Source organism: Mya arenaria, chromosome 15, assembly GCF_026914265.1.
Source record: "Mya arenaria isolate MELC-2E11 chromosome 15, ASM2691426v1".
Lineage (NCBI taxonomy): Eukaryota > Metazoa > Mollusca > Bivalvia > Myida > Myidae > Mya > Mya arenaria.
The window spans coordinates 25798688-25862197 of NC_069136.1; the positions used below are offsets into that span (position 1 = coordinate 25798688).

A 63510-nucleotide genomic window follows, 5' to 3' on the forward strand; every position below is an offset into this window, starting at 1 on the left:
GTTAGATATAATAAAATTAAGTACCGGTCAATTGTAACCACGCCCCCCCCCCCCAGGTCCGGGGAATAGCGGGGACTTTGACTTTCGGTCCAGCCAAGCCCGGGCAAAGTCCCCGCCCTGCGGTGACGAACTGCTCGCGAAACCCCCGTCAAATGCCCCCGAACCCAAGGGACTCTAGGTAAGGCCCATTCCCCGCTATATTTGGCGTGAAGACAAAACTACCGCATTCACCCGGCACTGCGGGGCAACCTGGAAGGTAAACACACGGCCCATTTCCCCGGCTATCCCCCGGACCTGGGGGGGGGGGGGGGGGGGGCTCGTGGTTACAATTGACTTTAAAGTTACTCTTTCAACCTAACAATTTACTTGACCACAATTGTAAAGCAACAACTATGCAGTAAAATTTAAAAATTAAACGAAACTTACCTTGGTCAAGGTGCATTTTTATTTCAATTCTTTGAGTAAAGAATTGAGGGAGGGCTTAACTGAGATACGGTGCGCATGCGCAGAGCACTTTCTTAAGTTGTTTTTGCTTGTTAAGCCCTCCCTCAATTCTTTACTCAAAGAATTGAAATCAAACTTCACCTTAACCAAGGTAAGTTTCGTTTAATTTTTAAATTCTTTTTCGTTTAAAGAATTTCGTATGGTCTTACCCGAGACTTTAAAGCTGAATGTGACCAAAACACTATCTACATCGCAAGATGCCTTCTTGGAACTTGTCACTTTTGTTTAACACTGGTTTGTCGTAAAAGTTTCTAAATGTACTTTCTCTTGACCATCCCGCTTTAGCAAGAATGCCCGCTATAGGTACTGCTGATGTACTTGCTTTTGATGTCACCGCAGATATAACACTGTGTGAACCGAAATCCTTTACATTGATTCCAGCTCTACACATAACTGTCTTTATCCATCTCGAGATGGTGTCTCTAGTTACAGTTGTGTGTGGTTTGACATAACTCTTAAAAAAACTTTCCAGAATTACCATTGTGTCTGAGCACACTAGTACGGGAAAGCTATTCTTTCAAAACAGTATAAATGCATAATCTCCTTTCTGGAGGATAAGCTCGAAACGAAACACAATCAACATTATGTCCGGGCCTGCTTTGCTTAAGATGCCCATTAAATTGTAACACATATTCAACAACTTTTTGTAACATTTAAAGTTCAACAAATGTAACGTATGTACATGTGCAGCTTGAGTCAAGGCCATAAGCATTACTAGCTTCAAAGTGAGATCCTTTAAAGAGAAATGTTCCACTGGTGAAACTTTCTTTAAATACAACAAAACTATATCTACATCCCAGATATATGTATATCTAGGTTTGGAAGGTCTAGATGCAAAAACTCCTTTCATGTATCGTATAATAAATGGATGATTCCCTACTCTAAAACCATCGAACTCTAAATCTAGTGCCGAGAGAGCTCCTCTTGCTGTGTTTAAACTTTCATATCCTAGGCCTTTTGAATATTGGGATGTTAGAAATTCCACTACTGTTTCCAGCGTTGGTAATATTGGAGATGTTTCCCTTTCACTACAGTACTGAAACCACCTGTTGATATGCGTGTTATATTGTTTCTTAGTCCCTGGCCGCGCATGAATAACGCCGTCTGTTATAAACTTGCTCCTCCTGATAAAAGTGTGTGTATAATAAATACCACGTGATAAATTGCGCCATAAATCATAAGAGCTACGTCGAAAGGCAATATTTTGCTTCGGATGAAGACTTCAAACTAAGATAACTTTAATATTTCTTCACCATTTCAAATGCATCATAGCGCAGTCTACGCCGCTTACGGAGCCCCGCCTTCGGTCTTTTACCAGAGTTTGATTGAGAGTTTAGTTTCTTAAAATACTTCGACAAACCTTTTCACAATACGGCCGTCTGACAGAGCACTGTCAAAAGATTATTTGGGAAACAGATTAGTCGAAGTTTTTGATGAAACTAATCACCTTTATCAAACTTCTGTAATAACATGAAGGCGGGTCTCTTTGAGCAGCATAGACTGCCCTTTGTTTTATTTAAAAAGTAAAAGTTAAGTTCTATGATTTAAGTATATATATCTAAAGCAAATTACTGCCTTCTGACGTAGCATTTATGACGTAATTTATCACGTGGTATACACACACTGGATATCTAATCCCTAAAAAACCTATGATATTAAATCAGATACCTAAATTGATTTGCAACGTTAATATGATTCTACTTATTCCAAATATATTCTATATCACATGAGTGAAATACACAACACTGTTTTTGACATTTGATCGAGTGAAAATTAAATGTTGAATCGAACATTTGTATTTCTGTATTTGTGTTTGTAGCACAATCATCATTGCATATCATGTTTGTGCCTGGGTTAAAACCTAAATGTTTTACATTGGCAGGAAGTAATCGCAAATAACTATGACTGCTTCCTTCTATCATTAATAACTTAATAACTCGTGATTAAACGAGATTAAAAAAAAATGTCATTTCAATGCCACAGTAGCTATTTTTAAATGTTGATTTGATTTTTCATGTGACGACTTATCAAATTACATTTTCATATATATCCGGAAAGCTTCTGCACAGAACAGTTGTGGAATAGCATTTTAAAGGGGAAGTTTTATATCTTTGCATTCAACCTAGTTCTGTTAAGTTGTTTTTTTAAACTGAAAAATCTTGACAGATCCCTCAACCCTGCTATGTTAGGGTACGTACCTTCCCTAAAGGTTATATATTGAATATGCGAGGATACATTTAGTATCCTAGTTTGTGTCGGGTGAAAATGGCTCCAAAGGGGTTTATTCACATTTTACAGGAAACCAAAGGGCAAATTGTCGATAATTTGTATTTATTCCGGTTAAAGATATTTGTCAAAGAAATCAAAATGAAAGTTAACTGTTTCAAACAGAAATAAACAATTTGATATTGTTCACTGTTTTTCCAACTTGAATACGCCCTCATTTCCAAATCAAACGTCAGCGCGCACAAGCCTTGAGCGGAATGCCAAAGTAGTCATATCCGAAAGTTATGGTCGCATACAATATATTTTTTTCTGAAAACTACAACAAAACAAGTACAATACATAAATAAATACAATACATAAAGGAAGTTAATGTCAATGCAAACACCATCTAGAACACAGAGATTTCCTTGACACACATTGAGGTATTACTATTATGTATACATATAAGGTATTTCTGTATGTTATGTTAGAAATAAGCACATATTCACATAACATTATCTAGCAACATTCAAAAGACGGTCCTTTTCCTGCGACCTGTTTCAATACGTCATCAAGAACACAGCGATTTCCTTGACACATTGATAATAAGGTATTTCTGTATGTTATGTTAGTAATAAACACATACATGTATTGACATAACATTATCTAGCAACATTCAAAAGACAGTCTTTTCTCTGCGACCTGTTTCAAAACGTCATCAAGACGAGAACTCATCTCAGACGTTAACGACTCTCGCCAAGTTCCAGGTTTACCTGCAACAACACAGACATTGTAAATGCATCATATTCAGGCTATAAAATGTGTGAGAAATAGAACATTTAAACAAACTCTCTCCCTCTATTGCCTGATGACGCCTTTTTAAGTTTGTATTATTTGGAAGGGTTTTAGATGCAGATAATGAATATGTATGAACTATACCAAAACTAATACAGACAAGCGTTTGTGGTCTTGAAACAGTGTGAACATGGAACTTGCGTAAGATTTCAGTAAAAGAAAAAACAAAGTAGACTGCTACAATGTCTTTGTCTATCATTCAGTTCCTGTCATTTATTTTACATAGTAGTAATCTGCAAGCAATACCCTTCGAACGATTCCAAACTGCCATGGGGGCCACCACGCATCAAAGATACTCGGTAACTATATATTTGAATCTTCCTATTTTTATCTGTGTAAACGTTTCCAGTAGTTAAATAAACTATGCGTAATTTAAGTTAAATCGGCCTTTATAAGTGTTCAGGCCCTGAGGCCTGGATTAAATATAACACTTTCTAACAGCAGAATAGAACAAACTTTAAAAAGCTGCACTCTCAAAGATTTACCACTTCAACAACTTTTTTATTTGTTTTGTCTTCGAACAAGCCATTTTTGGCGAAAATCCATGGAAAACAGTCATATAAGACTGTTGATAGAAAAATAGATCGCAGATCTTTATATTTATGTTCATACATGTTTTATGCATTATACGCAAATGGTAAATCTGTAAGAGTGTAGCTTTAACGAGCGACAAACATCAGTTGAGAAAATGTGTTGAAGGCAATATTTATGCGAAAAACTACAGAAACAACCTCAGTAGCAAAATGTTTAAACATAAACCCGGTTTAATGGCACTGGGTAAACGCCAAAGTGCACCTTTGTTAATGAAACCGCCATAACCATCCTTCATGTTACTTCCAGCCATATGTTCCAAATTAAGCGTCGGGTTCTTTCGCATGCTTTCAATAGAGCAGTGCTCATGTATTCTGTTCACATCGCCATCGGTCAGTGTTCTGCCAAGAAAGCTCGCTATGTCCCTTATGGTCTTTGGAATATCCTGCAAGGAAATATAGTTTTCTGTTATGTTCTGTGGTGGCTAATTTCTGCCATTTCGTATTGGTGGGTTTTCGGAGCGAAAACTCGACAAACGGTCAATATCTAAACAATGTTAAATTATTATTTCGGCCAAACCAAATTAATGATTAGTTCCTCGAATTTTTGCCAAAAAAAATGGAGCGAGCGAGCGAAAAAAAAAAATTGCCAGTTTTCATAAAAACCGAAGCGAGCGAAGAGCGAAAAATTCATATAATAAATAACCCTGTTTTTAGTAAAAAGTTTGAAACGACTTATATAAATCTACCTGAATCAGTTTAACATCATATGCTACTGTATTTAGACATAAAAAGAAAAAAAAAGAACAAGGGTATTTTTCAGAGTACTTTTTTGGTTATTTATATGTTTTTATGCACCAGCCAATTGTATTTGCCACCCCCTTAGTCCGGAATAGCGGGACTTTGACTTCCGGTCAACTTCCTCAAAACCCGGGTAAAATACCCGACCTGCAGGGACACACTGCTGGTAAAATCCCTGCCAAATGGCCCCGCAACCCCGAATACCTATGTGAGGCCCATTCCCGACTATTTTCAATATGAAGACAAAACCACATTCACTAGGCACTGCGGGGCCACCTGAAAGGTAAAAACACAGCCCATTGCCTCTGCTGTCCCCGGTATACCCCTAGAACAAGGGCGAGGGGTGGGCGGGCAGTGGTTACTATTGACAAGTGCATAACAATCCCGGATTATGTAGTCAACCTAAATGGCCGTCAATGAGTCTTTTGACGATTTTTAGACAATGGCAGACTCGAGACACAGGGATACACATGAAATGTCAATATAATAAAAAAGTATCCCTGATCGCTCATTATTGTAGCTACTGGATTATGCTGCAAATAAAAACAAAATATTAGGTGATAAACTTAGGCTTAGTTATGTTGAGGTATATCCAGACCAGTGTTTATAAATATCGCTATTTGTGAAAAGATATTTGTTCAAAACTGTTGTTTTGTCAGAATTTGATCAAAAATGAGCTTGATACATCAATTTGGACCAAACAATGACTCATGTTCCAGTTAAGTTGACCTGTCATCTTCAGCATCGTCGTAACGAGGTAAAATTTTGGTCCCTTGTATTATGACTTGAATAAAAGTTGATCATTCCGATTTCCATTCAAAACGAGTCACTAATTACGCAAAATATAATCGCTACAGTATAAAAACACATCGGTTACTTCCCTTTACAAAAACACGAAAACTAGCGTAGAAAAAATAAACTTGATTATTTTTAGCCTTTTAATAAATTATTACCTGAAAAAAATCTGCTTGTGCGATCAAAATGGAGGTGCGGGCACACAAAAAAAATTGTTTTTACATTTTCAAAAAAATAGGAGCGGTAAATCCGCGGAACGAAATATCAATTTGGTGTGGCCTTATTTATCTTTATTTTTTATTTTTTTATATAATTATGCTCATAAAATCCAATTCAGCAAGTGTGTTTGTATCAAATACTAGCACTTCTTTATGCAACATTTATTTATGAAAAGGCATTATGTAAGATATGCAAATAAGGCAAAAATACCGTTACCTTGACAACATCTTCATACTTTAAAAACAAAAGGTTCCCAACTTTGGTGTTATTCCAAAATCCAAGAACGTTATCTTCCCAACCTCCATACAAAACTGAAATATATAGTCTCCAAAAGTATTTAAAAGAATTTGGTATGGAAATCAATGAAAATATTACTACAAATAAATTAATTATATGTTAAGCAGAAACGTTTGAAATCTATGACATTATTAAGGACAAAATTATTATATGTTATTGTTAAGAAAAAAGGTAAAATGTTATTTGGCATGTATAAAAACTACATAGTTTGATGGTCCAACTGAAATTTACGGTAAATAGCCAGCCGTGCCTGTGAAAAGAAGTTTATAAAACAGGTCGCTCGAAAGGACATCACAAAGGACCATGCAGTTACATACTACATTTCAATTAACCATGCATAATGTATGTGATCTTAAAGGGACTGTACACCCGATTGGCACCAAAAACATATTTTTTTTTGTTATGAATCTCAGGACAAGTATTTAATAAAATATTTTACTCTTTGATATCATAATTGTAAAAGAAATACCAAAATGTAAAAAAATCGCTAAAAGTGCTAAAAGATTTACTGTTATCTACTATCATCCCATAAGGTAAAACTACTGAGTTTTCTGTAAGACAGTACATGATTACCTTTTCCGTTCATGAAATCCTCAAAGAATTCTGCCAGTGACATATCACACCAGTCGAACCATTGCATCAGCTTGTACCAGGACAAAACAACGTCTTTAGGGTTCCGACACACGTACACCATCTGAAAATTTGTCATACAAGGTATAATATACCGATGTCGTCCGAAATAAGTTTGGGAAAAGTGTCCTACAAGGTAGAATATACCGATGTCGTCCGAAATTAGGTTGGAAAAAGAGTCTTATAAGGTAGAATATACCGACGTCGTCCGAAATTAGGTTGGGAAAGAGTCCTACAAAGTAGAATATACCGACGTCGTCAGAAATAAGGTTGGAAAAAGTGTCCTACAAGGTAGAATATACCGACGTCGTCCGAAATTAGGTTGGGAAAAGTGTCCTACAAGGTAGAATATACCGACGTCGTCTGAAATTAGGTTGGAAAAAGTGTCCTACAAGGTAGAATATACCGATGTCGTCCGAAATTAGGTAGAAAATCTTATAAATGACGGCTTACCCTAATCAGGGACAGTTAAAGACTAGTTTAAAGTATCTTAATCAACCTTGTAAATTGTATACACTGTAGCATCTTAAACGATTCGGAAAAATAGTGTCAGTCTAAAGCAGCAATTACAAAAAACATGTATACCATTTATTAAAAAATAACGTATTAAAGATTTGGTCCAAATGCTGGAAATATACAGCTTGGGAGACAGGTACCCTTCCTTTTCCGCCTTGTAACATTTTTGGCAGGAACTTGTACTGCAGATGGGACTTGAACACCCTGGGGCTCCCTGCGTTCTTTAATGCGTCCATTCCTGCAAATCAAAATGCACTTTGTGATTTTTTTATGAAATACCTTGTTATGTTTGCCCCTTGATGACCCGCTGTCAATTCTTGGCATTCTGTTGCAATTTGTCAAAATACTCGGATAATATTATACATTATTTTACTGTTTATATAGTTTTGTCTACAAAACAATGGAAATGTGGCTTGTATAATATTAATTAAATTGGAAACAATGCAAAAAAATGATATTTCAATTCAACTCTGTGTATGCATTTTGTTGTTTGAGAAACAGATACCCGCGCTCAATGGCTGCATTATGGCTTAATCCCGCCGTGTGTACCATCACGACTTAAAGCGTTATAAACCGTTTACTTCCGAGTTACATTAAGACAAGCCTAAGATAGTCTTTGTAAAGATAGTCTTTGTAATTTTAATAGAGTCCCACCAGAGTTAACTTAAATTATTAATTAACTCGCTTAAAATGCCTTTGATTTCTGTCCATTATTTAAAAAAAATCAAAACCATGATAAAGGACTTTTTCATTTGTTGTTCGGGGTTTAATGTATAGGCTATGTGTGGTTATATTCGAATGTTAATCACTCAAATTTTGCTACGGATCCAGTAACGGCAACTACTTTAATAAATTCATACAGGCAACCAATGTGTGCAGATACTAAGATAGAAACCTGTTGCATTCGGGATGGTTTCGTCTATTCGTTCAATGAAGGCGAATCGTTCGTCAAGCTGCACCGTGTTCGCTTTTTCAAAATCAAGGGTTTGCACTAACTCAACGATCTCTGTAGTCAATGTTGTCCCTGAAAAATTATAAATATCCTAATAATGCACCAGTCAATTGTAACCACACAGCCCCCCCCCCCCCCCCAGGTCCGGGGAATAGCGGGATCTATCTCCGCCAAATCTCCACCCTGCGGGAACGATCTGCTGGTGAAACCCCCGCCAAATGCCCCCGAACCAAAGGGACCCTAGATAAGGCCAATTCCCCGCTAAATTTGGCGTGAAGACAAAACCACCGCATTCACCCGGCACTGCGGGGTCACCTGGAAGGTAAGAACACGGCCCATTTTCCCGGCTATCCCCGGTATACCCCCGTACCTGGGGGGGGGGGGGGGGCGTGGTTACAATTGACTGGTGCATAGCATGCGTTGTTTCGTGCATGCGTTGTTTCGTAACTAGCCCGTGCCGCTGCAAAACCGAAAGTAGGGTGTTTTTATGAATTTACCACATATTTTAGACTGTTAATTGCCATTTGTATGAATATGATATATAACTGAATACATGTAATATGTATGGGGTTTACATAATCAAACCAGTGGTTCATTTAAGCCCGCAGAACATGCAGAGGCGGTGGGCGAGGCAAGACATATCGATATTGTGTAGCTTATTGCGGAGTTGCAGTAATTGAAAAATGGGCACATTACTAAATAAGACATAGCTATAACATTCTAGTGTTCCGTGGTATACTTCTTTTGCACATGACATACCTCCTTTCATCAGTTGAATGAACATTTACAGGCTTGTTGTCCATCGCCGATTTGTTTCCAGCAGAGAATGACCGGGGCATGTGCAAAGAGGGTACCGTTTCAGTAGATTTCGCAAAGAGGGTACCGTTATGGATATGCACCGTGTAAATCAAAGATAATTCTTTTTTACTACATAATTCTAAATGGAACAAAGGGCAGTCTATGTCGCTTAAATATTCTCTCATTCGTAACATTACCGGATTTTTATAAAGTGATTAGTTTCATCAAACACTTAAACAAAACTGTTTTCAAAATAAAATTTTGACAGTGCTGCGTCAGACGGCCGCATTATGAAAAGGTTTGTCGAAGTGTTTTAAGAAACTAAACTCTCAGCATCAATCGGAACTCCTCGGCTAGTATCAAGATATGGCCTCGGATATAATACGGGTCGTAAAAAATAGTCCATCATGGCCGACCAAGAAGATGTTCAAACAACCAAGAGATATGTTAGTCCAAAGACAGAATGAGGAGCGAACTTTTACCACTTATTTGTGTGTAAGTGTTATTTTTTATACTTATTGTATTTTAATAAAATATAAAAAATAGTTTTAAAAGAGCCCTAATGAGAAACTAAATGGAAATGTCATTAATTCTTAGTGGGTGGGGTAAAGTCTTCTTTCATTTGACAGATTCTAATATAGTAAATAACAATTTTGAAGCTCCAGTGATCAGTGGCAAAAATTAAGAAAAAAATACTTTATTTGATTTTTTTTTAATAACAAATAAGCCTGAATCTGACTTTACTTAGATCGATAATAGGTTAGACTTTCTTTCTCAGTGTATTTATCTCATACATTTCATATCATTAACTTTAATTTTTTATAATTAAAATTTACATTCTTTTAACCAAGGATGTATGGTTTATATGTCCGGAGTGTTGGTATCGAACAACTTAATGTAATGGCACAATTGAATGCCTCGTTCACTAATATAGTTCTCTAAATAAATTACATCTTCATTTAATATATTGGTTTAACAAAATGAGTTTGAACGCATAAACCAGCACACATTTCTTTCAAGACTAAATTCTATGATATCCACCAGTGGTGGTGATGCAGAAACATTGAAAAATGCTGACATTTTTACTGTGCCAATGAAATGCAGACATTTAAATTTTAATTATATTGTCATTTTCAGAGAAGAGTATGGTACCAGGGGTGCAGCTGACTCTGATTCCCGGCTTCTTCTAATGAAAAAAGGCAGATGAGGTAATGGTTGTGCTATTTTCGAAATTCGGAAAATAATTTAACAGTCAAGTATCCTATTGGTTTAAGCCCAAAGGTACCTGCATGTTTGTACAATTAACCAACAAGGATTGACAGTATTAAAATATCAACATTGTAGATGAATTTAAACATGATAACAATTTCATTTCATGCTTTTTAATTTACCAGTAGTCCAGAGCTAAAAGCTGCTCTCTCACAGATTGACAGTTCTTCTTGGTCATTCTTCAAAAGCCCAAAGGAGTAATTAAATTAAATTTACACATATAATTAATTATATGGCTTAAAGCAATATAGCAAAAAAATATTTTCCAAACAATTGAAATCTGTTCTATTATGTGTGACCTTTTATGGCTAGTTGGAGGAATTTTTACCAAATTTGTATATGAAAGACTGTGATCTGATATTATGTCAGCAGTCTTATATCACTGGTTTCCATACATATGCACAATAATTGCCAATTGGCTCGTTTAAAGATAAAAAAGGTGTCAGAACAGTAAAACTGTGAGGATGCAGCTTTAAATTGGTGTTGCACTTAATGTTTTGTGAATACTTTTCTGTTGTTGTACAGGCTTTTAAAATAATTGATCTGAAAATATAATTCCTATTATTGTTGTATTTTCTGTTTTCTATTTCAGGCACTGGAATCCGAATGTAATCCGAATGTAATCAAAAATGCCATTGTATGAGGATTGCAATGCATGGAAATCATCTAACCCAACTGCAACGCCTACCTTGGAAAAATGAGTGCAAGATGGAAACATAGCGTTCAGTGGAACATCTTGTCATAAAAGTCATCTGTTGGTCCGTGATTATTAAATAAATCCGAACATATATTTTAAAAGGGTAAAATGGTAAAGGATTTATCTACGCTTAAAGTGGTTTTCCTATATTATGGAGGGAAGATAACTACAAAAACAGAAACAGATGGCAGACCGAAATAAAGGAGAACTATTTTGTTCAGTTCAATTTTTAAGACTTCAGAAAATCTGTTAATAGGGCACATCCTTGCAAATGCCATATTGTAAACTGGGCTCTTTAAAATGTGAAAAGGCGAAAGTGGTCTAGAGGATAAGCCTCAAATTCAAGGTTGTGAGTTCAAGACCTCCAAGATACTTTCTCTTGACCTCAGGAAAAGGATGTCCATACTTGTTTCTACTTAGGCAACAGACTTAAGAGTGATTTTGCAAGCTTCCAGCTTGCATAGCAATTTGATAAGGCATAAAATAAGATACAAGCTGACTTGCAAACAGTTTTTCCATTTGTGTTGATTTATTTTTCAGTCTGTTGGGATATTTATTAGAAGTGATGCGCATTGCTTACTGCAACCAATATTTATTTTCTTTATTAAGTTAAATTTAACGAACACATAACATGACTTGTGATTTTACAAATGCATGTTTATTTCGTTGATTGTATGAGTTTATTTTCTCAAATGATGTTATAAAAGTTATTCTGAATGACTGTCCTTTTTTGTTTGAAGAAAATGTGTTGAGGTTTTGGCATAGCATAGTGTCATCATCATCATCATCATCATCATCATCATCATCATCATCATCATTGTTGTGTACAAATAAAACATTCAAAACAATGTATTAAAAACCAAACTGTCAAGCCAAATACTCAAAGAGGCACAAGGATATTGCTAAAGAGACCGGTAATACATTTAGACAAATAAAATGCAAAGAAAGATCTATATTTCTGACACATGGTAATGCTTTAAATAGTCCTCTCATTGTGTGTTTATGGTTAAAGTGGAGACATACAGTATTTTTTGTAAAGAAGACTTAAATTTGTATGGCAACTTAAAGCCATATATGGGGATTAAACGCCAGAAATATTGTGAAGTCTCCCAAAAGACTCAATGCACTTAAAAGGGCTTGGCACAGAAATGAAAGTAAAAATGGGAGCAAAACCTAATTTATCATTAATTTTACATTGGATTGCATACTGATGGCTCTGTTATTACTTGACTAATATTAAAAATAAAATTAAGAGACATGTTGATCCAAACTGTAATTATTCTTGTTTGCATTTTATGGAGTTGGACATAAAAGAGTCATTTGGTGAAGAGTGATCTAAAGGCTAATTATTCAAAATAGATTAAGTATTATTGAAAAAAGTCTGGTATACATTGCTGAAAAGCTTAGTAACCTGGCTAAATATTTGTTTAAGGCTTTTATTTACAAAAAAAATTAATCGGTTGAGTATCTTATCAGTTACTCTTTTGGTGTTGTTGTTTTTAATAAAAAATGACAATTTACTCAAAGATATTGAGACTAATAATTATAGATTAAGACAAATATAATGTGTAAAGAAACTTCTAATGAGTAGGTTTTATCCACAGCCTAGGAGGTAAAGTGACGCATGATCTGCCTTGAACAAATACAATTTTAAGACAAGTTCTGTCAACTTAGTGCACCCCCCCCCCCCCCCCAGGTCCGGGGGAATACTGGGGTTAACCCGGGGAAATGGGCCAGGTTTTTACCTATCAGGTGGCCCTGCAGTGCTGGGTGAATGCGGTGGTTTTATCTTCGCTTAAAATATAGAGGGGAATGGACCTTACCTAGAGTCCCTGGGGTGTGGGGGCATTTGGCAGGGATTTTGCCATTAGATCGTCCGCGCAGGGTTGGGATTTTAGCCGGGGTTGGCTGTACTGAAAGTCAAAGTCCCCACTATTCCCCACACCTGGGGGGCCATGGTTACAATTGTCTGGTGCATATCCACATGAACGTTGTAATGGTACTCTAACAATTGAGCTTACTGCGTGGATAGTCACCGCCCCACCCCAACCCCACAGAACTGTTTACACAAAGAAAATCTGCAGCCCAAACCCAATAATGCTGAAGTAAAGGCATGCATAGATTTCAGCTGGTAAAGCTGTCTGGGTGCCAAGCTCACACCCATCCTACCACAACCCACAAAATTCTGCACAATGCAATCAATGATTTTACAGAATAGTAATGTTGTTTTAATGGCAAGGCATGGTGTGAAAAATAACACGGCAAAGTATGACTTAAAACTCACATTTCATAGGGTATTCCTATAACTGTTGAGAAAATGTTGACATTTAGTCCATGCATGCATTTAATCCGATGTAATGATTCATGCATGCCATGAACCGTATGATCATTTCAATGACTGTCAAGTACATTTTCTGTGTGCTCACGATTTTTCCAGATGAAACAGAGTGCTTCATGTATAAGGAAACATCTAAATATTCATAAAACGAACGTTCTTTGAGGTTATAATAAAAAAATTCTCTTAAACAAGCACATTTAATTTAACACAATCCATTTCCTTGTTGTTACAATGGGCCTTCTTTACGCGGATTGAAAACGATGTTAATTGCCGGCAGCCGCATCGCACTTTCGTATATCCTTACTACTATTTACGAGGTCTATCTCGAAGCTTGCCGGAGATGGCCGAGTTGTTACGATTGTCTCAGCATGTCAATCAAACTCCGGTAAAAGACTGAATGCCGGGCTCCGTATCGTAAGCGGCGTAGACTGCGCTATGTTTCATTTAAAATGGTGAAGAAAAAGTGAAGTAATCTTTGTTTGAAGTCTTCATACGAAGCAAAATTTTGCCTTCCGACGTAGCATTTATGACGCAATGTATCACGTGGTATACACACACTGCATACGTATGTTTTGTTCATCTGTCTATACCATCTGTTCTGAAACAATGCTTATTACCATAAAGACACTATGTACTGTTTTAATAATACAACTATGATAATTACGAGGCAGCGAAGCATATTTATATGGTTAAAAATCAACGTCAGGTTAGAACCTTGCACTTCATTAGTGTTAGCAACACTGAAGCTTACAATTAGTATATAAATGAACGGTGTGTAAGCAGTTGTTCGATGATTGACATGCAGGGGTTTCGGACTAGCTATCATATTTAAAATATAATATCTATGAAAACATAGGAATAAATAAACATATCACCTGATCTTGGAAATCCGCAAACCCAGATATCATCTTCGAAAGTTTCCATGGTTTCAATAGCCTTAAAATCACAATCAAACAATAATACACCATCATGTATAATGTGCCGAAATGTATATCGCGAATTTGGGTTTAATTCCTTGTCCATGGTAAACGTTTACGAATTTGGTTTCAAGTCAATAAGAAGATCCTTGTCGAAAGTATATTCAACTGCAATTCAAACACTATATGAATGTGATACGTAATGTCTGTGTCGTTAGATAATCAGGGTGATAAATCACGTGAGTTTGAAGGGGTTCACATCTGATAATGGATGCTAGTCCTGTGTGCCGCTTGAGAGCAGTTTACATAAATTACTCAATACTCACTCCTGAGGTCGCATATATTTTGAACGAAGATAAGGGAGACAAACGTGATTGATTTAATATATTACGACAATGCGGTTATGTAAGACTAACACAAAATATCTACATTCTTTTGTCAACAGTGATAAAGTTACGAAATATATACTACGTCGGAAGGCCACACTTTGCTTAAAATAAAGTCTTAAATCAAAGATTATTTTTAACTACACCATTTGAAATAAAACAAATGGCATTCTATGCCGTTTTATTACCATCAAACAATCGGAATCCCCTGCTTCCAAAATAATATTTTGACAGCGCTCCGTCAGACGGGCGTATCATAAAATGGTTTGTCGAAGTGTTTTACGGAACTAGACTCTTAATCAAACTCTGGTAAAAGACCGAAGGCGGAGCCCCGTAAGGGGCCTAGACTGTGCCATGTTTCATTTAAAATGGTGACTGAGAAATAGTGAAGTTATCTTTGTTGCAAGTCTTCATTCGAAACAAACTATTGCCTTTTGACGTAGCATTTATGACGCAATTTATCACGTGGTATATACAAACTGATTATACGGTGGTGATGGTATCCATTGCTGTGGGTGGCTGTAGCTGCTACTGCTCTTTTAATTTTAAATCTTGTTTTTCTTATAAATGGCGTTTACGCATATGTTTGTTTCTCCATTTATTGGCTGAATGGTTACTGCAATTAAGGATTACTGAATTGTGATGTTGAGAGATTATAAATGCTGCAGGTCGATAAATACAGGAAATCAAACATTCAAAATGTATGGAAAGAACTCGTCCTTAAACCGGATTGGCTAAGAAATATTTTTACTTGCTTGTTTTAATACATGGGTTGTGATCCGTGGTGACCTAAGTGAGAACCTCTTTTTATTCACTGTCATGTGTCTTATAAAAAAAAACAACAGTTTAAATAATTTGCTAATTCTAATACCCTCTGTTTTATATTACCTGCGTTTTCTACTGGCCTTCTTCCTCAATATTATCTGTGCTACGATATGTATCGGTATATATTATATATATATATATAGAGATAATATTCGTTGTATTGAAGGGATGATGTATATATCCTTTCCGCTACCATAGCCGCCTAATGCAGACCCAAAATTCGGGTGTCCCCATTACCTCTATCATACACCGGCTAACTACCACAGCAGTGTTAACCGTACTCAAATTTTCCGCTTCTGATTACCGCTATCGTACAGCGTGGGAATACCGCTTATTTTTATTATCTTGTACATGTTTTGCTAAAAGCAGAGACTTAAATCTCCCGATTAAAATGTGTTAGTAATTAGGTAAGATGTTTATCAATTTCGAAACAGTATAAATTTATAACACAATTAAAGAAATTATTTACAAACATTATATAGTACATAAAATTATATAACATAACATCCTTATAAATCAAGTTTGCATTTCACGAATTAGTGACATATACATTATCCCTAATTAGGTAATGTTCTAGTGAAAATGTACATTTTTCCTTTTACTTAAACCCTTTGATAGACACATTGATACAATAAAATGCATTTTATTGGTTTTATAATGTAACGGCAATTAAAATATTCACTTATTAATATATATGACATTTCGGCATAACTACGCTCTGGTTGACTTCGGAAAAATACAAAACTCTCATTAATACACTACGGATATGATGAATTTAGAACAAATGCAGGAATAACCGTAGACGTGTGTTGTAGTAATTTGATTGAAGACAATCATCAGTAGGTAAACGCACATGCAAAACAGCGCAATGGTAATCCTGTGATATGTAGGTTGTGGTATTTTTCATCTTCGGTACTGGCTACTTTTTTAATGTTTATAAAACTACTATAGGCGAGTTTCGTAGATAGGAATTACTTCTTTGAACAATTTGTTAAGTACATAAAGGATAATATTATGCATTAATACACTCTGGTAGTTCTAGTACAAACATTTCAGGTATTTGTATTTCAAAATTGCCGGAGACGTTTAATGTTATGATCAATCTTGGAATTATACCACGTGTGCATGCATAGATACATTATGGCAGTTTTAACTTTTGTAGTAACTCGATATTTATGTCTGTTGTTTTCCTCATAAATACGATACGGCTATTATTTGATATTTCTAAAACAGCAATTTTGTACTACAGTAGTAGAAAAAGGTTTTACAAATATTTCAAAAGTACAATGTTTAAAAAGATGTTTGTAAGGCAACGTTGCGAAATGTTTTTATTATTTCAATCATATTATGCATGTGTGTGCTTGAATCGGAGTAAATTGAAAAAAATCCACATAAACACTCTCTGGAATGCCATGTGTGACTAAACTATGTATGTATAAATACGCTATTTTAGCCGTGCTTAATTTTAATGCAGACATCACATTATCACAGTTTTCAAGGCACGCGTCATTCAGTAAAAGTGAAACTTATGATTTAAGAAGTGGTGTAACAATGTTTGTGTCTCTAGTTCATTGCTGTTTGGGTCCTTGACGTGTATCCCTTAACAGGGCCTATTTTTGCTGTTCAACTAATGGGCTTGTCCCTGTAGTTTTCATTATATTATACATATTTTTGTTCATTTTAGTATTTACACATGCATTGAGCGATTACAAAACAATATGTTTTTCATCAAATAAATCAGAAAGGAATTAAAATAACAATTCTCTATTATGATATTTTACACACATGTGCATTCATTTCCTTTATAAATGTATACTTATAGGACTAAAATCCAAATACGGATTCACAATTCATTCATACATCAAGGTTATAAAATGTATAGATCAATTATATACATCATAGGAACTTGAGGAATACATAGGGATAAAATCAAACACGACGAAAATCAATAATGATAATACTTTTTCTCCAATCAACAAAGAACACATGTACATAATTATATGATAGAAAAACATAGACCAAAACATAAATCAAAGTATTTGACTGTAACTATTATACTGCTTAAAATATCGCAAGATTTGTCACGGGAAACAACACCAGTATAATCACAGCATGCGATTAACGAAAAGGCAACAGAGTCTAGTGGAGTTTCTGGTGCAATGCAATATCATCGGTCTATAAAAAGAAATCACATATTGATTAATATTTGTTATAAAGACACGTTGTTAGCGACAATTGCAGTGTATATAACGTTTATTAATAAATATGTTGAAAAATACAGACACCAGGGCATAAAAAGATATATATAATATTATAAATCTGAAATAAACATTCAGTCATATACATCATGCATGCATACATACAAAACTGATTGAGGCATAGTATTAGTATTTACAAGATATAGCACTGCATGGTGATAAAGATTATAAGTATCTTCCATGGCCGAGAGTGTAAGATAGGTTCATTCCGACCCGAGCGTAGGGTGTTTTGCGGAAACGAGGTTTACCGAGAGGGTCGGGATGAACCTATCTTATACGAGCGGCTATGGTAGATGCTTTTTCTCCCTCCTCAGTTAAACAAAATTAAGCAAAAATGTATTTTTTGCTGGAACTATTTTTTGCTTAGTGAAAATGATGGCGTATGGATATGTGATAGCACGTGGTTGTCATGGATATACGCGCAGTGATCCAGTTAATGTTAATAGTCAAATCGGTCTTTTTAAATAGTTCTAAGAAGAATGAAGCATTATTTCTTGAATGGTGCCTGAAAACTGTTTTATGGTGACATTTGAAGCGAGAAATAATTAATTAGCGTTCTAAATATTACCATAAGACAAGATTTCCTCGATGCTACTGACTTCAACAAGGGATGTAATTACAATGTGGTAAAAGGAGTTCCATACGGGCATTTTATCTTCGCCCGTGGGCAAGATAAGAATATCTAGCATGGTTAAATTATTGGATCTACTTATCTGAGGTGGGAGAAAATAGTATACACGCATACAAAAAAAACTCGTTATTGATGAGCATGTTGATATCCAATGGGCGCGCTCGGTCGCTCCGGATATGCGCAAAACCGGTTATAAAACTGACCGTCACTAAGAAGTGCTTCGTGCCTATGTTCGGTCGTGATGTTTCAATCGCTGCCCGTGTGTGTTCAGCCGGTGTAACGTTGCTAACTGGCCCAATAGAGCCCCCTCCCCCGCTCCGGTCATTATTTTATAATTTATATAGAATAGTTAATACTCGGTCATAATATTATGACCGGGGGTCAGGCTAAACATAAGGTCATGCACCTTTAAAGGTTTCGTGATCTATGTTCTAAGTATTTTACACCTAAGTATCTTGTACCTTGAATTTGCAGGGGTTTCAAGTTACAACAAATATAAGCAATAGAAACCCGACAGTGACTTGAATTGATATAAAGTATGTTAGTAATAGGTTAGGTTGGTGGTAAATATTTTATCGGGGGGTCATTATTTTATAAGGGGTGTCAGTATTTTTCATTGAAAGGGGTCATTATTCTATATAAAATAATGACTGTGGTCATTAGACTATCTGCGCATGCGCGCAGGTAGTCTTAAGACCACAAACTCCAAAGAACTACTTTTATTCATGTCGTTTTAACCCATTTTTTGTCTCAATGCGCTCTATGTTTAGCAGAATGACGTCGAAACCATAAAAATAGATTGGTTGTGTTGCAGTCCGAGTACGAGTTTCTGCTTGTTCGGCTATTTCCGCGCTGTAATTATGTATCCAGGCGTTTTAATTTTAGCAGAATATAACTATTTTTAGATCGTTATATTTATCAGATTAATGAGGGTCAAGATAGGAGGCTCTGGTAGGAAGATAACATATTGATATTCACTCTGAGTTTAGCCCATGATATTTCAGAAATGATTACCGACCGCAAGTGTCCCATCGCCTGCAGGATTTGTTATTATAACCTGACGTAACCCTGAAGCACGCTTATTTGTAATGGGGCTTTTTAATTGACTTTTATGCGATAAGAAACAAATATAATTATTGTCTTTGTGTTAAAATAGTTGTATCTCAGGTTTCGCATTGCTAATGCTTCAAATACTATACATTGTAATTTACCTGCAACACAATAACAAGATACTATTCATTCTATTTTAGGCGTTTATATTTCTAATGAGATGTTTTCATTTTTTGCATAAAAGCATCGTTCCGGTGTATTCTAGGCATAGGCTTTCAATTTATATTTATAAGCACACATGTATGTTATGATACGACAGTGAGCCATGCATACGTTTGGTGAAGCAAAGTAGCTCGGTTTAAACCTGTTTAATAAAAGGAAATGCAACTCTCACATATTTGCTCGCAGATAGTCTTTCAGCGCCTCGCACTTTGATTATTATGAGTGTATTTATGTACAAAACAGCGAAGGCTCTTACATCTGTTGGTAAAATATATAGTCATACTCTGTTTGTTATGTTGTGTATATGTTAATCGAAAAGCATTATACCAACCGTAAAGAATTAAAGTCATTGATTAGTTTTATGTTTTAAGGAAAGAGCAATAATGCTGGCGAAGTTTCCACAGAGTAAAGACCACTTGAACTGTAAGTTACCCTTAAATGACTACGAACTAAACATCAGTAATTTGCATTTAATTATAAGGGAGATAACTCTTCTACCTCTAGTGCCTAATTCCTTTTCGGTAATTCTTTGCTTGATTTCCTTAATTTGGCGCTCACATTCTTTGTTAGAATTCAAGCCGCGGAAACGGTCGTCGAATATTTTTATTGTATTATTAAACACAATCGCAATGTACATTAAGGAGTTTTAAGTATTAAAATGTTAATGCAAAGTTTTAACAGTCAGTTTAGCTTTAAGTTTTGACACTTAAATGAAAAAGACATCAATACATACAACAGTTTGCAGGGAAATGAGTGTGTGTGTTTTTCAAAACATTTAATGCCTTGAAAAGGGATCCCTATGAACCCAAACATTTGTTTTGGTCTACAGGATATATCAGGAGAAATCAGGTAGTACACGAGTTTATGTTAGTAAACTATCGTTTTGTAATGTAGCGTACAAATGTCCTGGGCGATTGGAATGCAGCGTTTAAAGATGATGAGTGTCAGATAATTTCTATCATACGTATGTCCGGTAAAAATATCAGAACTACGTACTTGTATTAAAACGCAATTCCGATATCTTAGTTTAATGGCAAGCACGCATGCAAATCTCAATGAAAACAAAAAAAAACGGCGTTTGAATTATAAATTGTGACGTTATTTCAAATAGAATGACGTCATAACTTTTTAAAAATAATTATCACGTAACAATTATCGACGTTATAACCTGTTGTGATACATAAAGTATGGGACGTCATGTTAGAGAAAAACTACTTGCCACACCAAAGCTATGATACATCCTGGCTGACACCAAAGCTACATAACGTAATGAAATGAAGTGAACGTCACGATATGATTTTAATGAGATTGTACAACCACATCTTGGCTGGCACCAAAACTATGATACTACCACATCCTGGCTGACACCAACGCTATGATACTACCACAACGTGGCTGACACCAAAGATTTGATACTACCACATCCTGGCTGACACTAAAGCTATGATACTACCACATCCTGGCTGACACCAAAGCTATGATACTACCACATCCTGGCTGACACCAAAGCTATGATACTACCACATCCTGGCTGACACCAAAGCTATGATACTACCACATCCTGGCTGACACCAAAGCTATGATACTACCACATCCTGGCTGGCACCAAGGCTATGATACTACCACATCCTGGCTGACACCAAAGCTATGATAATACCACAATCTGGCTGGCACAAAAGCTATGATACTACCACATCCTGGCTGATGCTAAAGCTATGATACTACCACATCCTGGCTGACACCAAAGCTATGATACTACCACATCCTGGCTGACACCAAAGCTATGATACTACCACATCCTGGCTGACACCAAAGCTATGATACTACCACATCCTGGCTGGCACCAAAGCTATGATACAACCACATCCTGTCTGGCACCAAAGCTATGATACTACCACATCCTGTCTGGCACCAAAGCTATGATACTACCACATCCTGGATGGCACCAAAGCCATGATACTCACACATCCTGGCTGACACCAAAGCTATGATACTACCACATCCTTGCTGACACCAAAGCTATGATACTACCACATCCTGGCTGACACCAAAGCTATGATACTACCACATCCTGGATGGCACCAAAGCCATGATACTCACACATCCTGGCTGACACCAAAGCTATGATACTACCACATCCTGGATGGCACCAAAGCTATGATACTACCACATCCTGGCTGACACCAAAGCTATGATACTACCACGTCCTTGCTGACACCAAAGCTATGATACTACCACATCCTGGCTGACACCAAAGCTATGATACTACCACATCCTGGCTGACACCAAAGCTATGATACTACCACGTCCTGGCTGACACCAAAGCTATGATACTACCACGTCCTGGCTGACACCAAAGCTATGATACTACGACATCCTGGCTGACACCAAAGCTATAATACTACCACATCCTGGCTGACACCAAAGCTATGATACTACCACATCCTGGCTGACACCAAAGCTATGATACTACCACATCCTGGCTGACACAAAAGCTATGATACTACCACATCCTGGCTGAAACCAAAGCTAAGATACTACCACATCCTGGCTGACACCAAAGCTATGATACTACCACATCCTGGCTGACACCAAAGCTATGATACTACCACATCCTGGCTGACACCAAAGCTATGATACTACCACATCCTGGCTGACACCAAAGCTATGATACTACCACATCCTGGCTGACACCAAAGCTATGATACTACCACATCCTGGCTGACACAAAAGCTATAATACTACCACATCCTGGCTGACACCAAAGCTATGATACTACCACATCCTGGCTGACACCAAAGCTATGATACTACCACATCCTGGCTGACACCAAAGCTATGATACTACCACATCCTGGCTGACACCAAAGCTATGATACTACCACGTCCTGGCTGACACCAAAGCTATGATACTACCACGTCCTTGCTGACACCAAAGCTATAATACTACCACAACCTGGCTGACACCAAAGCTATGATACTACCACATCCTGGCTGACACCAAAGCTATGATACTACCACATCCTGGCTGACACCAAAGCTATGATACTACCACGTCCTGGCTGACACCAAAGCTATGATACTACCACGTCCTTGCTGACACCAAAGCTATAATACTACCACATCCTGGCTGACACCAAAGCTATGATACTACCACATCCTGGCTGACACCAAAGCTATGATACTACCACATCCTGGCTGACACCAAAGCTATGATACTACCACATCCTGGCTGACACCAAAGCTATGATACTACCACATCCTGGCTGACACCAAAGCTATGATACTACCACATCCTGGCTGACACCTAAGCTATGATACTACCACATCCTGGCTGACACGAAAGCTATGATACTACCACATCCTGGCTGACACCAAAGCTATGATACTACCACGTCCTGACTGACACCAAAGCTATGATACTACCACGTCCTTGCTGACACCAAAGCTATGATACTACCACATCCTGGCTGACACCAAAGCTATAATACTATCACCTGGCTGACACCAAAGCTATGATACTACCACATCCTGGCTGACACCAAAGCTATGATACTACCACATCCTGGCTGACACCAAAGCTATGATACTACCACATCCTGGCTGTCCTGGCTGACACCAAAGCTATGTTACTACCACATCCTGGCTGACACCAAAGCTATGATACTACCACATCCTGACTGACACCAAAGCTATGATACTACCACATCCTGGCTGACACCAAAGCTATGATACTACCACATCCTGACTGACACCAAAGCTATGATACTACCACATCCTGGCTGACACCAAAGCTATGATACTACCACATCCTGGCTGACACCAAAGCTATGATACTACCACATCCTGGCTGACACCTAAGCTATGATACTACCACATCCTGGCTGACACCAAAGCTATGATACTACCACATCCTGGCTGACACCAAAGCTATGATACTACCACATCCTGGCTGACACCAAAGCTATGATACTACCACATCCTGGCTGACACCAAAGCTATGATACTACCACATCCTGGCTGACACCAAAGCTATGATACTACCACATCCTGGCTGACACCAAAGCTATGATACTACCACATCCTGGCTGACACCAAAGCTATGATACTACCACATCCTGGCTGACACCAAAGCTATGATACTACCACATCCTGGCTGACACCAAAGCTATGATACTACCACATCCTGGCTGACACCAAAGCTATGATACTACCACATCCTGGCTGACACCAAAGCTATGATACTACCACATCCTGGCTGACACCAAAGCTATGATACTACCACATCCTGGCTGACACCAAAGCTATGATACTACCACATCCTGGCTGACACCAAAGCTATGATACTACCACATCCTGGCTGACACCAAAGCTATGATACTACCACATCCTGGCTGACACCTAAGCTATGATACTACCACATCCTGGCTGACACCAAAGCTATGATACTACCACATCCTGGCTGACACCAAAGCTATGATACTACCACATCCTGGCTGAAACCAAAGCTATGATACTACCACATCCTGGCTGACACCAAAGCTATGATACTACCACATTCTATCTGACACCAAAGCTATGATACTACCACATCCTGGCTGACACCAAAGCTATGATACTACCACATCCTGGCTGACACCAAAGCTATGATACTACGACATCCTGGCTGACACCAATGCTATGATACTACCACATCCTGGCTGACACCAAAGCTATGATACTACCACATCCAGCCTGACACCAAAGCTATGATACTACCACATCCTGGCTGACACCAAAGCTATGATACTACCACATCCTGACTGACACCAAAGCTATGATACTACCACATCCTGGCTGACACCAAAGCTATGATACTACCACATCCTGGCTGACACCAAAGCTATGATACTACCACATCCTGGCTGACACCTAAGCTATGATACTACCACATCCTGGCTGACACCAAAGCTATGATACTACCACATCCTGGCTGACACCAAAGCTATGATACTACCACATCCTGGCTGACACCAAAGCTATGATACTACCACATCCTGGCTGACACCAAAGCTATGATACTACCACATCCTGGCTGACACCAAAGCTATGATACTACCACATCCTGGCTGACACCAAAGCTATGATACTACCACATCCTGGCTGACACCAAAGCTATGATACTACCACATCCTGGCTGACACCAAAGCTATGATACTACCACATCCTGGCTGACACCAAAGCTATGATACTACCACATCCTGGCTGACACCAAAGCTATGATACTACCACATCCTGGCTGACACCAAAGCTATGATACTACCACATCCTGGCTGACACCAAAGCTATGATACTACCACATCCTGGCTGACACCAAAGCTATGATACTACCACATCCTGGCTGACACCAAAGCTATGATACTACCACATCCTGGCTGACACCAAAGCTATGATACTACCACATCCTGGCTGAAACCAAAGCTATGATACTACCACATCCTGGCTGACACCAAAGCTATGATACTACCACATTCTATCTGACACCAAAGCTATGATACTACGACATCCTGGCTGACACCAAAGCTATGATACTACGACATCCTGGCTGACACCAAAGCTATGATACTACCACATCCTGGCTGACACCAATGCTATGATACTACCACATCCTGGCTGACACCAAAGCTATGATACTACCACATCCAGCCTGACACCAAAGTTATGATACTACCACGTCCTTGCTGACACGAAAGCTATGATACTACCACATCCTTGCTGACACCAAAGTTATGCTCCGGACAAAAACAAAGGGTAATAGCTCTGTAATTTGCAAAAAAAACAGAGTTATGTCATGTTAAGTGCATTTCCTGTAGTCATGCTCTACCATTTTATGAAGTTTCAATTTATTCCATCCAGTAGTTTTCAAGTCATTGTCCTGACAAAATATTGACAACAAAAACACACAACAAGAGGGCCATAAGGGCCCTAAAACGCTCACCTAAGCAAAAGGCCACAACTCTGTGAAAAAGCATTAATAAAAATGTTGCATTTTAAACATATCTTTACTGATGATGATGCCTTGTTTTATATTTGTAAAGGGTCATGCAATGAAGCTACCTGTAAAGTTTCATTGAAATCGGCCTGGTAGTTTCAGAGCGTTTTTTAGCAAAACAAGAAGTCGGCCATTTTCTTTTGTTGTTGATCAATCTCAATACCTTGTTGTATTTTTGTAGAGGGTCATGCAATGAGGCTTCCTGTAAAGATTCAGTGAATTTGGCCTGGTAGTTTCACTTCAACCCTTTTCTGATGGTCCCCGTCCTTCGACTGCTTTCGCTAATCGATAAAGGCGAGCCGGGTACTACGTCATTTAGACAGAACAATGTCTGGCTAGCGCTTGTGATAAATTGCATTTTGCAGAATTTTCGTTTTGTACTGTTTCTCTTGACAAGAATACCGGTTTTAATGTGTATATAAAGGGTCACTGCATCTATGAGCCAGGTATTTTGATTGTAGCTTACAAAGGAATTAGCTGCAATAATGAGCGATCAGGGGTAGTTTTTTTATTATTTTGACATTTCATGTGTATCCCTGTAACGCTACAACTCTCTACCATTTAACACCGGGCGAAAGAATATATAATAATATTATGCATCGATGTTGAATAATAATGATATAATTGTTACAAATGTACCTGATAGTGATCTTTACTGGATTCAATTTGCCGTTAGAGTCGTTATTTTCACATAAATACACTCTGGGTCACGAAATGAGCGTAGCTACAATAATGAGCGATCAGGGATACTTTTGTATTATTTTGACATTTCATGTGTATCCCTGTAACGAATCTGCCATAGTAAAAAAATCGTCAAAAGACTCGTTGACGGCCAGCAATTCGCAATCACATCCAGACGTTGGAAGACTTGAAGAACTTGAGTGAGGTACAAGAGATTCGGATACAATACCTTAGCTCTTTGCGAAGAGACCTTTTGGTTCTTTAACGTGCTCGGTGTAAAGCACCGATACACGGGACACAACTTTCCTGGGTTGAACCAGTACTGAGTACACCACTTTTCCAAGCACTAACCTTGAAATGCCGAGCGATGCAAGTGAGCTTCTTGTATTAATTTTTAAACGTCTTTCGGTATGCCGCGGCCCGGCATCGAACCATCTCCCGCTCCGTAGGCAGATGCCTTAACCACTAAGCCACGGAGACGGTACCCATAGCTAAAGAACTTCATTGGACACGTTGTTATATAGTACCTTATGGGACGTTTTAAAGCTGCACATTCACAGATTAAACGTTTTGACAACTTTTATATTTTTTTGTCTTGGTACAAGCCAATTCATTTGACCATGCATGTAAACCAGTCATATAAGACTGCTGACAAAAATTAGATCGCATATTTGTACATTTTAGTTTTAAAAAATGATGTTTTATGCGTTTTTCTTAACCTGTAAGTAACGCTTTTACCCATAAAACATACATTTTCGGACAAAAATATGAAAAATCTGCGATCTAATCATTTGTCAGCAGTCGTCAAGTATATCACCTGTTTGCATTCATCATTACGCAAATATTGGCTGATTCCAAGACAAAAAAAAAGTTATCAACACTTTGAATCTGTAAGAGGGCAGCTTTAACATTTTGAAATTTATATTTTGACCACATATTTTAAATCACTTAACCAACTTTGTTTTTGAAAAAAGTGCATTTTATCTACATCCAGCTGCATGCTACAGTCGAAACCCGTTGTCTCGAGACCCCAGGGACCGGGGAAAATACCTCGAGCCTCGAAAAATTCGAGCCAAGCGGGAATGCTAACGTTCAGTGTATAGAAATGGATCATTTACACACAGCTCGAGCCAACAAGGAGTTGTTCAAAGCCAAGCGAATTCGAGCCAACGAGGAGTTGTTCAAAGCCAAGCGAATTCGAGCCAACGAGGAGTTGTTCAAAGCCAAGCGATTTCGAGCCAACGAGGTTCGACTGTATATTATATTGCATAAACGTACGTAATATCTGATATTTTTTAAATAATTCTAATTACAAATAATTTGATCTTGCAAATCCTTTTCAGGTTAATTTCCAATTATGTTTTAAATATAATTTTAATGATCGTTTATTCGATATACTTTATTAATGATTATATAAACCAGTTTACTAATTGGTGCCTTTTTAAAAAGTGGGTTTTTACATTTATATTATACATGTATATATACAATGCGTACTACCAATGCTTTCCATTTATTCAAATAAATGCCTGAATAGACCATTGACGCCAACATCTTTCCTACATTTTCCATTTATCGTCGCTTTCTGACATCCTCGGCACCCAGTGTTTAATACACTGGGTGCTGAGGATGCTTTCTGATCGATTTAGGTACCTGCCTGCCTCTGTTTCTCTTTTTTATTTTCATCGGATTTATGTAGACATGCCATTCCATAGTTCATATCTATGCAGAAATGTTGGTAGATCAACCTTTTTAAACAAACTAAATAATTGAAAAAAGTGAGTTTCGAGCTTTTTGAATTCGTCCGCTTGCTTGTTCGCCTATTTTCAAAATCTGTTGAAGTATACCAAGATAATTTGCAGAATGTGCATTAGAAAAAAGCTTTGCCATAGACGACACTTATCGAGGGGGATCATGACGTTTTGAAAATCTAATGGTTGACAATTTTGTTACGTTAACTTCGATATTCCATCGACGACAGTATCTACATATATCTGTATATACGATGTCAAAACTTGGATCTGCAGACTGTTGGGGGATTTTGCTAATAAGGAAATGTCGTCTGCGAATGTAGGGTTTTTAACGGCTTTAACAGGTATAATGAGTATGGAGTAACTCGTCGACGTAGACTAGATACAAAAACGTAGACAAGACCCATCCTGCCGGACCCCAGGCACAATTTCGAAGGCGTTAGACGTATGGCCGCTATATCTGATGACGCAACGCAGGTTGGTGAAGCAGGCGATGGGGCTTACCCTTGACGCCATGACATTCAAGCTTCAGCTTTATGGAGCCGTGTCGCACGGTATCAAAGGCGGCGCATTTATCTAGACACGTCCCGTAGACGTCGCTGCCACATTCGATATTGTACAGAACAGTCTCTTAATCAAAGCTTAACTCTCACAGATTGAACGTTTTTTGTCTTGGAACGAGCCATTTTTCGCGAAAATGCATGGAAACCAGTTATAGAAGACTGCTGACAAAAATAAGATCGCAGATATTTATATTTAAGTTCAAAACTGGATATTTTATGCATTTTTTCTTAAACCGTTAATTGGTAACGGCTTAAGCCATAAAACATTGATTTTCGAATGGAAATATGAAAATCTACGATGTGACTTTTGTCAGCAATCTTATATTATTGGTTTGCAGATATTTACGCAAAAAATGCCTCTTTCCAAGACAAAAAATAAAAATGTTGTTAAAATGGCCAGTCTGTGAGAGTGCAGCTTTAAAGGTTTAAGGACGTTGTTATGCAACTTGAATTTTTCTGAAATCCACATTGGCAAGAGAAGTCCATTTTCTTTAGTTTTGTGAATGTGTTTAGTTTATATAGGATAACCTTTTCAAATATTTTACAGAAACATACATGGTATCAAAGAAACTGGCCGATAACTAGCGGGGTCTGAGTTATCCATGCCCTTTTCCTTGTAGACGGGGATGAGAACACTCGATTGCCATGGTAACGGGACCCGCTCCTTCGCGAAAATGCATTTAAATAGTAAGCTTAAGGTCAATCCCGAAGTGAACCCAGTGCCTGCATTAATTACGAGTTCAATTATCACCTTTATCTAACTTGGGGTTTTCTTCTTGCAAGGCTTTTTTATAACATTTTTCATCTCCGTGAATGTAACTAATTTAGTAATAATGTTCGTGGCATACGTATCTTCTTGCAAATAGTCATTCGAATCGTATTGTAGCCTTGTATCTACCTAATCAGCCGATGTCTTCGCATCGAATATTGTCGAGAAATGGTGTTTGAATCCCTCAGCGACCTCTTCTGTTTGTAACACAGTTCCTCAGCGGAAATACAATTACATATTTTAAAGTTTTTGCGACTTCTTGCTCGCAATACTTTTTAAAATGTGCTATGATCCAATTCAGGGGCTTTATCAAGGTCAGCAAACACTTTATGTTCATACATATCACGGTGTTGTCGCTGTGTGCGCCGGAATTCACGCTTGACGTTCTTATAGTGCCGTAGAGTCTGTGAGTGGACGTCGCGGGGATTACTATGATCGTAACATTCTTTCTTTACACGCCGGGCATGTGCATAGGAACTTTTTACGTCCACAGACCAGTATGGTTATACGTGCTCGTTGCTGACAGGAAGGTGGGCCGTTTAAACATTTCTTAAACATATGCCCTTCTAGTTTTTGTCATAATTTCGTTAAAAATAGGAATTTTTAAATTTTTTCTTCAGTTCTTTTATCCTAAAGAATAGGACTGTCAGAAATTACTTATATCTCATTTTCGCCAAGAAAGTGGTTTCGGGCAAAAAATCCCGTGACTGGTCACATATTGTGAAGTTTGAACTCAGAATCTAAAACGCATTTCAATTTATGCTCCAGCCAAGATTGCCCAGACGCATAGAATGCTTACCATTACTGTACCCCCTTAGCCTTCTGGTTGGGCATCTCAAGGCATTGATAACAATTATTTCCCCCCAAAATAGATGCATTAATGGGATATTTACCCTCTTCCTTCTGTCTGAGGGAGTTGTCACAGTATTTTAATAGCTGAGGCGACGAATGCCTGATCTGCAGTTAATCCATCCAGCTGTGTGTTCCTAGCACCCCCCTTCACAGCCAGGCCGGACTTCATCATGCTGTAGCCATAGCTTATCAGTTTCCCTGTCACCTTGGTTTCTATGCAATAGCTTTTCCTTTAAATTCAGTCCAAACCAAATTGGTGTAAACAATAAAAAGTTACGTCGCGTAACTCCTAAGTAAATTCACTCACTCAAAGTTTCGCACCGTTTATTTTTCAAGAAAACAGCGAAGTTAATTCACCAGTCAATTGTAACCACGCCCCCCCCCCCCGCCCTAAGGTTCGGGGAATAGCGGGGACTTTGACTTTCGGTCCAGCCAACCCCGGCTAAAATCCCTGCCCTGCGGGGACGAATAGATGGTTATATCCCCGCACCCCAGGGACCCTAGGTAAGGCCCATTCCCCGCTATACTAGTATTTAAAGCGAAGACAAAACCACTGCATCCACCCGGCACTGCGCCGGAACCACCTGAAAGGTAAAAACACGGCCCATTTTCCAGGCTATGTATAGTACCTATGCCGGAACACAACAAAACTGATAAGCACTTCTTAAAAAGAAAAACATGCACATTTTTATAAAAGTGGTGGCGCTGTTGCTCTAGTGGTGGCGCTGTCGAGTCGCGGTGACGCTATCAAGTATGTTTTGCGCTTGAAGTAATATAAAAACTTGACGCTTTTGGAATGAATACAAAAGAACATAGGGCACAGTTCCACCACGGAAGTGTCGACAGCTCTTTTTCTTTGCACCACCGTGAAGTGGTGGAGCTGGCGTTTAGAGGCCGTGTATTCGTAAAGATAATTCTCGAAACGAAATTAAGTGGTGTCGAAACTCAGGTTTTTTCTTCTGTTTCAATACGGTGACGAGTTGGTGTCGAGTACTGTCCAATCATGAGCAAGACATATTTGGTTCATGTTGATTTATTTACCTATGCAGTTTAAATCTGCACTCTCACCGTTTGACAACTTTGTTTTGGTCTAGAAATGAGCCAACCTTTGTGTTAATATCTTGAAACTAGTGATTCAAAACTGCTGACAAAAGATCAGATCGCAGTGTTTCATATTTACGTTCGAAAATTGATGTTTTATAGCTATACGCCTTACTACGCTTGCAGAAAAGTCCATTTTCGGCAGTTTTCTAAACAATTGAGATGAGTTCTATAGTGGGTTATCTTATATGACTGAATTTAAGGCATTGATACCAAAATAAGCTGATCCCGAGACAAAACTTAAAAACATGTCAAAATTATCAGTCTGTGAGAATGCAGCTTTAAATTACTTAATAAACAGTTACAATAAAAGAATACACTTCAAAATCTGTTTACAATTAAGATAACATTAAACAAGTAAGATAACAAATTGCAACAGTTTAAATTAAATCTTAAAAGCAGTTCGTTTATGCCACGAAAGGAAACATATTTCCAGAAATGTTATTACCAGGATATGTTTTGCCGTTTCAATGTCAATGGGTTTCCATACAGTTGAAACTTACTATGCCGACCACGATGTTTCGGTTATGTCAAACTCTGTAATCGCGATGTTCCGGCTATGTCGAATCTGTATTGCTTATTTTTGGTTTAAATAGATATGTTTTGTGTTTCGGTTATATCGAATGTTCGTTATCTCGAGGTATTTCTAGAAGTCCAAACGACTTCGACATAGCGATTTTTTGACTGTATTTGAACTAGCCTCAAATAAATAATATCCCTAATGTGCTCTCTACTTTTCTATATCAAATTCCAGACTCTTGGCTCTGAGTTGCAAGGGCATCAACTGATCTGAGTTTTCAACGGTTACAAAACCCGCGCTCCCTCTTTGGCTGTCCGCTCGCATAATGTTCATTTCAATATCCCTGACCGGAAGTCGAACGGACGCAGATATGTTATCAACAGATTTGGCGATATTGACGGCATTGCTTGTCGTCACTTCCGCTTTCGTAGTATTGATTACGTCATTTCCGTATTTGACGTCACCGTTGACGTTTGTTTTTGAGCTGTTGAGAGCGCTTGTGCCATTTGCTTTCTGCTGTATGTTTACTGGGTAGTTTATATCAATTGCTTCGTGAAGGAAAGGTTTTATTCCGTCCAACATCTGGTAATCTGTTGTACTTTTCTTATCGTCCTCCTGTCAAAAGATATGCCGTGAAACATGTCATTAGAATACAACTTATTATACATTTTCAGCAAATGAAATTGCAGATATGCTTAAGCAATCATAAAAGTGACACTCTTATTCAAAATCAATGCATACACATGTATAACAAACATCGTTTTTGACTAATAAACCTTTAACTACTAACTTAATAAAGCATTTATGAAAAATATTAATTACTGATAACACGATTTTAACCGCGTATTAAATAGCAGAAAGAGCAAAAATATTAAATGATTTGTGAATGCTAAAAGATTTACTGTGGTCTACTTTAGTCTCATTATATAGGTAGAAAACCGTGTTTTATACTCATTTCTTTCAAATTAAACTCGGTATCCTTCATAAGAACCATTGTTTTTGACATTTATTCATCCATTTAGGAATATTAAAACTATATTATTATTTGCGGCAAATCTTATTTGCGAGAAAGAGTGCATCTTTAAGTACTACACTTAATCGTTTCAACTTCAGTTCAATTTTAACTTTCGCAGTTGTTTAAAGGTCCACATACTGCCACTCATCAGAAACACATTCCCTGTGTTGACATTGTGGCAGCCAATAGGGTTGTATTTTAAATCATTTACTTGACCTGAAGTAAAATCTAAATGATTAAGAATGGCTCGTTTCCTACGTTAACTCCTCCCATTCTTAATCAGTAACATTTTACTTCATGAAATCAAACTTTTACTTAAACATACAATCAAACCCCATTGGCTCGAACTCGGTACTGAATTGAAGCATTCCCGCTTAGCTCGAATATCCCGAGGCTCGAGGTAGTTTTGTCGGTCATTGAGAGTTCGAGCCAACGAGGTTAGACTCTACGATTATATAATAATTACTGTCGGAAACTGCTTCTCAACCAGTACATAGAATTTAAATTTAATACCTCCGCATTCAAGTTCATGTCAGGGGCGTACCTGAAGCATTTTTAAAAGTACGCCCGTTCACGTAAGCGTGGTTAAAAGTGTAAATGTATTTCTTTATTCTGGTCGCAATATGATATATGGGGTTTGAGCGGGACCGATATCCCCTGACGTGGGTCTTTTTACTGGCCATTTCGCAGAAACCTTAATTCATTTGTACGCCTGGGCTTACTGTTGTATGCCTAGGTACGCCCCTGCATGTTGTTGCTTTTTCGTAAATTTTTCGTGGGAGAGAAAAAAATATATCTCCCGTTCGTGTACAATCTCAGTAACAGAAAGGGAAAAGTTTGAGATTGAGTTTTTTATAATTAAGGTGAAGACATTTGCGCTGCATATTTATGGTTATGTGATATGCATTACTTGTGTACAATTATTTTGTATTTATTATATGCTTTCCGGTAGTTTATAGAGATTTATCATTGAAATACAATTGATATTTTCACTGTTTCAAGGCCTAAACAGATAAAAATCAGTGTAAGATAGCAATATATTTCACCTCGTGAAAACCAAAAGTGAATATTAATTTCGGTGCTAAATCGGTTCAATATATTACAATCTTACACAGAAACAAACAATAATCCCCTATATAAACCAATTTCTCTGAAAAGAGTCAAGTCCTACCTCGTCATCATCCGGGTACTCATACCCACACCGTAGCGGTTTTCGGATACACTCTGGCAGGAAGGGGAAGAGGCTATCATAGAAAGGGATGAGGAACTTCTTCTTCACCTCGCCGGGCTTTTTGTAGCCTGCAACCACGAGTCGTTGATATATTGATATAATGGTAAACCTCGAAGACTATAAAAATACTTTAATTCCTCTTCGTATATCATGTGATAAACGTCGTTTATGAATCACGCATTGTATATGAACGCAAATTGAAACTAACGAAAGCTTAAATATTTGATTGAGCTTCATGAAAATGGAATAGTAAAGGTACTTTTCGTAAACCAAACCATAAAAGAATTAAGAAGTAGCGCGTTATTGTGCGTGACTCATCTTACATGGGGCTATAAGGTTTTTTGAGCACTGGTCACATGACCGGAAACACACGTCCGGTATACAAGAATATAAGTATCTATCATGTGTTTCTGGTACGGATGAAAAAATCCGACCCGAGGGCACGTGCGTAAGTCGGTAACGACGCTTGCCGAGTTACCGGCCACGCAGCGTGCCCGAGTGTCGGATTTTTCTATCCAGACCGGAAAAATATGATTGATATATTTTCTTGCATATCTAAATTTATCCATTTGTGGAAAAAATGACGTAGAAAACGAACTTTTGTACAATTACACCAAAAAGCGCTTGCGACGTTGTTTACTGACGTCATAGAGCGCAGTAATTTTAAATAACTAAAAATAGCGTTTTTTTACGATTACATGTATTTATTTTAAATTTTGATTAAAAGTCTTGCTAACATATATATTTGATTGCGCTTTATTGTAATGGCATAATATATTTTTCATTAACCATACAATAAACGAAATAAGAAGTGGCGCGTTATTACATGGAGTATGTACGATGGTTTTTTCCAGCATTGGTCACATGACCGGAAACACACGTCCCGTTTACGAACTTCGCATTGTATTTGTAGGCTAATTGACACTAACAAAAAGCTTTTTTGTGCATGTATTCAATAATTCCCTTAGTAGCGATGAATAAATATGATACATGAACACTTGCTTTACATCGGGTACTATACTTTGTGTGACGTAGATTTTACTTGTTATATATATCCTCGATACGGGCTAGACACTTTAAACTCACTGTACACATACTTGGATGACGTAACACTCAAAACGTAGTGCACATGTACACGCACAAATAGCATTTCGCAGGCTCTCTAATATCTAACATCATGCCTATATAAGAGCCAATTAAATTTAACGCAATGTTATTTGGGGGCAACAGCATCATTTTTGCTACCGTTATGTTTTTGCAATTCAAATAAAGATTAATTTGAAAAAGGGCCATGCAACCGGCTATTTCAAAACTTTTTTCAAAATACACTTTTACAATGGATGTGTTGTTATTATCGTGATTAAAAATATTTTTCGAAAAACTGTTGCGTGTACACGTTAGTGCCATAAGGGCCCTTATCCTTGACTGTGTCTCTTAAGCTGTTTTTTATTTACTAGATTTCATCATAATATCTAAATAGAGACGTTTCAAGACACTCTTTGTATAAGTTGTTTACGTGTATATCAGTGTCTGTTTACCACGTGATAAATGACGTCATCAATGCTACGTCGGAAGGCAACATTTTGCTTCGAATTAAATGAAACATAGCGTAGTCTACGCCGCTTACAGTTTAAAGTCTTCATTTTAAGCTAAGTGTTGCATTCCGACGCAGCATAGGTGACGTGATTTATCACGTGGTATACACACACTGTATATGCGCTTTTTGCGATTCAAACTAATATCAGCTTGAGAAAAAGGCTGTGCAACCGATTACTTCGATTCATTTTTCAAAATATACTTAAAAATACAAATGAATCAACGGGTTTGTTTTATATCATGAGTATAAATAGAATTGTTTTCGGAAGACTAGAAATAGGAGGGTTCCTAAACGTACAAATACATATACTTATGGGATAACTCAGTCTGAAAACCTCGGCCATTTAACAAACTGCTGATGTATATGGAGTGTTAACAATGTCAGAATTCCAACATTTACTACGCTTCAAGTTGATCGCGTAGTAATTTGAATTTAGCAATTCAGCGCAAGAACTTTACTCTTAGGAATCTAAACTTTTTATGCAATAAAACACTTCACTGGGAATCAATTTTAACTAAATTATATCAAGAAACGCGTTAAATAATAAATATTAAAATTATTATAAATTTTACAAACTACTTTTACTAATGCATTGGCATATACCCGAGTCTCTTCGTATTGCGGAGATGACCGAGGTGTTCCGATTGTGAGACAAATAAAGCTCTTTATGCATGCAAGTCTAAACGAACCGCAATTCCGTTTACAATAGTCAGTGTGCGTATACCACGTGATAATTTACGTCATATATGCTACGTTGAAGGGCAACATTTTGCTTAAAATGAAGACTTAATATAAAGATAACTTTTCTTTTTCTTCTCAAGGAAACTTAACTCTCAATCTAACTCTGGTAAAAGTCTCGGAAGGCGGGGCTCTGTAAGCGGCGTAGACTGCGCTATGTTTCATTTAAAATAATAAAAAGTAAGGTTGCCCTTGTTCAAAGTCGTCATTCAAAGCAAAATATTGTCTTCCAGCGTAGCATATATGACGTAATTTAACACGTGGTATATACGGTATATGGTCGGGAAGTCCCTACCTGTGCAAAGGGAGATAATTGTTCCATAGATGATGACCTGCATTATTCCGATGGCGCCGAACCACTGGTACGATATCATGAAAATGCGGCTAAAACCCGTCCTGGAAATAAACTGTCGGTCGTTAAAAGCTGCACTCTCACAGATTGAACGTTTTGACATTTTTAATTGTTTGTATTGGAACGAGCCAATTTGTCCGAAAATGCATGTAAACCAGTCATATAAGACTTCTGACAAAAATAGATCGTAGATTTTAATATTTAAGTTAAACAAATGATGTTTTATGCATTTTTTGTTTGTTAAACTGTTAGTAACGCTTTTAGCCATAAAACATTAATTTTCGAACGGAAATATGAAAATCTGTGACCTGATCTTTTGTCAGCAATCTTTTATCACCATTCTTGTTCACCAGAGTGAACATGATGCTATGCGTACTGTTCGATTTATCATTATCAAACGTCTGATGAATGAGAATGTTTATCACTGGTTTGCAGATATTTACGCAAAAAAATTGCTCATTCCAAAACAAAAAATAAAAAAAGTGATAAAAACGGTAAATCTGTGAGAGTGCAGCTTTAAGCTATGCTAGGTATTATTCTTATATGTTGCTATATCTTTAAGGCTGAAAATAAAAATCATGTTTAAAAAACCTTTAATGCCATGTCAAGGAGCAAGGAGCGCTCTCACTTAACGTTACGTGCTACTGTGTGTGTGGCGCTGGGTTCACTTTAGCAAATGCTAACCTCAAATAAGAGAGATCCTCCTACCTAACGCACAGAGACTTGAATGTATGATGCATGTATTTTTTTCATTTCTAGGATCAAGACTGATTTTTCTAGATGAGGCCACAGGCAACTTTTAAAAGTAAGCCAGGGGCAACTGTTGGGATCTGCATCATACATTCAAGTATCTGTGACCTAACGAACTGTTGCATAGCAGTCGTATTATATAGGTCGATAGAAAGAATTAAAAAAAAAACACGATGAAAATACTTGTGATATTTTTGCGTTTTTTTTTTTCTGAGGAATATATACGTAGCTATATATTGAAAACCCTATTTATGAATATATATATTTCCTATTAACTGTACACAAAATATTTATTTTTTTCTTTGTTTTTATCATTCAAATCAAAAGGGTTAGATATAATAATGCATTCAAATGAAAGTTGTTGTTTTTCCATCTATCGTGTCTATCTAAAACTTAAATTGTTACCCTTCAAATATACAATTAACAAACCACTTACGGTTCCGGGTATCCGCTTGCTACAAATGCAGTCGTATCAGGAGTCATGAATGACGTAGACGTAACGTTTTCATAGTCTGACGTCGTGTTTAAATAACTTGACGTCACATTCATTATCATTGACGCCACATTCGCTGCGGGACATTGGTCAATGGGAGCAGACGGTAGTTTGGTGTTCTTTATAGACCCTTTGGTCGTCATCTGGCCGATACAGAGGAAGAACGTGATCCCCATTGATAACACCGTCCCACCAATAGCTCCCTGAAATTGATCATAAGGCCACACTAATTTAAGTATTTGTTCAACAGTTTAGGGCCTAAAAAAATTGGAGCGGAGGAGAGCTTTTAAAAAGCATTTATCATTTCATCGAAGGTGAAACCAATTTTCCTATTTCGTAATTTATTATTTAGAACAAATAAGCTATATTAACATAGAAGTAATCATAGTTGTATTTATGTGTATCGTTTGGCTTCGTCATGTTTTTAATAAAAAATAAAATTTGGAAATATTAAACAACTATTTCACTTGCTCAAACGAATAGACTGCTATTATAAGCAACGTAATTAACGCTTCTGATAACGGTAACGATATATTTATCTTGGCCTCAGTCGATAATAGGATAATTTTTTTCATTTTTTATATGTTGGTAAAATGTAAGAGCGTTTACTTATAATGCATTTTTTTTTTCAACGAAACATCAGTATGGTGCGGCCTACAGCCTTAGTCACAAAGTACACGAAAACCGTATGGGGACCTTTCAATATACACGAATTTAGATATCCAGAATTCACGATTTATTTTCAAGAATTCACGATGTAACGTATAACTTTATGAATAATCGATATCACACTTTAACTTTAAAAATTCACGATTTCACATATTTACGATTTTTCTATTTGACTTCACTTAGTCACAATTTCATGATGTTAAATTTATGAATTCACGATTTTACAAATTTCAAAACGGTCTCTAACATTTTATTTAAATTACCAGCCATTGATTTTAAAGTTTGAACCAAAATACGATGTGTAACGTGTAGAAGTTCTTTAGGGTTTTAACTAAAGGGTGTTGTACCCCGTCATTTTCCGTAGCACCCTCTGCCCTCACGGAGACCAGCACGGGCGCCTATCTGTCTTCATAGAATTTAATGCTCGAGAATGTCCAATATTTCTTGTGTTTTGTTTAAACTTATAATAAGGTTATAATTACACACACACTTTACATATCTGGCAGTTGAAACCTAATATTACTCCAATTAAAACACAATTTCTAACACTTTCTGCCAAATTCATTATTTTTTAAGTTCTTTGTGCCCCTTTTACCATTAGCACACTGTCCCTTTTCTTCAACAGTTAACACCCCGTCCTTTTTCTTCAACAGTTAACACCCTGTCCTTTTTCTTCAACAGTTAACACACTGTCCTTTTTCTTCAACAGTTAACACCCTGTCCCTTTTCTTCAACAGTTAACACCCTGTCCTTTTTCTTCAACATTTCTTTTTCTTCAACAGTTAACACCCTGTCCTTTTTCTTCAACAGTTCTTTTTCTTCGACAGTTAACACCCTGTCTTTTTTCTTCAACAGTTCTTTTTCTTCAACAGTTAACACCCTGTCCTTTTTCTTCAACATTTCTTTTTCTTCAACAGTTAACACCCTGTCCTTTTCTTCAACATTTCTCTTTCTTCAACAGTTAACACCCTGTCCTTTTTCTTCAACAGTTCTTTTTCTTCAACAGTTTACACGCTGTCCTTTTTCTTCAACATTTCTTTTTCTTCAACAGTTAACACCCTGTCCTTTTTCTTCAACAGTTCTTTTTCTTCAACAGTTAACACCCTGTCCTTTTTCTTCAACAGTTCTTTTTCTTCAACAGTTAACAGCCTGTCCTTTTTCTTCAACAGTTCTTTTTCTTCAACAGTTAACACCCTGTCCTTTTTCTTCAACATTTCCTTTTCTTCAACAGTTTACACCCTGTCCTTTTTCTTCAACATTTCTTTTTCTTCAACAGTTAACACCCTGTCCTTTTCTTCAACATTTCTCTTTCTTCAACAGTTAACACCCTGTCCTTTTTCTTCAACAGTTCTTTTTCTTCAACAGTTTACACCCTGTCCTTTTTCTTCAACATTTCTTTTTCTTCAACAGTTTACACCCTGTCCTTTTTCTTCAACAGTTAACACCCTGTCCTTTTTCTTCAACAGTTCTTTTTCTTCAACAGTGTACACCCTGTACCTTTTCTTCAACAGTTCTTTTTCTTCAACAGTTAACACCCTGTCCTTTTTCTTCAATATTTCTTTTTCTTCAACAGTTAACACCCTGTCCTTTTTCTTCAACAGTTCTTTTTCTTCAACAGTTAACACCCTGTCCTTTTTCTTCAACAGTTCTTTTTCTTCAACAGTTAACACCCTGTCCTTTTTCTTCAACAGTTCTTTTTCTTCAACAGTTTACACCCTGTCCTTTTTCTTCAACAGTTCTTTTTCCTTTTTCTTAAACACCCTGTCTTTTTTCTTCAACACCTTGTCCAATTTCTTCAACACCCTGTTCCTTTTTTTTCAACACCCTGTACTTTTTCTTCAGCACCCTGTCCTTTTTAAACCCTGGCTAAAATTCTATCCTAACTTACCTTTGCGTTTGCCCAAGGACAGAAGATACCAAGCATAAAAAGACCGGTGAGTGGGCCTCCAAACGCCGATAATATACTTCCTGCGATCTGAAAAAAATGTAAACATCTATTGAAGGCCAATCTAAAACAATTTCTAGATCTTTATTAAATATCTTTTTAAATGGGGGCGGGGTACAATTTTTTAGTAATTATTATTTTAAGCATTTTTTAAAAAAAAATACCGTTGATTATGTGTTCATGTTTTAAAGCTGCATTCTCACAGATTGAACGTTTTGACAACTTTTTATTTTTTTGTCTTGTAACGAGCCATTTTTTGCAAAAATCCATGGAAACCAGTTATATAAAACTGCTGACAAAAAATTAGATCGCAGATTTTTATGTTTCCATTCAAAAATTGATGTTTTATGCATTTTTCTAAAACCGTTAGTAACGGTTTAAGCCATAAAACATTAATTTTCGAACGGAAATATGAAAATCCACGATCTGATTTTTTGTCAGCAATCTTATATTATTATGCTGGTGCCCTAGTATTATTGTTTTTGTGTCGTTTGAAAAGTTCGATGTGAGACAGAATTCAATACAGAAAGAAATATTCGAAAAAAAAACGTTTCTGACCATGAAATATTGTAAAATAGTTAAGGATCACGGACACTACATACATGACAAAATCCACAACTATCTAAAATTCTTATATATAAATATATATTTACTAGTATTTTTAATTTCACATCTAAATATAGTATAAGTTAAGTCGAACTACGTTGGCTCGAACTCGCTTGGCTCGATTTCCCTCGAACAAAGGACCGATTGTTTTGATACTAAATGTAATCATTCCCGATTGACTCGAATTTCCAGAGGCTTGAGGTAATTTCGCCAGCGAGGCTCGACTGTATGATCACGTCATACAGTCCACTTATGCATTCCACGTGCAATATTATTTTGTGAAAGATGCTTTCCTTGGAGCAATATTTTCCGTGTAAACGCATTCTATCGTGCAAAATATTTTTGTAAAAATGCCTTCTATCGTGCAATATTTTTTGTGTACAACTCCTCCTATCGTGCAATTTTTTAATGTAAAATTCCTTCTATCGTGCAATAAACCTTTATGTAAAATTCCTTTTATCGTGCAATATATTTCAGCGTAAAATGCCATCTATCGATCAAATTTTTTTATGTAAAATTCCTTCTATCGTGCAATAGTTTTGATGTAAATACCTTCTATCGTGCAATATATATAATAAATGTGCCCCTTCTTCTGTATATAAAGTTGATCGGTCCGTATATCAATGTATTTTAACAAAAATCCAGTTTTTATGACGTCAGCTGTCCATATCATGTTTTGGCCTGTCCCGACCTCGCCCCAAAAATATGAAAATGGACCGCTGACGTCATACAATATGAACCGCTGACGCCATAAAACCGGTGAGTGCTGCTTGTAATTTGCACAACGACATTTTTTTGTTCGCAAGTTAACATTATAGATTTGTTCAATAAAGCACATCAAAGACACTTTAAAATTATAAAGTGGTAAAAAAGCGTTCGGTATAATATAAGAAATATAACACACCACTTCGGGCCATATGACATTATAAGGACTGGCCAGTCAGCCCCCGAAAGTGAATTTCTTAAGTGTAAAATGCCTTCTATCGTGCAATATTTTTTATGTAAAATTCTTTCTATCGTGCAATAATTTTGTCTTCAATTACTTCTATCGTGCAATATAAGTTGTGTTACCTGAACCAATGTTCCACCGACGAGAGCAATCATAAACGCCACAAATACAGCCAGTCCACCGAACGCCACCACTGCAATAAATTAAATACAGTTTGAATCAAGTCTCAATTCAGACGCGCAAAATGCGTCCGAGTTATGGATCACAAGTTTGCTTTCTGAAAATATTACACAACAGAATATGAAAAATGAATGAATTATTCTAAAGAAAATTCGTTAAATTAATATTTTCTATTTGACAAAGAGACACCGCTACTCGTTTTGACGTTGTTTGTTTTAAATAAAATAATAAGTGTGATCATTCTTAAATGATAAAGTCCAATAAACTATATACATGTAAGTGTGATCATCCTTGAACGATAAAGTCCAATAAACTATATAAGTGTGATCATCCTTGAATGATAAAGTCCAATAAACTTTATAATGTGCTAGTATTAAACGATACCAATTAATATGTTACCAGAAAGTTTGGAGATTACTGTGGCCTTGAATTCAGACATAGGTTTGGTGTGTGGCTTGACTAAGTCGGTCCAGAATAAAGCTGACAAACTGCTCAGTCCAGATGACAGTGTGCTGAAAGAGTATTATCCGATTCCAATTAAAATATTAATTACTATGATACTGTATACAATATAATATTGTATTTATTATGCGAAGGCTATCAAGTTGGTTATGTCTTCGAAACAATGAAAATACATCATTGGAACAAAGATAAGTGGCCGCGCCCACACTTCACTGGTTTTCGTTTTATATTTGTACTTTGAACAGTAACACTGAACGTGAGGAATTTAGAATGGCCTTGATTGAAACCGTCCATTGACAGCAAAGTGAAAAGTGTGACACTGGCATCGGTGCAGGGTGATACAGGAATCCACGTGAATTTCACGTGAAATCCACTCGAAAAGTGAAATACACTCGGGACGCATTCATTTTAATTAATTAATAAAATTTATCGTATACATATTGGAATATGCTTCTTATCGCACTGTCCCTTAGCACTGACAGCAACTTTAACACCGACACGGTGTTATAGTTTTACAAATCATCATGACATCATTGATACCGAAGGACTTGGAAATAAGCAGCCACAGAGTATGCACTTAACCCGAGCTATATAAAAATCATATTACAAAAGACACACTAACAATGATTAATAACAAAACGAGTATACAATTAACCTGAGAGAGGCACTGAACAGTGAGGCCATGAAGAGGCCCGGCATTCCTTTGAAGCCCTGGAAGATGTCCATCACCATGTACGGGACGATCTAAAACGAACAAGATATAACAGGCTAGTCCAATTGCATAATCATTCTCGGCTGCTGCTTATAAAATATTTCCACTTTTTCGTTGAAATAGAGCACTATTGGCTGTATTCGATTCAAGATAAAACTGTTATGTTAGTGTCTATTAATAGAGTAATAAATCTCTACCCATTAATATAAACACTGAAAGGGCATTTTTTTAATACCAATGCATATCTGCCAGAATCCAAATATTATATTTCTAACATATTGTGATCTTGTGACGAACCATTTAGTTGAATCGGAGAAACCAATAACAGTGTGTGTATACCACGTGATAAATACGTCATTTATGTAATTGTCCAAGGTCAAAGTTATGTTATGTACAGGGAAGTCGAACTAGTATGGATTGAAGGAAAACAAACACCGTTTGAATGAAAAACGGGCATTTATTAAAATGCCATAAATATTGCTGATAAATACGTCATATATGCTATGTCGGAAGGCAACATTTTGCTTAAAATGAGGACTCAAAACAAAGATAACTTTTCTTTTACTACACCATTTTAAATGAAACAAAGGGCAGTCTATGCCTCTTAAAGAGCCCCGCCTTCGGTCTTTTACCAGAGTTTGATTGAGAGTTTAGTTTCTTAAAACACTTCGACAAACCTTTTCACAATACGGCCGTCTGACGGAGCACTGTCAAAACATTATTTTGGAAACAGGTTTGTCGAAGTGTTTTAAGAAACTAAACTCTCAATCAAACTCTGGTAAAAGACCGAAGGCGGGGCTCCGAGGGGGCGTAGACTGCGCTATGTTTCATTTAAAATAGTGAAGAAATAGTGAAGTTATCTTTGTTTAAAGTATTTATTCGAAGCATAATATTGCTTTCCGGCGTAGCTTTCTGACGGAATTTATCACGTGGTATATACACACTGAATAACTGTAGAGTGCTTAACACTAACAGACCTATCTTCAACGAGTGATATGGCTTTTTACTTGATTAGGATTGGTGATTTGTTTGGATTTCAATGGGTCACATCCGATGACGTCATAATAGGCGTACGCGATTATTCCTTCTATCCCTGCCAATGTCAAGGACAGGAAGAATCCTGGAGCAACCAACATCAACACTCTGCAAGGAAAATATATATCTTGAGTATTTTTCAACAACATGAACGAGTCTATGTAATAGTTAAATGACATGAAGTAAGATCTTAATAATTAAGGGCGGAGCGAGCGTAGCGAACGGTTTTTTAATTATTAAGATATAACTTCTGGTCATCTAACTGACTCAGAATACAACCTCATCGAGTGACACATTGTAAACGCAACATCTAACGCAGTGAATTTGTATTTGATAAGTGACAGTAGGCGGGTCTTCAAACACCCGCGAATGTTGAAATTTTTAATGGTTAAGCCTAGTACTTAATGGATGCCTTTCTTCATTTCCATTGGCTAAGAGTGTAGGTGGTATTCTAATTCTAGCATGCGTTAATTTAAACGATCTGCTAAACAATATTCGAAAGTGTCTCAAGCAAGAAACTCACAAATTTTGAATTAATGACCAGCGCGGTATTCAATACTGGTCTCAATTTGATGTAAGAACGATGTAGCTAATCGGACTGCTTGATATAAATGACGGACCTATGTTGAACCGTTATTTTTAAACAAATTAATTCGCCACATATGTGAATATTTCATACGAATTCATCACACAAGTGTGACAAATACGTACGAAAATGTCAAAGTACTAAAAGAGAAACGTTTGCGCCCTCTATCTTAACCACATCTAAGTTCTAACTAATTTTTCACAACCCTGACAGCTCTTTACCAGCCGCCATCACTTTGATTGAATATCAGTTGGCAAGTGTAGCCTTACTCCTTCGTTTAATATTTGTACCGGATCTGTTAAGTCAGTTATGGCCCTTAAAATAATTCGATTACTTACAGTTGATGTAATTTATTGTTCTGAATAATAACCATGATCCTGCATAAAGCTGAAATGCTTTGCATAAAGAAGACACGTAAAGTTCGTCATACGCAGCTTGTTTTGTATGTATTAATATTGATACCAATAAAAGTCATCAAAACGCACATTGATCAAATGTTCAGCCACGATGATACCAGAGTCCAAGAATGCTCTTTGAGAAAATATTTTTTATAAATGAAATGGAACAGATGCAAGTTAACGAATATTAATTGGGCAGATGACTAGTATATATTCATGGGAAGAAGGGAGGTTGCTGGTAGATTTGGGTAGATGTAAAATATATATGGACAGATGGTATTCTGCCCGTATTATCATCCCAAAAAAAATTGTTTTAAAAAAGAGAGATTACAGACACTATATTGTTATATATAGTACACTCAACAATATAATAATGAAATAGCGTTACTTAATCCGGATACCTTGTAAGGATCAAGGCCACTTTTGCAAACTGATATTCAATCGAAGTTACAGCGGCTGGTAAAGAGCCATCGGTAAGTAAATAAATGAACGATAAAAGGGTTGTGAAAATTTTACATAAGGCAAACAATCGGTCCATAAAATAAAAGTTTTGAATATTGTTACGCTTTGGTTCCACTGGTTTATTGTAAGGCGCGTTTGTTGTGGAGCGTGTGTTACATGTGGTTGCCAAACTTCTGTTCGCTCGCTAAGTTCAAATTCGGAATTCGAGTGTTCAGGCCGATATCCGATTAGGGTTATGCGGTAAAAATAGCTACAAATAGTTACAGTTTTGTTTTATTAAGATTTTTTTTTTAAAAGTGTTCTTTCAATGCCAAAAATATCTGGTCAAGCGATTACATTGGTTACATCAGTTTCCATCGAAAAAATATTTTTACCAAAAAAAAATCAATGCTACCCCGGTTACATTGGTTACATCTGTTTCATAGAAAATGTTCACAAAGTTCCTACTCGTAAATCGAGTTTACAGGTCGCTATCTGATCAGAGTTATACGGTTACAATAGATACAATAAGTAACAGCAGCATTTTTCAAATCTTCGAAAAAGTGTGTACTTTTCTATGTCAAGTATATGGTTACACGGTTACATTGGTTACATCGGGTTACATCGACTTTTTCAAAGTCAAAATAAGCACGATTGTCGCCCTACATGTACTTCCTTCTCGCTATACCGAATTAACGGCTACAGATAAAAAAAATTTAATTCTTTATAGATTCTCGTCTGGATTTTCCGAAAAGATGGTGCGGTTGGGCGTTGCTAAACATATAATCACTGTACAAATATGAAAGCTGCATCAGACAGAGCAATACAATATGTCCCCATGATTCTCTGGTAGGCATAAACTGTTGTTTTGGAATGCGTGACGTTTTCGTTTGACCAATATTTTACATATGTTTCTTCTTGTTGTTTTACATGTGAATTATACGTTTTTGCCTTGAAGGATGATAAAGGTACTGAATTTTCACAATTTTCAAAAGATTCTGAACGTCGTAATAGCAGAAAATGAACGTCATATAAAACATTTGCCGTCAATTTCGACGAGTAAGTTCCAGTGTCATAAATCAATGGATCCGTATGATGTATACTTAAATAAAACGTTGAGATCTGTAGTTGATATATATATATATATATTTAGTTTCTAAAAAAAGTGAGACGTTTGCTGAATTGACAAGGCGTGAAAATGGTATCATATTTTGCGAATCACCCTGTATTTGCCACACGTGTATGAGGAATTCGTAAGAATTTTCAACATATGGCGAATTCGTATGTGCAGATATAACGGTTCAAATAAATGTAGCCAATAATATATGACCAGAAAATTGACTTAAGTTGCATAATGAATACCACCATTGGACACCGCAGTAAAGTATAGAACATGTTGATGAATAATAAGCGTTGCCATTACTTCCTGGCGTCCCGTATGGTCGGAGTGGAGCTAATTCTCTGTATGGAGGATTGATTGAACACGAGACCGAACCCCCGGATAATACTTCCTACGAACAGGTTCCAGAACGTATGGCGGATGGTCGGATCCGTGTCGAAACTGAAACACAAAATGAATGTGTGGTTTTTGAAGTGTACGTTACTAATGGCTGTATGCGCATCTGATCTAATACAATGGTGAATCGATCAATGTGCATAAGCTGTTGATTTTTACCGCTGCATGTTCAAGTTTTATCTTAATTCAGCTGAAAAATAGTTGTGACATTGTGTCATGGATGACTTATGTAAAAGATGCTGTGATTAATCCTCAACTTTGGGACTTTTACATTTTCTCACATGTCGGACATTTGTACAAGTTCACTTTTGTTTAAGAGAAACACCGACCACGTTTTCATTCCAAAGTACTTTTTCATCGGACATTTTAAACCTGATACACTCTTACTTTTAATTATCATATACATTAAAACACATCCGTATATGTGAGCAGGGATTTCAGAAACTCTTTACTGACTTTCAACCAATTGAATCAAGTCTTACTTGAAGAGATTGAGTCTTCCCTTATCGATGGCGATTTCCCATGTTTTCCCCACTCCTCCGATACGCATTGTCCCCTGAAACAGTAGCAATACTTTCATGCTGATATGTATACAATACCACGCTTCCAACATGAATGAAGCAACGCCATTGGTCCAGGACTGGTCACGCGGTGACCAAATACTTTTCCATATTGGGTCACTAAATAATAACGTTTATAAATGGCGTCAATTTTCAGATTCTGATGAATAAATGAGCCATTTCCAATAAATTGTTCAATACAAACGGGTTGTCGACTTGATATATACGTTGCGGGGTAAGTAGGTGACCCGATTTGGGGTATACGTATACGGGGCGCAGGAAACCATATGCTTTCCACTGCCCCGTATATCCCATATATGGTCACCTACTAACCTCGTAACATATTTTGCAATGGTTAACGAACTAGTTTACATAACCAATCTTGCACTTATAGTTACGGAGCTGCGTTCTGCATATTAAGTAGATTGGCTAACGTATGTGATGAGTATTCATAGAATGTTGTGCGGTTAATATAGTGCGAATAAGCTGCGTTTTTGCGTAATTACGCATTTTAAATCATAGACAACGCAATTATTTTAATATCGACAAGTTACAAAACGCAATATTAATAGCAAAATACGCAAATATTTTCAAAATGAACGCATACGGAGTCAAAATAAATACATGAAAATTTCTTTGTTTACATTTTGGCCGCGGCCAGTGATCTAGATGCTATCGGTGAAAAATATAACCTGGGTCATCGGATATGGACAGGTTTATTCCGCTGAAATAAACCCGGAGAACTCAGCAAAACCAGGGGAAAGCATTGATCCAATACAATTAAATGGTCATTTGGCATAAGATATCAAACCAAAATGTTTAAAATTAAATTGTTATAGTTCATTTTATCCCACGACCAGTCTGTTTGCCGATTTTAATTCATTCATTAGTATATTTTTATAAATATAATAATTTTTTGAATTATCCTAAAATCAGCCGCTTCTGAGACTTTTTTTAAAAAAGTGTCAAAATTGACAAGCTGTGAGAGTGCAGCTTTAATATGTTCCGCAAACAGTTTTACCTAAAAGACATAATTTTAACAAAATATATTGTCTTAATCATTATACACCCCTTCCGTTGCCATTTTTCATGGTTTTTAAGCATGCATGCAAGACAACATAAATTCATAACATAAAGCAGACTTGCTATACTAAGCACGAGGATTTTCTTATCATTGACACACCATTGAAAAAATAGTTAGTTGAATAAAGTGCTATAATATGACCGTTCGAATAAGGTTCTATTATATGACCTTCGTGCGTTCGTGCTATATTAAATCATGTCTCAGTCTGTGTAGATGTAAACGTGCTTATTTGAATTTTTTTCTTGATATCGATATGTTTATTTTTTTTGAAAGAACATATACCTATCTTATACTTGCACAGGCACAGACGTTACGTTTTATGTGGCTAAATCAGACGAGGATCAGATGTACACAGGGGCATACTAGTAGTATTTCAGTAATAATACAAAGTATTTAATATTTATACAACTATGTGGGTAATTACATTCGAAGGTAAGATCCTTATCTTGCCAACATCAAAGCTGAAAGAGTCCCAGTATGGAACTACTTTATTTTTACGACGCACAAAAGAGTTCCAGCGAACATATTCATTTATTTAACTATATTTTGTTTAACTAAGGTGGTGAAGAAAGCATCAACCATGGCCACTCGAGTAAGAAAGGTTCATCCCAACCCTCGCGCATGATGTTCTGCGGAAACTCGGTAAAGCTCGTTTCCGAAAAAAATCTCCGGTCGAGTTGGTATGAACCTATTTTACACTCTCGGCCATTGAAGATACTTATAATCTTTTCTTCGTTTTCATTACCCACAAAGTCGTTGCACAAATCGTTCGATGATGCAGATAGAGTAAGAAAAATATGAAAACAACAATCTTACAATAAATATGACGTAAGCGGGGAACGTGACGTCATATGTTTCCTATAAAACCCATCTCTGTCAGGCGCGGTCCATAAACTAGAGCAATATGTACCTTAATAAGGACTGCGAAGAATCCCGTGAACATGACGACGCACTGGAAAACATCCGTCCATATCACAGCTTTTAGACCGCCCTAAAATGAAATATGTACAAGTAAAAAACAAGTTATGGTGGGTGACAATATGACAGTACCTCTTGCTGGTGTAATCGGTACATTTAAAGGGATGATTTAAATGGTAATGAAAATTGATATATGTCATGATCTATGAATTTTTCATAGTATCCAGGGGTGGATCCAGGATTTGACGTCAGAGGGTGCGTAACGCAGGGGTGTAACCCTTTTACTTGCGTTTCTCTCTCAGAACCGATAGTTTGGTTTAGGAGTATTGGCAGGAGGATGGGGGGTTGGGGTACTGCCCCAGGAATATTTTAACAATTTCTAGTCCGAAACGGTGCATTTTGGGCGTATTGTATTACTCCTTTTCCTCTATATTGAATTAAAAGTAAACTACGACAATTTTATTGAGGTGGGGGGCATGGTGCGTTCCCGTGGATTCGCTATTGTTTTCATTAACCTTTTTCATGCGCAAATACTACAATAGGTTGTATTGCACAAGAAAGACATTTGTGATATTTCAAATCTTCTAATTTTTACCTTGCAGAACATAAGAGGTTTTAGTAAAACATCTGCTATAGGAATATATGTCATGATGCGAACATGCAAGAGAAAATTTGAGTCTTCCGGGCCGGGTCGTTGGTAAAGCTTCTGACTTGAGCCGGGTTAGATTCCCAGACTTGTCAAAACTTTTCTGAGTCTGTTAAATTTGAAGTCCATCGTGGAACATTGGCTTCATTGGCGCATGAGCTCAATTGAGAAGTGTAATGAATCGAGAGAGGCAGACTAGTTATATCTCATCCAGTTTGGGAATTCGGGGACAAATTCCAGGACTGAGGAAACCTGCAGATTACTTTACCTAGTCTGTGATATTTTAAGTCTAACGTGGGACATTGGCGATATTTGGGCGCTGAGATTTATTCTGAATGGTGAGGGCCATACTAGTAATATATAATCCGGTTGGGGAATTTGGGGACGAATTGTGGGACAGAGGGGGATGTGTTTCACTGTTTTGAGTCACACATGTCAGAATGAATGTGAGTTATCCATGCCGGTAAGCTCGCTTGGTTAAAGCATCTGGGCACCGTTTCAATGAGATATTTTGGGCGTCAACCTTACGCTGATTAAGAATGCCCGGGTTCAACCGCAAGGTTACGTGCAGAATCTATGCGATAAATATCCGTATGATATTCTATTATTGAAACGGAGCCAAAAACGAAGGAACGTCTAGAAAGGTATGATCTTAATCTGTGTTAGAACGGTGCCCAGACTTGCAAGCAGGAATTCTCGGGTTTGATTCCTAGACTGGCCATACACATTTCATAGCCTGTTACATATATATAATTATAAATACTGTGTAACTCTATGGAGTTATATGCATATTTAGTTTCATGCAAAGTTTCCATATTTACAAACTAGAATACTTGTTCCCGTTAAACATGTTCATACAATGGCGGTATAGATGACAGAGGCCAGGGCGACGGAAAAAATGGAAGTCCACTGCGGAAATCCGGTAACTGAAATAAAAAATAATCCGCATTAATCTAAGATAATCGTGTTCCTTAAGATCTTAAGACCCGTGTCACTAAGATATCTTAGTCTGAAACCTTGCGCTACTCAATAGTGCTCCGAGACAACATTAAAGTTACGATATTAATTTCATGATTTTTTTTTGAAAGATAGTTTACGACAAAAACAGGGTAACACCTTGAAATTAGCGATCTTAAGCCCTTCGATCGTTCTTTAAACTGGACACTGGCTTTAAATTCAAGTATTAGTTCAGCCTCAGTTTTATGTTAAAGGCCCATGATCCGATCTAACCGGACTGGGTATATGTATTATCCAAAAAAGTTTATTCGTAAATATAATTGTCAATTATTGGTATCTTATGAAAATCACATTTATTTACACATTATTCTGAATCAGTAGATTTTAATGAGCTATATTTTATTCATATTTCGATGGTCACGTTTTCGTTAAGTCTTGAGCACTCACCGGCTTCGAGAGCAATGGCAGGTCCAAACAGTACAATACCCATGTAGCACGACTGCAACAAATTAAAGATGCACTCTTACTCCCAGATAAGATTTACCAAAATTAATAATATTGTTCTAATATCCAGAAAGGATGAATAATTGTCGAAACCAATGGTTGTTATGAAAGATGCCGAGTTTAATTTGAAAGAAATGAGCATAAAACATGGTATTTCTATCTTATCAGACTATAGTAGACCACAGTAAATCTTTTAGCATTCACCAATCATTTAATAATTTTGCGTTTTTACAAAAACGGTTACAATTTTGTTATCAGTAATTGATATTTTCCATAAACGCATTATTTAGTAAGTAATTAAAGGTTTATCAGTCAAAATTGATGTTTGTTAAACATGTTTATGTATTGATTTTGAATAAGAGTGTCACCCTTAAGTGTTTTAAAGGCGCACAATATGGATTGATGGCAAACATCATATGCATTATCAACTTTAACTCATTTGACTTAATGACAAAAACAAAAACAAAACATCTGATTTAGGTACAGATAAAAACTATTAGTTTTTGTAGATTATTTTCTTTAGTTAGTGGCTATGTGGCCACAAACACCCTAATTCAAAAAGAGCCAATATATCGATAATATTTTGTTTTCTGTACCTTAATAATATAAATGTTTTGTGTTCATCATTTAAATCCAATTAGTTAAACAAGATAATGCATTTGAATTTTTAAAAAATGCATAAACCTATGCTGTGCGCCTTTAATTTTTATTTGTATTTCGGTAATTTTAGAATACTATATCGTTATCCATGCCATGAGTAAAACAAGTTAACATAGTTTAATATTGGTATACAAACATATGGCTTTCAAAAAGATATTCAGTTGAATAAGAATGAGTAACTCTAAAATTATGTCTGCACAGTTCCAATAAAATTGTAAAATGATGTTATATTTGTATATTAAAGGGACTATTGTCTATTAGACTCCGGTAATAAAAAGAAGGCGGGGCTCTTTTAGGGGCATTGACTGTCCTTTGTTTCATTTAAAAATGGTGTAGTAAAAGAAAAGTTATCTTTGTTTCAAGTCTTCATTTTAAGCAAAATGCTGCCTTCCGACGTAGCATAGATGACGTAATTTATCACGTGATATACACACACACTTTTACAGAACGCCTCGTTTCAACGTGGCGCCAATGAGGAAGTATGTTTATGTAGGAACACCATTAACTTACATAGCTTAACATGCCGATCAGGGTGCCCAAGGTTCGCACGTGCCGGGATTCGAATCGCATCTCCAGGTACTAAGGAAAAAAAAATAAAATTATATTTAAACCGGGTACCAGCTATCAATCATTAATGGTGTCGTTACAAATTAATAGAATAGATAATCAAATACATCCACTGTAAAACTGGCTTTGTCAAGCAGTCTTAACCCAAAACTAAATGTGGCTATGTTACAGAAGCCGTCTTCGGTTTTACCCGAGTTATAAGAGAGGTTTACCGAAGTTATAAAAGAGGTTTACCCGAGGTATAAGAGATGTATTATCCGAGGTATAAGAGAGGTTTACCGAAGTTATAACAGAGGTTTGCCCGAGGTAATAGAGAGGTTTATCCGAGGTATAAGGGAGGTTTATCCGAGGTATAAGAGAGGTTTACCGAAGTTAAAACAGAGGTTTGCCCGAGGTATAAGAGAGGTTTACCCGAGGTATAAGAGAGGTTTGCCCGAGGTATAAGAGGGGTTTACCGAAGTTATAAGAGAGGTTTTCCCGAGGTATAAGAGAGGTTTATCCGAGGTATAAGGAGGTTTGCCCGAGGTATACGAATGGTTTACTGAAGTTATAAGAGAGGTTTGCCCGAGGTATGAGAGAGGTTTGCCCGAGGTATAAGAGAGGTTTACCGAAGTTATAAGAGACGTTTGTCCGAGGTATAAGAGAGGTTTATCCGAGGTATAAGAGTGGTTTACCCGAGTTAAAAGAGACGTTTACCGAAGTTATAAGAGAGGTTTGCCCGAGGTATAAGAGAGGTTTACCGAAGTTATAAGAGAGGTTTGCCCGAGGTATAAGAGAGGTTTGCCCGAGGAATAAGAGAGGTCTACCGAAGTTATAAGAGAGGTTTATCCGAGGAATAAGAGAGGTTTATTCGAGGTATAAAAGTGGTTTACCCGAGTTATAAGAGAGGTTGACCGAAGTTATAAGAGAGGTTTTCCCGAGGTATAAGAGAGGTTTGCCCGAGGAATAAGAGAGGTTTACCGAAGTTATAAGAGAGGTTTATCCGAGGAATAAGAGAGGTTTATCCGAGGTATAAGAGTGGTTTACCCGAGTTATAAGAGACGTTTACCGAAGTTATAAGAGAGGTTTGCCCGAGGTATAAGAGAGGTTTACCCGAGGTATAAGAGAGGTTTACCGAAGTTATAAGAGAGGTTTGCCCGAGGTATAAGAGAGGTTTACCCGAGTTATAAGAGACGTTTACCGAAGTTATAAGAGAGGTTTGCCCGAGGTATAAGAGAGGTTTACCCGAGTTATAAGAGACGTTTACCGAAGTTATAAGAGAGGTTTGCCCGAGGTATAAGAGAGGTTTGCCCGAGGTATAAGAGAGGTTTGCCCGAGGTATGAGAGAGGTTTACCGAAGTTATAAGAGAGGTTTGCAAGAGGTATAAGAGAGGTTTGCCCGAGGTATAAGAGAGATTTATCCGAGGTATAAGAGAGGTTTACCCGAGGTATAAGAGAGGTTTGCCCGAGTTATAAGAGACGTTTACCGAAGTTATAAGAGAGGTTTGCCCGAGTTATAAGAAACGTTTACCGAAATTATAAGAGAGGTTTGCCCGAGGTATAAGAGAGGTTTATCCGAGAAGTAAGAGTGGTTTGCCCGAGGTATAAGAGAGGTTTGCCCGAGGTATAAGAGAGGTTTGCCCGAGGTATAAGAGAGGTTTATCCGAGGTGTAAGAGAGGTTTACCCGAGTTATAAGAGACGTTTACCGAAGTTATAAGAGAGGTTTGCCCGAGGTATAAGAGAGGTTTGCCCGAGGTATAAGAGAGGTTTGCCGAAGTTATAAGAGAGGTTTTCCCGAGGTATGAGAGAGGTTTATCCGAGGTATAAGAGAGGTTTGCCCGAGGTATAAGAGAGGTTTGCATGAGGTATAAGAGAGGTTTACCGAAGGTATAAGAGAGGTTTGCCCGAGGTATAAGAGAGGTTTATCCAAGGTATAAGAGAGGTTTTCCCGAGGTATAAGAGAGGTTTACCCGAGGTATAAGAGAGGTTTACCCGAGGTATAAGAGAGGTTTATTTATCCGAGGTATAAGAGTGGTTTGTCCGACTTGTTAGAGAGGTTAACCGAAGTTATAACAGAGATTTATCCGAGGTATAAGAGAGGTTTGCCCGACTTGTAAGAGAGGTTTACCGAAGTTATAACAGAGGTTTGCCCGAGGTATAAGAGAGGTTTATCCGGGGTATAATAGAGGTCTATCCGAGGTATAAGAGAGGTTTATCCGAGGTATAAGAGAGGTTTATCCGAGGTATAAGGGAGGTTTGCCCGACTTGTTTACAAGAGAGGTTTACCCGAGTTATTAGCAAGTTGTAAGAAGTATTTGCCCGAGTTATGAGCAAACTATTAAAGAGGTCTACCCGCTATGTTAGATTAGTTTTCCAGAGACATAAGCGGAGTTATTCGATAGTTATCAGAGAGGTTTACCAGAGTTACTAGAAAAGTTTGCCAAAATTATTTAAGAGGTTTACCCGAGTAACTACAGAGTTATTAGAGAATTAAACCCGAGTTATGAGAGGTTTTCCCGAGTTATCAAAGAGGTTTACTCGAGTTGTAAGGGGATTTACTCGAGCTATCACAGAAGAAAGTTTTACCCGATTTTAGAGAGGTTCACTCGATTTATTAGAGAAGTTTATCCGAGTTTTGAGAGAGGTTAATCCGAGTTTTGAGAGAGGTTTATCTGGGTTATTAGAGAGTTTACCCGAGATGTTAGACAGTTATAACCGAGTTGATAGAAAGGTTTACCTGCGGTGTAAGAGGGGTTATATAAGAGAGGTTGCGAAACCCAACATGTTCATTTAGTTTAAATGTAAAAAAGTTGAAGGCTCAATCGGAACTCCTCGGCCATCTTCCCCATACGATGATCCTCGAGTGTATGCCGTAAAATCAATAAAAACAAAACTGAGATAACTGTATTGCTTGTACGTGTAACTTGTATTACCAGTTCAAACCACAGGGTTCAAACTGATCCACAGTGAATTGTTGCATAATAATCATAGCATAAATCATTCAGATTCCTACGAGTAAAGTCTTTACACTTTACCTCTAAATTGAAATAACTTGTGACGCACTCTTCTTGCAGCGTAGTTAATATTAAAGAAATTCTGACATTGTTAAACGTCCCTATACAACCGAGTTTGTTTCGTTTGAAAATGGCCAAGGTGCTCCGTTCGTTAAATGCCACCTTGAACGTGTACCAGTAGGCCCATTAATACTTCAATAAATCACTTTAATTGTCACGTCTTGCTTTTGAACACATGCCATTTTAGAATTATGTTAGTACACGTACATGGATGACGTAGTGCACAAAAAGTAGTCCTCATGTCCAAGTTCCCGGACAAGTAGCATTTCGCAGTCTCTCTTTTTAAGCTGAACATACACGCACGAACTATGTCGGAAAACTTCAACTACAGCGGTGAATCTGAGTTTAATGATATTCAGTGTGTGTATACCACGTAATAAATTGCGTCATATATGATACGTCGGAAGGCAACAATTTACTTAAACTGAATTCCTTAAATCAAAAATAACTTTTCTTTTTCTACACCATTTTAAATAAAACAAAGGGCAGTCTATGCCGCTTCAAGAGCCCCGCCTTCATTTTATTACCAAAGTTTGATGTGGTGATTAGTTTCACCAAACACTTCGACAAACCTGTTTCCAAAATAATGTTTTGATAGTGCTCCGTAAGACGGCCGTATTGTGAAAAATGTTTCTCGAAGTCTTAAGAAACTGAACTCAATCAAACTCAGGTTAAAAATCGAAGGCGGGACTCCGTTAGCGGTGTAGACTACGCTATTTTTCATTTAAAATGGTGAATTAATAATGAAGTAATCTTTGTTTAAAGTCTTCATTCGAAGCAAAATATTGCCTTCCGACGTAGCATTTATGACGCAATTTATCACATGGTATACACACACTGATATTGGTCATCGGTAACAGGAGATGCAATATATTTTCCATGGTGCATACCTCATATGCGCTGGTGATCCTGAGAGGATGGATGAGGGGCACGACGATTATGATTGACAGGATGTTGGCGATGAAATACCCGACGTTCCCGATCAGCCATTGAAACCCGTAAACATATACCTGAAACAGCAGAACAGATGGTGCATTTAAGTTGTCATACATGGTAAATAAAATAGAATGAAAATATGAACTTGAAATAGTAATGATACTTATTATCATTAGATGAAGTAAATGTATTGATCTTAGAGAACTGTCAACCCCATTTAATTTCCATAAAGCATTTTTAACCCCGATTGTAATTTATACTAAATCAGTGTAGTACTCTATGTAGACACAGTAGGCAACTACAGCGCCAAGAAAAAGAACTTCGTGTTCGAAATCAGATGTTTTCCGATGGGCTTGCCTCATTAATCAAATCTTCCATACATTTATTTTGGTCAATCGGCAGTCTGCGGTTATTGATTTTAATCATGTGAATCGGTACTTTAAACAGTTGCTGGGTTCACTAGACAAAATATAATCCCAAACAAGTCGACATTCCAGGCTCATTCGGTTGGCTAAATGTGTACAACTAGCCCTTAGCCAAAACGTTATTTATAAGTACATGTAAAATGAAACGATTCGACATTAGTATAAATAAATGCTACCGGTTAATCGAGAGAAAAGTACACTCACTCTTCTGGTAAACTTCAGAGGTTTATGGCATAACGTATATAAGGATATGATGTTAATCAGATTCGGAACAAAATAAATTGTTGTTCATATCAAAAAATCTGTTTAAGAGAGTAAATAACAGAAAAGTTCACATTGTTTGAACCACGATTTCTACATATAAAACTTAACTACTACTACAAACTAGTCGAGTAGGATAGAAGATTGTATCAATGTCAAGTATCCATTTATATTCATGAGGTCAATTTTAAGGTAACAAGGTCAGTCAAACACCAATGTCGAGTATACATTTATGTTCATGAGGTATAAATCTAGGTCACAAGGTCAAGTCAAACATCAATGTCAAGTATACATTTATATTCCATGAGGTATCAATCTAGGTCACACGTTCATGTCAAACATCTATGTCCAGTATATATTTATATTCATGGGGTATAAATCTAGGTCACAGGGTCATGTCAAACACCAATGTCAAATATATATTTATATTCATGTGGTATGAATCTAGGTCACAAGGTCATGTCAAACAGCAGTGTCAAATGTATATTCATATTCCATGCGGTATGAATCTAGGTCACAAGGTCATGTCAAACATCAATGTCAAGTATATATTTATACTCATGCGGTGTGAATCTAGGTCACAAGGTCATGTCAAACATCAATATCAAGTATTATTTTTTATCAATGAGGTATAGATCTAGGTCACAAGGTCAAGTCAAACATAAATGTCAAGTAACTATTTATATTCATTAGGTATATAATAGATATAGGTCACAATGTCATGTCAAACATCAATGTCAAGTATATATTTATATTCATGCGGTATGAATCTAGGTCACAAGGCCATGTCAAACATCAATGTCAAGTTACTATTTATATCAATTAGGTATAGATCTAGGTCACAAGGTCAAGTCAAACATCAATGTCAAGTATATATTTATATTCACGAAGCCTTAAATCTGGGTCACAAGGTCAAGGCCAACATCAATGTCAAGTATATATTTATATTCATGCGGTATGAATCTAGGTCATAAGGTCATGCCAAACACCAATGTCAAGTTACAATTTATATCCATGATGTATAGATCTAGGTCACAGGGTCAAGTCAAACATCACTGTCAAGTATATATTTATATGCCATGAGGTATGAATCTAGGGCACAAGGTGATGTCAAACATAAATGTCAAGTAACTCTTTATATTATATAGTGTCGAAAGCTATGTCAAGTTAAACGAAATAATTATTATAGCCGCTTTTCCTGCTTTTTTAAAATTGAACTGGCCAACATGTGGTTATTTCTAAATGAGATTTCAGGCAGAATTGGAAATATATTATAGTCCACATTGACAGTTATCAAGCCATCTGATTGTATTTACAGCGTTTAACATTTAGCGACCAGTCCACATGAAATAGGCACTACTCAAGCCATCTTATTGGACAACAGTCTTGGGCAAGACGCTCCGATTGACCCTTTCAAGCGATAAAACATTGTTTGGGCTTAAAAACGGTCAAACTAAGCATTATTGCAAATGACTAGATGAAATGACAAGATAAAATGGACACAGGATATCTTAAGTCCAGTCCATACGGCTTTTAATAAAACTGTTGCTACCTCAGCTGGTGTTCCCAACATCATAATCGAAGATTCGAAGGACACCATTAACGAAATAGCCACCGGGATTATCGTCATTTGCCGATTGCCCACGAAATATTCCGACGTCGTTCGTTGTTTTCCGCCGGATAACGCATAGTAGAGTCCGATTCCTAACGAAATGGCAATCGTTGCACCGAAGATGACGTAATCGGCAATATGGAATATGTGGTCTGGATTAACCATTTTGAACTAAAAAGTAATAAGATTTATAAATATTTATTAAGTATTTTAGTATTTATTAATACCTATGAATTTGCATCACGATAATAATATAATGTTGTACTTAAAATATTCTTTAATCGTTTTTATTATGATGCTATGGAAACACAGAAGCTAAAGACCCTTTTAAAATTAATCGATTAGTATTTCTTAATGTTCTGGGATAAACAAACACAGCCTTTAAGGTCAGAGTTATGTGATCTGAAAAGTTGAAAATTGAAATTTAAGCTGGAAGTTATTTACCTTTTCCGGTCACTATGTTAAAAAGATGGTTTTCTTCGAAGAACGAAACTCAACACATTAAACAAATCACGAACTCCTCAGTCCTTAAGAACTATTTTTGCATCCATGGTTGAACTTGTTTTGGAAGTTTTATTTGTTTCTTTAATCTGATCTTTTAATAGTAAATCTCTTTTATTTTGATGCTCCTTCAATTAAAATTAAAACTTTGGAAAATTATAACCACTTTTTGAATCTGCATTCAATGTCGTCTGCAAAGTTTACACTTGCACGCGCCAGAATGTACCAGTGTCGTCTGCTGCTGCGTCCACGAGCAGATGAAAAGCTTATGAATGCTCTAGGAGTTGATTAGGTCTAGTCAGACGTCAAGTTAACACATTAACAGGTAAGTCTTTGCTTAACCACGATTAATGCAAATTTGTATAACTTACATGATTACAATTACATTTCGTTAGTCCCTGGTTTTTATTCATACACTTGCATCATTAATTACAAGTATGACAATTAATTATACCGTCTTATGATATATATCATGGTTTGGTTTTTTAGGATGTAAATAACCTTGAATGACAAAAAAGTGGTTAATGTTGCTTAAGTTTCATAATGAACTTTTACCAAATGTTAGTATAATGCTGAGTGTAGAAATGTAGCAATTAGCTTGACAAGGCTACAAATAAGTGTTTATGTTACAATTCGACATTACCGTTGAGAACTTCAGTTATTGGCGTTGTTCAGCATCCAACTGTATAAAACAACTGGGCCAACACGTTTATTTATTGGTCGACATTTATTGATTAATTACGGTTGACCATTCAAATTGCTTTGTGGACAAGCTGATTGAAAGTGATATGATTACTGGCTCTAATATTACCAAAATACTCAAGTCAAAACTCTATCTTAATTATTTTACCACGTAAAGGCATGGTATGATTCAAAATCTTGCATGTTTTTTATACTTTTTAAAAACAAATTTCCTCATAGAATGTGCTGATAAAAAGATTTTGCCAATATATAAAAGAAAACTTATTCTAGAGCAAAGTATATTATTGTCATGAGTAATTGTTATAATGAATTGTACTCAAGTACATTTTTTTTGGCTGTAGAATAGTTTTCCCTTGGATTTAGACCAATTGTTTGCATCAACATATTCAATGATAAAATGCGGTTTTAAAATGGGTAAACACATATATTCCTTCTGTTGTTTTTTTTTTCATAAATTTTGAAGCTTTGTGGTAAAACGAGTTGAGACAGAGATTAATATTTGACTGAAGTATTTTCGTGACATTGGGGCCTGGTCTTATATTGATTGACAAGTGTGTATATTTATATGTCCATTTTTGTCATGTTACCTGCACGTCTTGGCCATGTTATTTAAAAATTGCCAAATGGCAATCTTGTGAATGGCCAATGGCAAAATTATCGATATACCAAAAAGTCTGAACCGCAAAGACTTTTGCTAAGAAAATGTCCACCAGATTCATTAATTATCAGGGTATTCAAAGTTAATTACCCAGATGGTCCAGAAGAAACAAATACATAAGTGGCCATACTTTCCTTCTTTACAAAAGCAGATAATAATACAGATTTTATCGAGTTTTGCCAAAATTCCCAGACATACTTTAGCCCCGTAAAACACTTTAGTGATCAACATAGTGTTTTGTCCAATGGGAAGGCAGCATACTGAACGTAATCGGCGGTATATAAAAAACAGTGGCTGGTACACTTAGTGGGTAGTTCACACAAAAGAATGTAGACCACTAAAGACTGTAAGTATGTCGTTACACCAAGTAAAAAAGGCTATGCGGCTGTGTCATAATAACAATCACTTAAAGATCAACCAACAATTTTCGTTTCGGTAAAACAAGTGTAATATTCACCTTTAAAGGGCTTTAGGACCTTCAAAGCGAAGTATTATTCATATAATTTTGACAAAGTGAAATAAATTATTGCATCCTGTATAGAGATAGGTATCTCCTTCATTTGCACGTGAGCCTCTTTAGAGAGAAGTTTAAAGTGCATGCTTAATAATAAATAAGTATATATCTTTATTTCAAGCACATGCTTTGGCATACTTTATTTCCATCCATGATGGTTAGGTATAAAAGTAGATTTGTCAAACAGAGACACATATTTTCATGCTTTGGGCGAACAAGCTGATTCAGGGCGTTGGGAGGGGGGGGGGGGATAAAATAGCTTTTAATGCACTAATTTAGATTAAAAAACACAAACATATTCCCCAAACCCTCCTATCAACATTTGATATATTTTTGGTGCTGAAAGACGGGGCATACATCCAAGGTGGTACCCCAAAGTTGTGCCCCTCCGTAACGTCAAATCCATAAACACCACCAACCCCAACCGCTGAAATAGTATGTTTCCGAAAGATGTATATTCCATACTTTTTTTAATATAACAGCCTGTTTGTATTCTTAAAACAAATTAAAGTTATGCTGAACACTGACTAGATTTGCATGTACATCTGTTGAATGTGAAACCTGTCAAAATGATAATTAAACGAGTGCAAAATACGGTGGTCATGAACTTGCCATGAATTCGTCCCTTGTTGTATCTTCATTAAACATCTCTGAACAGAAAACAAATCTGACCTTAATCAACATACCTAAAGGGACTCACGTTTTTTATGTGAAATGCACTTTTTTTCTATGACGAAATAAAGTGTGGCGAATCATAAGGAGTGTCAAAACTAAGATAGCAAAAGCTTTAAACCTACAGCAAATGTTGATATTTGCTCGGATAACATCTGAAGAACACAATTTTCATTAGCGTTAATAACGCCATTAAGCGATTTGCTTGATTAAAACATAAATTATTTTATTGTATTGCCTTTTTCTTTCCACATGATCGGTATTTACAACAATGATATAGAGTATACAAAAAGGAAATGGGTTGGACACAAGTTACAGCGGGTTGCTGTTGCTTGATTTGTTGATAGACATCACGTGATGTTATCAATGTATTGTTAAAACGTCAAAATATCCCTTACTCTGTATCAGTCCTGGTGGCCTTGTGGTTATGGCGTCGGCTTTTTCTTGACTTAGCATCCCGCTAAAATCAAAATCTTATTCTAAAATTGTATTTTTCTGCAATTTCGATATCGTACAGTTAAATATGGATTATGTTTCAGATGTATTACTGAGAAAACGAGCAAGTCCCTTTAAAAAAGAAAATAATTTTATCTCATATAGTTGTTAGCTGTTCTTAGATCATAACCTGTGGGTAGCTATATGAAT

General features: G+C 36.8%; 2 protein-coding genes and 1 long non-coding RNA gene across 5 annotated transcripts; 1 reads left to right on the forward strand and 2 right to left on the reverse strand.

The window, feature by feature from the left end:
* Nucleotides 1-2848: 2848 nt before the first annotated feature.
* On the reverse strand, nucleotides 2849-14566 carry LOC128220557 (sulfotransferase 1B1-like). Of its 3 annotated transcripts, none has more exons than XM_052928998.1 (7): nucleotides 14282-14566; nucleotides 8248-8376; nucleotides 7493-7590; nucleotides 6780-6900; nucleotides 6126-6220; nucleotides 4360-4540; nucleotides 2849-3482 (listed from the first exon to the last, which is right to left on the reverse strand). In XM_052928998.1, the coding sequence occupies exons 1-7, from the start codon at nucleotides 14427-14429 to the stop codon at nucleotides 3376-3378; spliced, it is 879 nt and encodes a 292-aa protein (XP_052784958.1). In that variant the 5' UTR covers nucleotides 14430-14566; the 3' UTR covers nucleotides 2849-3375. The 3 variants fall into 3 exon arrangements, with proteins under 3 accessions (XP_052784958.1, XP_052784960.1, XP_052784959.1); XM_052929000.1 differs by lacking the exon at nucleotides 14282-14566 and adding an exon at nucleotides 13353-13785; XM_052928999.1 differs by lacking the exon at nucleotides 14282-14566 and adding an exon at nucleotides 9064-9200.
* Nucleotides 9289-11015, forward strand: LOC128220558 (uncharacterized). The gene is made up of 3 exons (XR_008258813.1): nucleotides 9289-9597; nucleotides 10240-10310; nucleotides 10964-11015. It is a non-coding gene; the product is annotated as an uncharacterized LOC128220558 (long non-coding RNA).
* Nucleotides 14567-31393: 16827 nt separating the features above from the next.
* Nucleotides 31394-60558, reverse strand: LOC128220457 (sodium-dependent multivitamin transporter-like). The gene is made up of 18 exons (XM_052928864.1): nucleotides 60263-60558; nucleotides 59759-59989; nucleotides 57475-57594; nucleotides 53474-53542; nucleotides 52247-52298; nucleotides 51701-51768; nucleotides 50189-50269; nucleotides 48117-48190; nucleotides 47542-47679; nucleotides 44666-44801; nucleotides 43602-43690; nucleotides 42884-42996; nucleotides 42427-42497; nucleotides 40693-40779; nucleotides 38079-38338; nucleotides 36836-36936; nucleotides 34146-34273; nucleotides 31394-32574 (listed from the first exon to the last, which is right to left on the reverse strand). Exons 2-18 carry the CDS (start codon nucleotides 59981-59983, stop codon nucleotides 32170-32172), a joined length of 2217 nt encoding a protein of 738 aa, XP_052784824.1. The 5' UTR covers nucleotides 59984-59989; nucleotides 60263-60558; the 3' UTR covers nucleotides 31394-32169.
* Nucleotides 60559-63510: the final 2952 nt, after the last annotated feature.

Excerpts from the sequence above, each read along its gene's own strand:
- LOC128220457 (XM_052928864.1), bottom strand. The coding sequence starts at position 59,983 with ATGGTTAATCCAGACCACATATTCCATATTGCCGATTACGTCATCTTC. Across the intron at positions 52,299-53,473 it reads TGATCGGCATGTTAAGCTAT|TCGTGCTACATGGGTATTGT; the intron begins GTAAGTTAATGG and ends AATTTGTTGCAG. Across the intron at positions 51,769-52,246 it reads TGCCATTGCTCTCGAAGCCG|TTACCGGATTTCCGCAGTGG; the intron begins GTGAGTGCTCAA and ends TTTTTATTTCAG.
- LOC128220557 (XM_052928998.1), bottom strand. The coding sequence starts at position 14,429 with ATGGACAAGGAATTAAACCCAAATTCGCGATATACATTTCGGCACATT. Across the intron at positions 4,541-6,125 it reads AGTATGAAGATGTTGTCAAG|GATATTCCAAAGACCATAAG; the intron begins GTAACGGTATTT and ends ATTTCCTTGCAG. Across the intron at positions 3,483-4,359 it reads TGGCGGTTTCATTAACAAAG|GTAAACCTGGAACTTGGCGA; the intron begins GTGCACTTTGGC and ends GTGTTGTTGCAG.